Source organism: Lissotriton helveticus, chromosome 12 (assembly GCF_964261635.1).
Source record: "Lissotriton helveticus chromosome 12, aLisHel1.1, whole genome shotgun sequence".
NCBI lineage: Eukaryota > Metazoa > Chordata > Amphibia > Caudata > Salamandridae > Lissotriton > Lissotriton helveticus.
This window is the reverse complement of record NC_136073.1, coordinates 744,244,029-744,316,117: the sequence shown is the minus strand read 5'-3', so window position 1 is coordinate 744,316,117 and position 72,089 is coordinate 744,244,029.

Sequence of the window (72,089 nt, the reverse complement as noted above, 5' to 3'; positions counted from 1 at the left end):
ATTTATATGCAAACTGTTTTAGACCCAGGGCATGGAGTTTCTCAGGCGTGACACCAGATTCCAACTCGTCCTCCAAAGCAGAGATCTCCCCCTCAAGGTCCACCACCTCCCTCCTCCCTGCCCTCTTAGCTTCAACAATCAAGGAAAGGGCCTGTCCACGAATCACAGTTTTAAAGGCTTCCCACAGGGACACAGCCGAAGAGACCGACCCCTCGTTTTCCAGGAAATATGCATCCATGGACTTGAGCAAGAGGGTACGAGTCTCAGGGGAGGAAAGATACCAAGGGTTAATGGGAGCCACTCGGCCCGCCGCCTCTACCCCAACCTCGAAACGAAGCCAGAGCGGCGAGTGATCAGAAATACCCCTCGGCAAATGTAAAATCTCACGAACCGCCGATGATTGGGCTGCGGGCATCAGGAAATAATCCAGCCGAGACAGACTGCCATGAGCACCAGAATGGAAGGTGTATTGGAGCTGAGTAGGATGCAACAGTCGCCAGCAGTCCACAAGGCCAAAGGTATCTAAAAACCCACCCAACCACTGCTGAGCCTGCGGGGTATCTCTAGGGGGATGGCGATCGTGAAGGCCGGAAAGCACCGAATTAAAATCACCGGCCAGAAAGAGAGTGCTATCAGGGAGATCTAACAAAACACGGCCCAAGTCAGTAAAAGTAGAGGCCTGCAAACCCGGGGGAACATAAACATTGAAGAGAGATAGGGTGCGGCCTTCATACCTACCCACCAGGACAGTATATCTCCCACGGTCATCATGAATCACCTCATCGATCGCCAGGGGGAGGGAGGTTCGAACAAGAATACCCACACCCCTAGATCCGGAGGTAAACCCCGAGTGCGCCACAAGGCGGTAGCCCCATCTATTCATTGCATAACAAACATTACCAATCAAATGGGTTTCTTGCATGAAAACAATGTCCGGTGACAAACGTCGTATACATTTTAAGACCACACTGCGCTTAATACGATCTCCCAGGCCATTAACGTTCCAGGAAAGAAATTTCAACCCTCTACCCCCCATCCCAGCCGCCCGAGCCAAGACCCCTCGTCCATGAGCTAGACATCAGAAACAGCAGCAAACACAGGAGCAACTCGCCTTGAAAACAACACACAGAAAAGAAAAAACTTCCCAACCCCCCTCCCCCAAACTGAAGAGAAACACCCCCCACCCTGCACCCCTGCAAAAAGCTAAAGAGCCACCCCAACCTGCAGTGTGCCTGTCGCCCAAGAACCCCTATTCTACACAAAGACCCCAGAGGAGGAAAGGTCTCCGTTCCATCCTCCCCCCGACCTCAGCAAGAACAAAAATAACAAACGAAAGACAGAATGATCACAATGTAGAGGGACGCCGGCCAACACTCCTGAAAATGTATTCAAAATAAGACATAAGAGCCGAACAGTTAGATCTCCACACCACCTTCGGCACCACCAGGGTGAGCGGCGGAGTCCGTCTCAGGAGGACGGTCAGGCAATGAGTCCAGCCAGTCATTAACAGCATCTGGCCGATCAAAGAAAAGGGTACGCTCATTGTATTCGACCCGGAGTCTGGTGGGAAAGAGCATGGCGTAACGTAGGCCCCGATCCCGGAGACGTTTCTTGGCACCACGAAACTCCATACGTTGTCTCTGAACCTGTTGGGAAAAGTCCGGGTAAAAGTTCACCGTAGCATTCTCAAAGGCCACCGGGCCCTTCACCCGCGAGGCCTGCAGGATAGCGTCCCGGTCTCTATAATGAAAAAGCTTCGCTACAATGGGTCTCGGCGGGGCTCCCGGCTTGACTTTGCCCCCTGGAACACGATGTGCGCGTTCCACCGTGAAAAATTTTGTGAGACCAGAAGGGGCCAGATGGTTCAAGATCAGATCCTCAACCAGGAGATCCACCGAGTGGGGTTCAGGGTTTTCCGGTACACCAACCAGGCGAACATTGCAGCGACGTGCCCTATTTTCAAAGTCCTCCAGGCGACGGGTCATGAAGTCGTTCCCCCGACGGAGATTTCCAATCTCTGTTTGGAGCTCCGAGACGTCATTCGTAAGGCTAGAGGATTTAATATCCAGTGATTGTACCCTCTCATTCGTCTTGCCGAGATCAGCACGAATCAGATTCACCTCAATAGCCACGGTGTCAAGTTTGTGGGCCAAGGCCTCGTACTGTAGGCCGATGGATTCCCTCACACCCGAGATGGCGCCCATGATATCCTGTAGGGAGGGCTCCGCCGACTCTTCCAAAACTCGTTCGGACGCTATACTAGAACCAGGCAGGGCAGCTCCGGGGGACCCCTTAGAATGGGTATAACGGTCCATGACATTTGATTGAACTGGAGCTCCGCGCAGAGGTGTTTTCGTCTTGCGCGTCTCTCTGTCCCCTCTGCCCGCCATTTTGAAGATGCGTCACAGGACAAGCCACCAGGTTCGACGGGCCCGACACCCAAAGTACAGGATCAAAAGTACATAAAAAAGGGGGCACAACTCGGGTAGAGGTCGCCAAGCCAGCAAATAGGTCACATGAAAGCCCAACAGCCGATCTGCCTCCAAGTCTCAGTCGCAACACGACATCCACATCCGTGGCCCAAGTCGGAACGGAATCGAAACCGAAACTTAGGAAGGGGGGACCCACAAGGCCAGATCTCCTGCCGTTGTTGTTCAATTGCAGGACGGCTACAGAACCGCACCCCGTCCCGGGCGCACCTCAAGGGCGGAGCCCAAAAGTTCAGAGCACCATATCTCAGGAATACGAGATCCAAATCGATTTCTGAAAAGTGCCAGGGTAATCAGCCAAACGTCCCCTACACGAATTCTTGCAAGAAATCAGGATTCAGCCAGGATAAAATGCCGGGAGCGGCGAGGGTCCGGAGAGCGCTGTGCTCAAGCGGCCATCTCGGATGCCCGCCAAGCTCCTCCCCCCGGAAGACCTATTATTAGTCTACCGCACTGAAAGTGTCCATAAACAAAGGCCGACATGTTTCAGCCCTATGGATTGCCCATATGGGTCAGGGGGGCTTTCTTCAGGACCTAAGAGGTGAGAGGAGGCTGTGTATTGTCACAATCTCAATGAATCCAGGTAGTATTAACCCCTTCGGTGCTCATGACGAGCTCAGCTTGTCACGGCATATACCTCTCAAGTGTTCATGACGAGCTGAGCTCATCATGACCACACCCATTTTTATTACGGCCCAGCACTGCAGGGGAATCGCTCCAGCAGCCATGAGGTTAACCCGATTCGGTAGTGGTCAATTAGTACCTCAAGTCCTAGATAGCGGACATCCTCAGATAGCCGATGAGCTCTTCAACCTGCTGCTGTGAGGTGCAGCACAACTTGTGCTGGCTCTTCCTTCGGCAACCTAGATGTGTAGAAATATGCTGCATTAACCCCAACTGATTCAGAGTCACCACCATCTCTAACACATGGGGTAGGTGATTCACCAAGATCTTAGCGAGCAGTTTAGCCTCCACATTAAGTAAAGAATTTGGCGGATACAAGGTGCAGTCCTTCAAGGGCTTCCCAGGTTGATGGTTCAAAACAACCTGTTATCCACAATAAGGAGCACAAGAAGGAATAATACAGTCAGGTCGCCTTCCACTCACACGTAAACAGACCACTAAAAAATACCTGACTGTTATGGACATTCAACAACTTTACTGGAATCCTGGTGGCGGGATACTCATATCTCAAACCTAACACTGGTTTATAACAAATACCAGTTGCATCCAGTCCTACATGTTCAAATAACATTGTTACTTTTATTTATTGTTTATCAAGCCACCCCAATTGTACCCTTATTTCATAATGTGTACAAAAGAAAAGAAGAAACACGTGAAAGGTCAGAAAGTACCTCACGTAAGCATTTCATCATCAGTGACTTTCTTGACCGTGAAAAAGATAAATCCAGTGTTTAAAATTAGGAAGTGAAGAGAAGAAAAATTGTGACAAGTTGCACAAGAAGAACTAGTGTCAAATTAAGCCCCGTAGTGCAAGAAAGAATATCTACGCTTCTCCAAAGTAAAAATGAGTTAAGACTCACATGCCCATGCTCCAATTTTATTAATTGCTGTGAGCCCACTCAAGTTTAAAAACAATCAGCATGTTTCAGACCACTTTAGGATTGGCCAACATGTTTCATTGCCAACAATACTTTATGGCAAATTCATCAGGGCTCGGGGTCAATCTTCAGCTCACTGGACTTCAGATTAAAGCCAAGGGTGACAGGTGGTTGCCCTCAAAATTCATACCGGCATCCCACCTTCTTGTGGGTGTCCTTCGATCGTAAGTTACACCTCCACTGCAGGCACGGACAGGTGTCGCCATTCACCTGCGTACAGAAAAGAGTCGGGTAACGAAGCAAAACCAGACTCTTGTCTGAACGTGGTTGATGGGCTCCCGACTGCCTCACAAAATGGCGACCGCTGCTTCCTTCCAGCATGGAGTCTCTCTTGCCTCTCCTAGCACTTTAGCTACGGCTGGCCAACAGCTCTCCAAGGGCTTCTTCCAACCTCATGGCCTCTCCACGCCCCCTGGCATTATTAGAGTCCAGCTCTTGCAGCGCTGTACGGAGGCCACGTTGCTGCCCAGCTCCCGGTACCTGTGTTCACCGCATCGGGTCCCGGCCCTAGGCTTGGTCTGCCTCTTGAGGCCCATTGACGCCACCACAGGTTCTGTAGCTCCGTGATAGCTGCCCCTAACATCCCTAAAACTGCTGGGCAGTCAGAGCTCGACTGGGAACCCAAGGAAGCCCTTGTAAATGTTGTCAGACCAGCCCCCATCGGTGCATAGCAAGTGCAGCAAGTAAGTCTAACCATTACAAAGGAGGGTTCTTCACCCAAGAAAATTTGTAAAAAATGGTGCATTCTACAACACAGTTATATATTGAATAAAGCATAGCAAATTATGACCTTACTGTGCTCCAGGATAACGACAATCTTTGTTAGGACTCTTCAACAATTCCCTCACTATCACCCTCCACAGTTCATCTCTTCTCTCCATTACCTCTCTCTCACAGGTATTTCATCTCTTTTATAGCATCTGCCATACCAGTGTAATGAGTTGGAGTACATTACATCACACTCACATACTGAGACAATGAATCATACGTGTGTAAATCAGTGTATAGAGAATGTTACAGAAGGCAAAGGGGAGAATGCAAAGTGTAAGATTCACATGGCATCCATACTGCGGAGCACATTTTAAGAGTGCTTGGTATGGAGAAGTACAAAATCAGGATTCAGAACATAACACAGTGGTTAGGGTTGACTTTAATAATAAGAATGTATTTCTACCCAAACAAACCTTTTTTAGCAACATCACAATAAGGAAAGACTAGGAAAAAAACATAACATTCTATCCTATACTATGCAGCTTGCTTGCAGCTCTTTGATGGCAGCTCATTGATCACTGTGCTAAATTAATATTGTAATTTATAAACTGCACAGTAACAAAAGAACCTGTGTGACAAAATCGTTTAGCTATGCACACAAAATCCTGTTCTTTGATATGCATGGTACACATTCTCTGCAGCAGGCATATTAACCATGCACGCTACCCTATCTCTCCATCAGGTACATTAATCACCAGAGTTTTCTTGACACTTTTATTGTTGCCTGAAAATTGCTGGATACTTTGTAGTGCTTTTAAAACTGCTGTACTGCCCCACTACCAAACCTGGCCTGCAACCCTTCCAGCCTCCCAGGGATATGCTTGATGCCTGGTAAGGGTAGTCTGTCCCTGCCGGCAGTGACGGGGGGGACAGAGTTGTGGGGCATTGCTCAGGATGCAGGCACCAGCGGGCCGACGATGTTGGAGCTCTGGGCTGAGCCCCCATCCCTATGGCTGGGTCTGAATGCTTAGTGAACTAAGGCATGCACTGTAGAGGCCTCTGTTTGACCTCATAGTCACAGGTACAGCAGGTACAGCTCCACTCAGCCTTTCATCTTTCTGAGGTTGATAAAATGAGTACCATTGAATGGGTTTCAATAAACATCTGCTATCCAGCGCCAAGATACCCTTCTGGGTGAACGTGTGCTTTACAAATACATATGTTATGTTATTACCGCTGCGGCAATGCCCCCCATTTTTAGTAACTTTTGATCCGTTTGAGCTAGAAACACTTTTTTTGTAAAATCTGCAAATTATGCAGACAGTGGATTATGGTGCAAATGTGGCGAATCCATACCAGAGCGAAAAACGCAGCAGCTGCAGAATCACATAATTTCAGTGCCTCTGACCCTAGTGCCTACTGATGCGTATTTTGCCCAGTTTGTTCCTTGGCAATGCTAGAGTAGAGTAAATAAAGTTTGTTCCAATAGTCCAGTGTGGAAGGCACATGCAAAGACTGTGGGTGCAAACCGGCAGGAAGGCACTACCTTTGCAGACCGGTGTGTGTCTAGCCTGGTGTGGGCTAGAGTGTGTTGACCCAGCACTCATCGTTTCTGCCAATGAATAACATTCCTTTTTGTCAGCATTCTGTTTTAAATACAAATTAAGCCCTATCCAAACCTGCAAGCAAGCAGGAAATTATGCAGCTTGATTGAAGAGCCCAGTGTTAGTTGATTTATGCGAAAAACTAGCGGAGGCGAAAGCAGTGCAACCTGAGGGCTGAATCGCTATCATAAGAATGTAGAGACATATTTAAAAGCCCCTCTTGTCACAGGAACTCCACTCTCAATAATGTTCTGGTGGCAATAGAAGCCTCGGCTTAATTGCAAGGCGGCGATAAGCCACTTATGGTGGCTTAATACCATCATGTAAATAAGACCCCTTTTCACACAGCACTTAGCGTGAAAGGGGCAGGCAATGGGTGTTGTGGTGGGCATTCCACCTCAACGCCCATTTCTTTTTGAAGCTGCCCCCTATTTATAAGGGTGGGGGAATTATGGTGCAGAGCCAAAAATAAGACCATGGAAAACCTGGTCCTAACCTGGCAAAATGAGGAGGAATTATTGTTTTTTCCTAATTTTTGCTGTTTCTATATGTGCCGCATTCTGCAGCACACATAGAAAGAGCAAATCGCCATTAGTGATTGTTCATGTGCAGGAAGGTGTTGCTTCCTGCACATAAAACATCATTTAAAAATGACAAGTTGCAACGTCTATGTGTGCACAAAGCAGCACACATGAAAGTTACAATTCGCCATTATGAATTGTTTATGTGCAGGAAGGGACACCTTCCTACACATGAAGATTCATTCCCTGCAACATAAACACCCTTTACCCTTTCACTATGGTGCAAGCACTTTGGTGAAAGCAGTGGCGTAGCATGGGGGCGGGCGGCATGCCCCGGACAGCACGAGTCATGGAGGCGGCGGCAAATCTTCGCCTGCACCCCCCACTCTTCAGCGTGGCGTGCGGTGGCAAAAGGCAGGAGGGACCACCACGGGCGGCAGAGTGCTTAGCTAGGCACCTGGGTGCAAGGGTTCCTGCTCTGGAGCTAGGCAGCTAGATTTAGCGCTAGCCCTAGGGGAAATGCAGGGGTGCACCGCGTTCTTGTGAATTCAATACATCCCTGCGTTTTTTAACTGATGGAGCGCATCGTTACCAATTTTGGAGCTACACAGCACCCCGCCAGTTTTTGTAAATATCCCCCATAGATGTTACAAAATGGAGGTGGGATAAGGGGAGCCCTGGTGGGACCACCATGGTGATGTTCACTCAACATGAAGCTGCCCATCTTCGCTCGACTTTCCTGAAGGTGCAGAATCTTTCTGAAACGTCATCCGTAATTAGAAATTTCAGAACAATCCACAATCCATCTCACCCTATTCTGTAAATATTATGAACTACCTCGAAATAGATGGATTGTCCCTCTGTTGGCATCTTGGGGTGTGAGATCCTGTTGTATCGCTCTTTTTGCGTTGCAATATCTAGATTCTGAATACACTGCTAAATCTGTTGCCACTTTTCTTAAAATATGTGTGAAATACCGCTGTAAATATGATTAATTGGCTCGACAGAGCACTTGTATTTTATTATGAATTCCCAGCTGATTTTTTATCTTATATTGTGTTTTTTACCATGAAAATTTTGTGCTAAGATATGTTGACTGTAACGTTTTACTGGTGAAATTGTTTGTACTTTTTATGGTTCCTAAAAAAAGAATGGAAACCGAATAAAAGATTTATGACTGACTGACAGAGTATTTCTTTTAAATGGATGTCAATGCCTTGTGATCTACCATATAGAAGGCAGCCGACAGCCCTGGATATACAGGGCCGGACTGGTAAACAACATGAGCTGGGAAAAAGCTCAAACCGGTTCTGCTTCCTTCTTCTCCTCCCTCTGTCTCTCACTCCATCAACCCTTTCTCTGTCACTCCTTCTTTCCTGTCTCTCCCCTTCCCTGATTGCTTGTTCTCTCACCATCCCCCTCTCCTCTCTCTCCTTTCTCTACAGGCCTTTGTGCCCTCTGCAATTAACCAGGAGAGTTGTGGAAAGTGACAGATGCCATCCCACCTGCCACAGCAAAAAAAGCGCTATGACGCTAGCCTTGTCCTGATACATTTGTTGCCGCACTGACTGGGTGCGAGTGTTTGATTGGTTCAGATGCTCCGTCCATCACCACCCCCTTTTGCACCGCTTTGTTTGCCATAAGTTGGCAGGGTATGCTCAGACGTGAGTCCCTTGCTCACTTTGCCACTGGATTCAAGCAAGCCTGGCTGAAGACGGCTAAAATGCCAGAAACCAGTCCTAGGAAGCTTGTTTCGGTCCAGGGAAGGCATGGCTTGGCAGTTCGGGCTGGACTGTTCCCATGAGGCACAGGGTCAGACTGATTTGCATATGACCATGTCTGAACTGGGGTGGCAGAGTGGGCTAAAGAACGATGATGGATTAAACCCAGATCTTTTGACTGGGTGTGAGTGTTTGATTGGTTCAGATGCTCCGTCCATCACCACCCCCTTTTGTACCGCACTGCTATGCAGCATGGCTAAAACATTGCCAAAGCCAATACCTTGCATGGGTGAGACATACTGGCGTTGCCTACTCTTCGTTGTAATGTAGTTAGCGGACCTGGTCAGGTTGCACTGCCCCATCACAGATCCCTGACTAACTCATCAATCTGAAACCACTTCATGGACCAACCGAGTGATTGTGTGAGTGTGTGCAAACATATGCCAGCATACATGTGTGTGCATAACTCCAATTGTGTTGGAGTGCATATGTGTGATTGTGAGGGAAGCCAGCAAAGTTATGCTGATGTATGTGTGCCTATGTGTGTACATGTGCATATTGCTACAAGTGTGGGTGTCTGTAGGTATGTATGGGTCTGTGTGTGTCTGTGTGCATGCCTGAAAGTGTGTGTGTGAGAGGGAGAGTGGAGTGTGTGTGTTTGTGCGTGTGCTTGTTAGAAAGATGTAACTGCTACTCAGTTATTATGATGGGTGGCGGATTCATACAGGCACGATTGACAATAAGGCATGTGGAAAAATGTTACTTAATATAAACATTAATTTGTGGTAATTTGCCAGTTACAGCTGTCACAGCACATTTCACTTATAGAACTATATTGAGAAATGTCCTAGGTTTTTGCCAGGAAGTAGTACGTAATGTAATTCCGTGCACTAACACCAATACTTTGCAGTGGTGCATTGATCCACACCCAAGAAGCAAACAGTCCATGAGTAAAGAAATTCCATATGTTATATCCCACGTGGAAAACAAATTAAAATAAATCATTTTATATAGCTGTCAAAACGCACATGGAAAACACATGACAACATGTCCCTTTCCATAGCTAATACGTGCCACAAATGTAACCTTGTCTCCATGGGATATTCATGGTATATCTTAACCACAAATTTCATTTGCAGTAATCAGATGAGCATTTATCCTGCTTAACTAAACTTCAGATCCATTGGTGTTCTAAAACTGCCCTACAAACTCCATTTATAATAATCATCTATAATCAACTCACACACCCACCTGTTCAATGACTAAGGGCCAGATGTAGGTAGCCCAATACCGGTCGGTAACGGCCGAAATTACCGAATTTCGGCCGTTACCGACCGGTATTAGGCATCTGAGATGTAGGGGCCATATTTAAGGATTCGGTAATTTACTGAATCGGTAATTTAAGCAATCGGTAAATTACAGAATTCTTAAAATACTGATTCAGTAAATTACCGAATCCTTAATGTAGGGAGCACTCAAGTGAGTGCATTTGTCATTTAAGGATTCGTTATTTACCACCAACTACAAGTTGGCGGTAAATACCGAATACCTTTAAAAAAGCAATTATTTGCTTTTTTTAAAGTGCCATGTGGCAGACATACATGCCCTTAGGGCATGTATGTGTGCCACATGTGCACCCATGTACTATTCAGGGGTGCCACAGGGTGTCAATGTGACACCCTGCCACCCTTGTAAATGGTCCCCCTATTACCGATTCGGTAAATACCGAATCAGTATTTACCGATTCGATATTTACCAAATAGGTAATTCCCATTCATTCCTATGGGCCTCCAGGCCCATAGAAATGAATGGGAATTACCGATTCGGTAAATACCGATTCGGTAAATACCGATTCGGTATTTATCGAATCGGTAATACCGAATATTACCAATTCGGTAAAATGTACCAAATCTTCATCTACATCCCATTTACCAATTCTGAAATAACGAATCGGTAAAATTCGGTATTTTAGAATCGTTAGATGGGAATTACCTACATCTGGCCCTAAGTCTGCAATACTCATCAGACTAGTGGTAACTACCCACAACAAATGTAAACCTCAACTCAGATCACAGACCTTCATCACATCGCCATTTGCACTTTACGCCTCCTTTCAGCCTGTTGGCCTCCTTCACAACCAGCTGCCACACACTGTCAACCATACATCGCTCTTAGTCGCTGTTCTCATCTGATTCCTCGTACAGCTTATGGACCATACTGCACCATACATCTCCCGGCGCACAAACTCCAATTCTCAACATTGGACAATCTCTTGACTTGCTGTTCCACGGTCCACGAAGTTATGATCTCTGTTGGGTTTCTCCCTCTTCTGCTTCCGGGATGACAATGTTCTTCAAACTTCTCTACCCTTGCAATGTCAAACTGTCTTAAAACTGCCTGCTATTGGATTTTTCACTTACTGTTCATCCATTAGATAATTCTATTTTTCTTCTTCTTGTTGTGAAAGCCTTTTCAATTTTCAGGATGATTTGCAAAAGAATAGGTAGTGTGGCCCAATGTTTTGCTCAGATGCCTGTGGTAGGTGCAACCGCAGATCACAGGGTTGAATACGAAGTTTGTGTAGCATTGATTTCTCATGCCTTTTTAACCCACCACCAGACACACCATTCCTCTTCATCACGAGTCTTGCAAGTTCTTTTCCATTTTTACTTTCTCCCTCCGACACGGTTTTTCCAGTCTTTATCATGTTCCTTTGCTTATTTTCTGTATTTTTTCTCTCTTGCTCCGGATCAAAGTCTGTTGAGGATAAAATAAATGCTGGTGCACAAAAATAAGTGTTGGTGGGCCCCACCTGCAACGAAGTATCAAATTAAACACTGCTTTCTGCTTTTTCACTGCTTTGTTAAGAATCTTCCCTCTAACCCATCAGTAAACCTATTTTTCTCATCAGCACTAGGTTGCTGCATGTGGCAGCCAGACTTGTCACCGCTACAAGAGAATTTGATCACCTCTCCTTACTATAGCCTTAGAGCCCGACCTAGCGGACCTAGCGGACTCTACCGGCAATGTGCGTCCCGCTCCAGCGAGGGCCTTTAACAAGAGAGCGGGCCTTTAATGGCTGGTAGAGCCCACAAGGAGGGCTCTAAGGCTATCAGAACATTTTGCCCCAGAGCGTCTAATGTTCTAATTGGTAAAAACAATGGCCTCTCAGAGTCCAAGGGCGTTTAAATTAAGCCTGGGCGGAGTTTGCGGAGCTCCGCTACGCGGAACTCCACGAGGTACAAACAAGCGGCGGAGTTTCTTTAGATAAATGCCATTCACTGTCATTTTCAGTGCACGGTGCTTGTCTGCACTATGCAATCATCGCAAACGGCAAGCTGGCACTGCTTCCTTTCTGCCGCTCGAGTTGATTTTTACTTGAGCGGCAGCTTTCTCAACACAAACGGACGGTTTCTCAACATGAGCGGTCGCGACCACTTGCAATGAGAAATCTGACCGCCTGCGTTGAGAAATCTTGCCGGGAGGTTCATTTTTCACGCTTGCACTCGCCAACTTGATGTTGACGATTACGAACGAGGCAAAAACTCACCGGGAGGCGGGTTTTCCTCACTCGCCAACTTGATGTTAATGAACCCAAGCAAGGGAAAAAACTCCGCTCCGGGAGCGAAGTTCACTGCTCAGACTTAGTTTAAATCCCCCCAGGCCTGGAGAGGCTGTAAATGAAAAACAACATTAGAATGTTGCTCTGTGGGCTTCTACCGGCCCATAGAAGACCGGAATCCTTCATTGTCTGCAATGGAGTGCTCAACATTCTAATGTTCTATTATATGTTTTACTCTTTACCCTAGTCCGTGATCGCCATTGGTGCCTTCATGAGATGAATGCAAATCAAGCTGTGTTGTCAAGCATATAGAGCTCTACTTGGCAACAGCTCACCACACTTGTTGGACTGGCTCTTGGTTAAAGGGGATACTAGAAGTCACTGAATTCACAACACCCTATCTCTTGGACTTCCATCATTTGGACACCATCTGCCTTAGAACAATGTTTCAGTGGAGTACCTACCACAGCCTTGACATCTCAGCCCCTGGAGTTAACGAACAACACAAAATTAACACCTATAGCAAGCACCAGAAAACACGTTTTGTCAATATTTCTAAAATAACTCAACGCTTCCTTTCACTGCTTTGTTTGGTCCTTGTTTTTTTAATTGATCACTTCCTACTTCTGCTCTCTGGATTTTCATTATTCATGAGTGAAGACATGATAACTCATGTAGTTCATTTCCAACAGTTTGTGGCTTTTATTTTTTATTTTTAAAGCTTTGTTTACTTTTTTGAAGGTATAGTTCTTTTCAAAGTAACACAACCACGCCACGTGTAAAGACCACTATTGTAACATGTTTAGGATAGAAATATTTGATAGAATTCAGTCCATTTCGATTATTTTTCAAAGAAGGTTTTTTGTGGGTTCGATCACAAGAAGTTGATTATCTTCTAGTCAAGAGCAGAAGTATACAAAATTGATTACGGATTACCCCACACCAACTATGTAAATAATTTCCATTTTGGCGTATTCTGTTATTTTATAATATACTAGCAGCCCGTCCCAACGTTGTCCGGGGATGAAATAGAATTTATTTTTAAAACTTACTCTGAATCGCCCCATCACCGGGCTCAGGCTCCGCGTTTGTTTTAAAACTTACTCTGAATCGCCCCATCACCGGGCTCAGGCCCGCGTTTTTTTAAAACTTACTCTGAATCGCCCCATCACCCGGCTCAGGCCATGCTTTTTTTTAAAAAACGTACTCTGAATCGCCCCATCACCCGGCTCAGGCCCCGCATTTAAAAAAAAAACATACTCTGAATCGCCCCATTACCCGGCTCAGGCCCCACGACTCTGAATCGCCTCATCACCTGGCTCAGCCCCTCAGAAGAATGCATCCACTGTGAAGCCGTGTCCCCAATGCAATATGGGAACGTTTGTATCCGCTGCAGACGCGAACGTATATGTGCTCTCCACCTGACACTCCGATACCAGCCGACGGCAATTAGACGCCCCACATCGCGTCAACGTGCAACGCCCACAACAATGGTAAATGCAACGCCCACTTGTATTGGGACGACGCCCACTCATATTGGGACGGCTCGGCTCCATCATATTGGGACGGCTCGGCTCCATCCGACGGAAATTACACGCCCCAAATCGCGTCAATGGCCAACGCCCAGAACAATGGTAAATGCAATGCCCCCTCGTAGTCCCAGCAGGCAGCGCCCATCGCTCTATGCACACGCCCAAATGTTAAATGCAACTCCCCCTCATATCGGGACGGCAGTCCCAGCATGCCACGCCCATCGCTCTATGCACACGCCCATACCCACAACGGGACTACTTTTCCCCTAACGTTCTTTCCCCCTTATAATGTATATGGTGGCCAGCTGTATAGACTATGTCCATCTGCTGCAACAGTCCTTTCCAATGCTGTATTGGGTGTTGTGATTGGTGCTGTGGTTCCTGAGATTACCCGCCTCTAAGGTTTGGGCTCTCTCTTTATTATATTAGTATGAATGTATATACTCGGAAAATCGGGTGCTTGAAAGTTGTGAAAAAAGTGCATACGTATGTCTCTCCTTCTTATTTATGTAGGATGGTTACATCTTCGTGTCATGCCTATAGGCAGCTTTAGCTTCCTGTTGCAGAACACCTATTGTATTTAATGGTTTAAAATATATAAACATAACGGACTTTGTGCCAGCCACTTGGTCTGATTAGATGGCTTTCTAGACCTGATTTGAGTTGCTTTCTTTCCTTTTCTCTGCTTCTTACTCTGTGATTTTTCCTTCTTATTATTTGTTTACCCCACCCCTTGAATATTTGTTCTTCACTGCGTTCAAATTAGATGGCTTGTGTTGTTCCACTGCTTGCATATGGGAAACGACTTTTTTCTTTTAGCACGCAAAGTGATTGCATGTGTTTTCTTGCTTTCTCTTCGTGTGCTGCTTCCCACCTCAAATCTCTTTGCTCTTCGTGTTGCTACCCTCCTTTGCCACCACCATTCCATTGCTCGTCCCATTCCTTCTCTTTTCGTTAAAAAACCCCAAAGTTTCCTTGTTCCCTGTTGCTCTCTGTCCCCAACCCCTGCTCCCACCTAAACGTGACTGCTCCCACACTTTTTTTAGGGTCCAGCAGGAATTTGCTACTCTTGGGTTACTCATTTCTTAAGAGGCCCTTTCACCCACACATCATTATTTTTGATTTTATAATGTAATGCTGTTCGCCTCGATCACAAGTTTGGTGGTAAAAACATCCGAGCTTGTACAGAGGGTAAATCTCTAATACTGGTGATGTGGTAACAAATCAGACTTCTAAACCTGTAAACTGAACACCCTCAAATAGTGCCAGCACTCATTTTAAGCACTTTGAAATGGAAGGCGTGTGGAATAAAATGCTATCCAGAAAGACAAGTTAGTCCTAGGATTGTTTTGACATTATTTTATAAAGTTGGCAGAAAACTAAAAAAACAGCAAAATCCTTAATTTTACAATTAGTAACTGTAAAAAAGCTATAACTGGAACCAAAACATCTACATTAGGTCGAATATCCACGTGGAAATCCATGTCCCTTTCTTACTTAGTTGTTAGAGAGGAAGCGCAGCCCTCTTTTGAAATGAAAGCACCAGTAGAGCCTGGTTTTAGACAGTGAACACGATTCAGCAAAATGAGGTCCTACGCCTGACATCTGAATTTCATTTAACACAACAGTGTATTTTCTTTCTTGATATTTCTTTGAGTTGGCTGGTTGACTGAAACCTTGTTTTAAAGCAAAACATCATTTGTGTAGACATCAGAACTTTGGGAACCCTGGCACCGTCAGATGGGCCAGTTTGAAAGTGTTGGGCCCTTTTTTTCATCCCTGTAGCCTGGGACAGGACCAAACACAATAGCCCACACAACTGCCCTTTCAAATGTGTCCATCTGGCTGTGCCTGACTGACCGATTTCCAAAAAAGCCATTGCAACTCTGGTAAATATGCCACATTGCCTGTCTACCAACATCTCTTCTTTAAAACACTCATTAGTTATTGGCTGGTTGTCTGTCTTTGGTTATATATATATTTGCACTGAACATGCCTAGCTATATATGGCCTAGTGCCATTGTTGCTTGTCTTCCCTCTGCATTGCTTGTCTTTTATGATCCAGAGCGCAATAGCTTAACTCAACATAACTTGTCTTTTCTCACTTTAAAGATCATTACTCTTCTTGTTCAGACTCAGTTGCTCTTGCTTACCAGAAAGGATGGACTAGAAATTATTTAGAAGATTTTTTTATCCTTTTTTACAAATGTGCCTAGACCAATGTATGGTACCAACCTGTTGACTATACAGATGCCATCAACATCATCTTTGATGAACATAAATGGTAAGTAGCTGTTATGCATGATGTCTTCCTACCTTTCCACTCTTCGCAACACTCATGTGTCAGTACCATTAGTAGTGTGCCTCCTAACTTCATACGCTAACTCCAACCATGTCCATATAGGGCAACTTGCTAGCAAACCCACTGTCAGCCATACACGCCGTGGGTGCCCAGGTACACAAAGAAAATCAGAGCGCTCTATGACTTCGTAAGGGTTATTAAGCAGGGTATTCATGGGTGTCTGTGGAAATTTTTTCAGTGGGGGGCATAATTAAAAAAAATTTAAAGGTCGCGCTGCCGGTTTTATGCCAGCAGTGAGATCTTGAAATGTTTTTAATGGCCAAGTGAAAAATACAGGGGGCGGGGGACAAGTGCCCCCCCCCCTAGGCCCCTCAGCGGACGCCTATAGATGTTTTCAGTTCAGAGATGGAGGGGCTACTCAGTCAACATTCAGAGAGGAAAGAGCTATATACATGTCAATAAAATACACTAAAATACAGCCTATCCAGTATATCTGCCTTTGCCACAGAACCCCTTCCTGCCCATATGTGTTTTTAACTCCCTCAACATCTTAAAAAGAGTTGTATGTTATTATTTTACACCTTTAGAAGTCTTACATAATATGCTAAAGCTATCCTACAAACTATTTTCAAAGACTATGGGCCTGATTTAGGGCCCGATTCACAGAATGAACTTAAGACTAAATCCTAAACTTACTACTATTTGGTATTCACAGAATGCACTTACTACTTTTGGGATTCACAGTATGAACTTACTACTTTCGGTATTCACAGAATAGATTTAAGACTACTAACTTTACATCCGCACTCGGGCCGGAAATTCCGGCCCGGGGGTGGAGTTTCTGGCCCGGAAGCCGAGCTTCCGACTTGGAGGCGGAGCTTCTGGCCCGGAGGTAGAGCTTGCGGCTTGGAGGCAGAGCTTCCGGGCCGGAGGCGGAGCTTGCGGCTTGGAGGCAGAGCTTCTGGCTCGGAGATGAGGATTTAGCCATGGCTGAAATCTCCACCTCTGGGCCGCAAGCTCCGGCTCCGACCCGGAAGCTCCGCCTCCGGGCCACAAGCTCCGCCCCCAAGCCGGAAGCTCCGCCTCCGGGCCAGAATTTCCCGAGTGCGGACGTAAAGTTAGTAGTCTTAAATCTATTCTGTGAATACCGAAAGTAGTAAGTTCATTCTGTGAATCCCAAAAGTAGTAAGTTCACTCTGTGAATCCCGAAAGTAGTAAGTGCATTCTGTGAATACCAAATAGTAGTAAGTTTAGGATTTAGTCTTAAGTTCATTCTGTGAATCGGGCCCTCCGAGTTTTGGGGGAAGGTTACACCATCACAAACATGATAAATCTCCTGGCTCTCTTATTACAGGTGGATTAGATCCAATGGCACTTGTAATAAGACAGGCGGGCAATCCATCGCATTTGGGACAGACTACCGATGCACTAAACCCTAAATGAGGCACTATTTTAATGTCCAGTAGGACAGCTTGGTGGTTTTCTATTTACTCTCAGAGACTACTCTGCTATGCACATGTCTACTTGAGTCTGCATAATTCCTGTTGGTCTTAAATTTTCATTGCTCGGCTTTTTGTTCTCCAGCAAACCTTACCTTCTGCGCTATTTCTTTTTGCATAAGCTACAATTAACCTGCCCAACAAAAAAAATAAAACCTGCCCAACAATCTGTTTATTCCCCTCATCACCTGTTGTCTACTCCCATAATTAAGAGGCATGATAACTAATAATATGCGAAATTCGTGTAATTTGTGCAATTACACAAAATTCCTCATAAATTCATTGAAACACAAAACCGCAATGTAGGGCTACATTTTAGAGAACATTGGGTTCTTGTGTCCAATTTAGACACAAAGATGCATTTCATGCTAATAAAAAAGAGCGCAAAAAACACAAGCATCTTAAAAAATGACAGTTTGTATTTATCCTAAGGTCCCCGACTAACATTTTGCCATTTTGCATAATGGCTTAACACAGAATGTGTGAGATTACGCATGCCTATGCCAGCATGGGGGAAATGTCACCTCGGCCTAATGATAACCCCTTTATTATTGTTCTACTGCTGTTCTTCACACACATTTGGAGCCCATAAAGGCCTATCTGATACATCTGAATCCACAACTGAGACTAGTCATCAAATCAATACATTTAAATAAAGTGAAGCACATTAGGCCCCACAAGGATGAGAGGAGTGGCTAAGATTTCAAACCATGAAAGTATATCAAAGGGTTTACAAAACCAACTTCATCAAATTAGTATCACTCAATAATCAATACATGCATGCAGCACGTAAATATGAAGTTCAAATCAATCATATCATATCAATGAGAGGACACATTTGTACAAAGTTGTTTGAAATAGGAAAAGACTGAGTTTAAATCCGTTCTCCTATAAATAAAGCGCCTTCCTCTGCTCTAGGCTGCCTCAAAGTGGACAGAAGCATGTCTGCACTATGTCTGAGCTGTATTGTACCTCGCACTAACTTAAATCACACAATTCTACCATTTGCGACACCTATACATGGTCCCCATAAAACGCTCCAATCAGGGTAAAATAGAGATACAGTAGTTAGCTCGTTAGTTTCTCAAGATCATTCACAATGAAGTTTCTTTATGTGACCTTTAAAGTTTCAGTTATCTGCAACTGACAAGATACATTGGACCTGGTTGTACTCTGCAGGTGCACTTTAATAATATATTAAAACATTCAGCAGCTATCACGTGAATAAAAACATCCCATATGAGAAAGAAAACAAAGTAACATTACACTTATGAACTTGAACTGTAGCCTCTCATAGAAATAAAAAGACACATTATCTAGTAAGATGACTTCCAAACTGTATTCATTTAAAAATACAGCCCTACATTAGCTATGGTCAATTTACATATGAATAATTTTTAGCTAATCTAGCCGGGTCTGGTGGCTCAGTAGACTAATGTGTCCGCTGTAGGGGCCTGTGTTCAACCTCATGGTCACAGGTTCAAATTGTGGCAGGTCCACACAGTCTTTCATCCAGGGCCGGATTGGGAACCACAACCGGCCCTGGCAAAGTGCTCGGCCGGCCCCCATCTCCCCACTTGGGGGTGGGGGAGGGGGTTGATCCGAGCTCTTTGCCGGGGCCGGTTTTCGGGCGATTTTGTTACAGGGCCGATTTTGCAGCTATGTATAAAAAACGGCCCCCAGGGGCCCAAAACCGGCCCCCACCCGTGCGGCGCACCGGGGGATTGCCCGGTGCCCGCTATGGCCAGTCCGGCCCTACTTTCATCCATCTAAGGTTAATAATATGAGTACCATTGAGTTAGGTAACATCTGTTACTCAGCACCTTGATACCCCTGGGTGATACATGCGCTTTACAAATATACATGTTATGTTAATACACCTACGTATTTAGCATGAGAAATAACTTTGTTGATATCAAATGTTATTCCTACACAATCTGAAACAGACCCCATGTAGTACAGGGTGCAAAATAAAACACAAATAATTAAATAAATACATGTGATTTAGTGCAAAACTTGCTTCCAGCCAATCACCATTGGTCCACGGATGTGTTTGCCATTACTTCCTGAATGGGCCCCAACTCAAGCAAAATAGGAACATATTCGATGGCTGCTTGCCCATCACACAAAATATCTAGCTCTTTGTAGACTTGCATGAAATAAATCAAAAAGAATACTTATTATATTTCAAGAAGGCATTAGTTATTCATTCTGATATTTTCCACACTTCAGTCCACTATTGAACAAAAATAGTTTTGTACATGAAAGTTGATCAGCCCTGCTTTCTGCAACCATTATTTGTGATTGCAAAGTGCCACTAAGTGATGTGTGAGAGCCCAACCAAAATTCTGGTAAATCTGGGCTTTGGTCTCACTTCGAGGTGCCAATGTCACTTTCCCTTCTTACAATACTGACAAATGTCCTTAGCAGGGATTTTTAAATCATGAAGGCAGACCTGTCAATTCATACTGTGCTACCATGTATCACACTGTGTTGGCACTTTTCACAAGGTCACCTGGTGTAGAGCCAACATCAGGCAGTCAGCACACAGTGTGATGTAAACCCCTACCTGGAGAATTTAACCAGCTTGTGTGTTGGAGACACAGTATAATTCATGTCCATTAGAGGGTTTGCCTATTCCCCATGACCCTGGAGCCTTTGATTTTGTATTTTTTAGAGGTTATTCAAAGATTATTAGGCCATGATCAACTCTAAGCCCAAGCTCCTTTTCATTGCCATGCCATAACTATTCCCCCTCTTACACAGTTTAGGCAGTGATCAGAAAAATGCTCCACTTCTCCTCAAACCCCACACTTCTCACATGCTGGAGAGGTTTTTTAGGTTAGTGCATCTGCTGATGGGGTATTTCACCTTTAGAGTGACTGGAGACCACCAGACAGGGATGAGGGAGTGGCAGAAGGACCCTCTCATCTGTCCTGTGGTCATTACACAGCAGGGTATTTTAGAAAATTCAGGGTCGGTCTGTGATTTATCCTTGGGACCTAGAACCCTGTCATGAGGCCCCCTTTTATAACTCTGACATCCCCCAGCTGATGCCACAGACTCTTCTCTTTTATTAAGGATCATATGTCTGTGCACCACCCAAAATGACCCGGTGTGGGATGACCTTGTTTTGTTTCCTCAAGCTATGACCGAGCCACCGGATTGTTTGCCTGACCCATCATATGCTGAGCTTCACACCGCTCTTTGCTTCCATTGTACTTCATGAAGTATACAGATAGTAATGGATGAAATGTTTAAATTAATCTCAGCCACTGATATTTACTTGAGGCCTCATCCCAATCCATCTTTATTTTGCACACCATGCCACCTCGGTTTGCACTCCGCTTTATGCTTTAATCAGTCTTGACCCTGCTCCAATAGGAACATTGCAGCCTAAACTGTCAAGCCAGGTCCTTCTTGAACCGGAACACAAGCAACCCAAGATCAATTTTTTCCTTGTGATGGCTCATCACCCGGGTAGAGCTTGGTTTCAGTGACATAGTGTGCACAGGTCCCTCGTCTCTGTATACAGGGGCGTAGGAAGTGGTGCGGTGCGTGCGGCCCGCCTAGGGTGTCATCACTGAGAGGGTTGACAAAATGGCAAAATTATGTTTTAAACATATATTTCTGCCATTGTGTCAAGCCGGGGGTGACAAGAAATTTTCCGCACCGGGTACCACCTGACCTTGCTATGCCACTGTGTGTATACCCATCCCATTTAGAAACAGAATCAGTTTCAGCTTCCTTGTGGGTTAATGTGAAAAAACTCACAAATGTGTCAGCATGACATCATGTAAATAGGCAAAACAAACTATTTCAATGAAATGGCCCCGAGAGAGAAATGTTGTCGGACTTTGTGCTGCCAGAGTTTATGAAGTTTCTATTTTTTTAAACCATGACATCTTCTGCAGATCAGTGAAGCTGCCAACACTTAAAACAATGGTGAAAAAATTCAAAAGCTTATTTTGCAACCATAAATTGCTACAGACATTTCAGCTGAAAACTGATCAACTAAGCAATTTCACAATTTTACAGCTCTGCACTGCAGATGCAACTCTAAACATCCCTTTTACTAGCAACAATTTTAAATTAGTCACAAATTCTGTGTATGTGAAGTTGCAAAGTTTTTTTGTGAAAACTTCATGGGGCCCAATTCACAAAGGCAATCTGAGACAAAATTAGAATTTTACCACTTTAGTATTCACAGAGGTCATTTGAGAGTCATATCTTTACGTCCGCAGTTGGGCCATACTATCCGGCACCAGCCATACTCTCCGGCTTGGACCGGATGATGTGTAATCAATGGGCTGGAATAACATTTTTTACAAAAAGGAACATTTGGAATGTGTGATAAATGGTAGAGAAGGTCATGAAAATCAGTTGGGCATGGAAAATGGTGTGGCCGGACACTACATCATATCCCAGAAAAGTTTGCTTCTTTGCATCATGGTACATGCAGTCCATGATTTGAGCTCCCCTCAGTGTTGACTGTAGTGTAACACTACAGTCAACACTGAGGAGAGCGCAAATCATGGGCTTCTCAACAACGGCTTCTCAAGATCGTCCACTCTAAATACGATAAGCCTGATGCCATTACTCTGCCAGCCCCTGCACTGTTGGGCTATCGGAGTAAGTTTTCTGTGCACTGTGCATCAGAAAACTTATGGTCCGTCTGACTCATAATTTAGCAGGCACACCAAGGGTTTGGCGGACTGGTTACTCCAACACACTTGTCACGGAGGACCCTGTCTACTAAATCTTCCAAAGTCTAAATTGGCCCATAGTATGGTAGGTACTCCTTGAATAGATTGAATGTTATATCACATGGTCAAAATATTTTAGCACTAAAATGCCCCAATCTTCACATCCATAGGTAAGAAGAATGAAAATTGATATGGAGCTAAGAACAGCAAATATATTACTACCCTGATTATGTAATTTTAGATGAAGTCGTGAATGCAATATTTTCATAAGTTGATAGTAACAACATTGATATAGTGTTGTTGGACCTGAAATAGTTGGCATGGTTTACCCTGACTATTTTGCCTTCCGATCTTCTGGTTTGCTGACTTCTTTTTTACTGGCTTTAGGACTCTGGGCAATATACAACTGGTAACCAGTACTAAGGTGTACGTTCTTTCTACTTTAAAAATGCTAACATCATCTTGTCCCCCGATCAGCATTAGATTACTTATAAGACACTATTAAAGGACACCACAAGTGCCCAGGGCCTGTAAATTAAATGCTACTAGTGGCCCTGCAGCACTGATTGTGGCACCCACTGCAGTAGCCCTTTAAACATGTCCTAGGCCTGCAATTGCAGAGCATGCATGTGCAGTATCTAACTGCCATATCAACCCTAGAAAGTTAAACCTCTTTCAAAGGCCAAACCTTCCTTTATGATACAAACAAGTCACCCCTAATGTATGCCCTGGACAGCCCAAGGGCAGGGTGTAGTGTATTTAAAACATAGGACATGTACTTATAAGTTTTACATGTCCTGGTAGTGGTAGTTTGTTTTTAACTACTGCAAGGTCTATCTCTCCTATAGGTTAACATTGGGATTCTCTTATTACATATTATAAGTGTAATTTCCAATTGTGAGGGGATGGGACTCCCAAGTCTGGTGTCGTCTCTGGAATCACAATTTAAAATCCTAACTTATGGAGAAGTTAGAAAATGACACTTTTAGAAAGTTGCCATTTTCTTACATTAGACATTTGGTGCCATCTGCCTGTTTCTGAATACACTTCTGGTGTGACCGACGACTGGGCTTTGTGCATTCCCTCCAGACAGCCACACACAAAGGGAGCCTAAGTGTGACTGATGGGCCATCCACAACATGATGGGCAATCCTGGGCAGGATGAGAGGGAGGAGCTGACACACCTGAATGGGCTGTGTCCTGTCCCCAAACAAAGGAATCCTTAAACGCCGGAAGTGATTCTGGAGCCAGGACAGGAAGGGCAGGGACGCTCTGCACTTCAAAGGTATCTCTTTGAAGTCTTGCTTACTTTAAAGGCACACCTGGGTATAAGTACTACGCCTCAGACACCACAACTTCTGGACCTGCGAATATTCTGCCAGGAAGAAGGGCTGCTCTACTGCTGAAAGGACTGTCACTCTGCTGTACTCCTGCTCTGTTGTGCTGACCTGCTTCCCTCCTTGCCTGGTAGTGAGAAGGATTGGACCTGCTTCTTCTAAAAGCCAGAACCAAAGTAACTCCAATGCCTTGCTGGCTTGCCTCATGTTGAAAGTCTCAGGAACAACAAATAACTTACTCTACTCATCAACAGCACCTGGACTCTGCCATCTAAGAGTCTTGCCCTGCCAAGTGGTGCCAATCTAGCCCTGGGCCCTTGGATGCTGGTAGGAAGTACTGCAACTACCCAAAACCCACGTATCGCCATTGTTGCACAGCTCGGAACCGGCGCAATGGCCTTTGACGCCAATGTATCACCGCTGCTGCAGGACCAAAGCCATTGCATTGCCAACTGGGTGGTGCAATGCCTCCAGTTCCTAATCCATCCTCGACCTGCGCAACTCAACGACGCATCACCTACATCTTTGGGTTTGGCGACGATGCATCTCCGACATACGTGGCTAGGAGCCGATGCATCGACTGCATCCGAAGGGATCGACGATGATACATTGCCTTCTCTGCTCCAAGCATCAGGACTTTGTTGATGTCTCAAGGTACTTTTCAGCCGGACAAGGTTGATCCCGGTATCCAACCCTTGCTCCAACTAGGTCTGCCTTTATGGGTGGTGTTTTCACTGTTTTTCTGCTTGAAGTGTTGCACAAATACTTTACGCATTGCCCCTTAAGGTAAGCCTGCCTGCACTGTGCCAAGCGACCAGAGGGCAAGCACAGGTTAATTTATGGTGTTTATCTGACTTACCCTGACTAAGATTGTGGTTCTTGCTTGAACAGGGTGCACATCTCTGCCAGCCAGAGACCCAATTTCTAACAAGTGTCATATATATAGTCATACAACCATTACTGAAGGCTATTTGTTCTTGTCAACCTCATACCACATATGTTACCATTCATAGAACTGAGAGATGATTCTTAGTTTAATTGCCCAATTCCCCCCAAAAAACGGCTGGCCTGAAATTATTTTCTGGCATTCAGAGGAGATGCGATGGGTGACCTGTGTGTAATGACAGCAACTTAACCACTGCCCTATCTCCCTTCTCCAGCTGCCTCTCTTTGCTTCATCCTCTGCCAGTCTGTAATTTTTGGCCAGTTATTGACAACGACCCAAGAGAGACCAACTCCTACCCTTCCCAGCATCTACCCATGGTTTTGAAGTGACACGTGCTTCTAGGAAGTTTCTCAAAGCAGCAACACCTTTGTTTTAATGTATTTAAAACAGTAACAACTTGTTAAAAAAATATGGCGTATTGGAAATTGGCTAAACATTTATTGCTAAGGGTCATTAGTGTTGTAGTCAAAGGCATAAGGCCTGTACAGAACATGATGTCTGAACTGATCAGGTATGTAAATACCAAAAGACCAAAAATAAGTAAATAAATACACATATTTTCAGCCTGGTTTCATCAATTAAAGCATCAGGAAAATGACTTGTGCTTTCCTCGTGCATGAGCTATATGTTGGGTCAACAATTTGGTTCATGTTATTTGTATCAAAAGTAGGAGGCCAAAATAAAGCAAGCCTTGCTCCCCTCACATCTGAAATTTTGGGGGTACATTTACTTACATTTCATGCAACGCAGCAAGGCAATATGCTGCACTGTGTTGTGTGAAAGAAAAACAACAGAAATGTGCCATTTCAACTAAGATACAGCCTTGTGGTGCCTTCTAATGCTGGTACACTGTGTGCTGCCTAGCATCAACACTGACTCCCTTGAACTATGGTGCAAGGGGGCCTGTGTTAGAGGCAGGATTCCTTTTATGCAGGAAGGGACACCTTCCTGAGCAAAAACAATCTGTAAAGGCACTTTCCTCTTTCTATGTGTGTTGCTGAATGGATGGGAGAAGGAAGCCCCAGAAAGTTAAAACCATGGTTTCCTTTTGGCTTGGAAGGCCTTCAGATCTTTAGAGAATTTCAAGAAGCTAGATTCTACCTAAAAGGAAAAAGGTGTGAATTCCATAGGAAAGCACCAACATGCTGCACGCTCCCCAGTTAGATGTAACAAGGAGAAATATCTTTATTTCTCTTTGTCCTTTTCTCTTTCCATCATTAATACTACAGATCCAATGGTGTTCTAAAACAGCCCTACCAACTCCATTTACAATAATCATCTTAAATCAACTCACACACCCATCTATTCAAGTCTGCAGTGCTCATCAGACTAGTGGTAACTACCTTCAACATATGTAAACATCAACCCTGATCACTGACTTTCACTTCATCTCCCTTTGCACTTTACATCTCCTTTTCAGCCTGTTGGCCTCATCCACCACCAGCTGCCACTCACTGTCAATCATCTATTACTTTCAGTCACTGAAATCCCAATTCTGTAAATCAGACACTCTCTTTACTTGGTGTTCCACCATACATGGAGTTATGATCTCTTTTGGCTTCTCCCTTCTCTGCTTCTTGAATAACAAAGTTCTTCAAATTACTCTACTCTTGTAATGTCAGACTGTCTTACACCTAACTTTTTTAGATTTGATTTTCTACTTGCTGTTTGATTATCGATCCTTTAGCAGTGGCAGCTGGCAGGTAATGAGTGGGCGGGGGGAACAAAATATAAAAAATAAAAAAAACATACCTCCTCGTGCCAAAACCGCCGCTGTCTCTCCTCCGTTGTTCCTGAAGAGTCCGGAAAGACACAGGCTATCCTAAGCCAATCACAATGATGCAATGCAGCATTGTGATTGGTCTGAGCGCCGTGGCCTAAGCATGTTCTTCACCAGTCTGTCTAATGCAGTGTGGTGGGGAACATACAAAGGACTCTTGATGGTTTGGCCGCCAAGACGGCCGGCCAAGCAGTCAGGCGCACTTAGAGGCCTATTAGGATGGCCGACGGAAACGTGTCCCATCCGCCATGGTCGCGGCAAAAACAGTCCCGACCGCACCGCGGATAATCCGCAGTAGCGATTAGGATAATTCTGTCAAGAAACACCGACCGCGGCGGACAGATCACATCAAACACCTTCCGCGGCGGACGGATCACACCAAAGACCGCCGTAAACGGACGGTACCAAAGAAACATCCTCCGCCGCGGACGAACATGACCGCGGAAACTGGCCCAACCGCCGCAATACCTGTGGAGGTTCCAGCCGCACGATTAGGATAATGCCGCCATTCCAACGGAACTCACCGCCTCCCTCGACCGCAGCGGAAACAATGCTACGACAAACAGAGCATGAATGCGGAAGGACCAAACGAACAACATCCCTGTCGTCAAACCAATTCCAAAATGGCTGACAGAAGTAAATAGAAAACACACTAAACAGGACGCACACCCACCTGAAACACCCACCCCCAACAACTACACGCCCCAATGACACCCCCTCCCAAACCCCGAAAAATGCACCCAAGTCACCACACCCACAGAACACCTGACTGGCAACAACCATTGGGACACAACCACCACACAGAGTATAAAAAGAATCCCTCCCATTACTACAATCCTTTGCATTACAGCATAGCAGCAAGAAAACGGCAAAATAACACAAACAGTATACACACACAAACACACATACAACCTGCACACAAACACACCCACCACACAAACCCCCACAACACCATTCCTACACACCACACACCTGCACACCCCACCCCACCACACACACACCTTGGTCATCACACACCATGGCACCCAAAAAAAAAACCAAGTTCACAGACAGTGAGTTGAAGGTCATGGTGGATTAAATCATCCGTGTCGAAACACATCTGTTCGGTACCCTAGTCCAGCAGACCACCTTGGCAACCAAAACAAACATGTGGGACAGGATAGTGACCGGAGTTAATGCGTCAGGGACCGTGCCACGTACCAAACTCGAGATCCAGAGGCGGTGGCACGACCTCAAGACAAGGGTGAAAGGCATCAGGGCCAAGAACCACCTGCGTGCACACTACACTGGCGTCGGCACTCCCCCGGAGCCTATACCATTTGCTGAATGGGAGGAGAAGGTGCTGGGCATACTGCACCCTGAGAGCCTGGAAGGAATCAAAGAGGGGCTAGAGGCTGGTAAGTACAAACCAATGACCACTATCACACTGCCATGGTCTGCCTTGCACAACTACCAAGACACATCCCCCATGCACCAATCCATGCATGTGGGCCACATAGTCACCCAAATGTGAAGTCCTGGGCTCAAATGCACCCACCATGACCAAACACAAATGTTGCCTCCTATGTTACCAGCCTTGCATGTTGTCAAAGCAGCCAGCACCACAACTCCCAACAGGCCCACATGTCTACAGGGAGGGTGGTGGTGGGTGGGGTGTGTGAGAGACCAGCACTACACCTCCCAACAGGCCCCCATGTGGACAGGGAGGGTGGTGGTGGGTGTGAGAGAGGTGGGTGGGGGGTGTGAGAGAGGTGGGTGGGGTGTGTGAGAGACGACCACTACAACTCCCAACAGGCCCCCATGTGGACAGGGAGGGTGGTGGTGGATGGGGGTGTGAGAGAGGTGGGTGGGGCGTGTGAGAGACCAGCACTATACCTCCCAACAGGCCCCCATGTCTACAGGGAGGGTGTTGGTGGGTGGGGTGTGTGAGAGACCAGCACTACACCTCCCAACAGGCCCCCATGTCTCATCCCAGAGCAAGATGGAGTACGCCCACCATTTGCTGACCAGTGCATCTCCTCCTTCAAACTTACAGGTACATAGACATCTTCACAGGGGCACCATCCAATAGCAGGACCGGACCACACAAATCCAAGTATTGTCTCCCCACCTCCACGCCACCATATTGCCCTGTACTATCAACCACAACAACATGATGACAACAACAACCATGTCCTGATACCATAGTGATTTGTAATGTGACAGCCAAAGCCTGTCATGTCCACAGCATTGATTCTGAAATTCTTGTCCCTCAGGTGATCGCAACTTGACAGGCGAAAGCAGCAACCGCCAGCAACAGTTGCCCACCTCACAGCCCGGACTCTCTGATGAGGATCCCATTGACACCTCGGGTGCAGAGGACGATGCTGGCCCCAGCACACTCCCAGTGCCATCAGGCTCCCAGGACATCCCGGCCTCCACCACCTTGGCCAGTGTCACAAGACCAACACCTGCCATTGTGAGCTGTGCAGCTACCGCCACCACCACCACCACCACTCCTGCCTGTGCCACCCTGCCTGACCCATCGGCCATCGACATCTCAGGCTAGCAGGGAGAGGACACAGGTGAGGGTACAGCTCACAAACAGGAGTGCAGGTGCTAGGCGAGGTGGGGAACGAGACCCACCCCATCCTGGGACAGAGACCCTGGATGCCATCACCAGAGTCCATGCCTCCTGTGAGCGGTCGCAGGCACAGTCAGATCGGGCCCACCAAAACTCGCTACAGAGATGCCAGCTGTTGCGGTCCATTGACACTCGCATTGGCCAAATTGTTGACCTCATGGGGCAGCAAAATGCTCTTTGGAGGGAGTGGTTATCCCGCGCCACACCACCTCCCCCTCACCCAAGTGCCCAGCGGGACAGGTCACCAACACCACCGCCACCATCACCTGAGGCCACTGACAGGGAGGCTGTCCCTGACCAACCTGCCCCCACAGCTGTCTCCGCTTCAGCTCCAAGACAGAGGGGCCGTCCGAGGCTGGATCCAGCTGAGAGCAGTGGCAATGCACCATCCACCCGCTCGAAGAGGGGGCGCTACTGACTTCACCCTTCCTTGTGCCTGCCATTCACCCTGCAAACTATCTTGTCCCACAATGCCAAGCCTTGGCACACGTCTGTTGGACTAGGTGTACATCACACAATGTGGTGTCCCCACGCAGTTTTCATCTGCCATGACCTTCAACACTCACTTCCCCCCCAACACCTACTTGTAAATATGCACTAACATCAATCCACAACCTGTTAATAAACACCATGTAAACACTCAATGCTGTGTGACCTCCATGTTTTAATCACATGTTTGTCTTATAAGTTGTCATTACCAGGTGCAGGGATCAATGTTCTTGAGAATCATGCCTCTGTGGGAGTGACCTAAGGATAATGAGAGAACAACAAGCACTGGTCAGGAAAGTGATTCACACCCATCACAACACACTGTACTGCAACATCCCACAAACCACACTCATCACCAAATAAGTGCATCACAGGACACACATCAGGGAGCTTTGCATGTACACCATCTCCCACACCCATTTGCGAACAGAACATACCAGAACAGGCAGCATCCACACACCACATCCACACATCACCAGCAAACATACATCACACATTGACCAGCAGCACAAGAGGTAGTTACTCTCATCCATGGAAAGTAGCGATCAATGAGCTGACGCCTCTGGTCCACACCTTCTTCCTCCCCACTATTCTCATCAGTGGACATGGGTGGGATGGGAGGCGGAGCAACCTGTTGGTCTGCAGGGTCCATGATCAGTTCAATATTATTGCGCAAGGCCAGGTTGTGGAGCATACAGCAGGCAATCATGATTTGGCATACTTTGCCTGGTGAGTATGGCAGGGCCCCTCCGGTTTTATCCAGGCAGCGAAACCTAGACTTCAGCAGTCCAAAAGTACGTTCCACCACTCGACGTTTCCTCCCACGCGCCTCGTTATAACCAGGGGTAGTAGGATTCTGTATGGGGCTCAGCAGCCACGGCCGGTTTGGGTACTCAGAGTCACCTAGGTGGGGGGATAACAGACACATACATCATTACCAGGATTGGTGGGAACACCATGGCACACATACAACACAATAGTCATCACAGCACACTCACCTACTAGCCACGCACGTTCTGGACGCAGATTAGCTATCAGTTGGGGGACAATGCTGCTCCGCAGGATGTGGGCGTCATGTGTGGAACCGGGAAATCCGGCACACACATGGGAGATGATGTTGTCAGCCAGGCACACCACTGGCACGTTGATCGAATGGTAGTGCTTCCCATTGCGATATACAGGTTCACGTGCCTGGGGTGGAATTAGACCAATATGTGTGCCATTAATGGAACCCACTACGTGTGGTATCCGGCCCAGGGCATAGAAGTCCCCTTTCACTGCAGCCAGCTCTGCCGCACGTGGGAAATGGATGTAATCATCCTTGTAATGCATCATGGAATTCAGAACATCCCGCAGCACCATGCTGAACATGGATTGTGACTAAGTATGGGCGTAAAATCCGTTCCGCTCGCGGAATTTGCGGATTTTCGGCAAATTCGCAATCCGCGAACTCTCGCGAATTTGCCGAAAATTCGTAAATTCGCACGCAGCGGACTTTTTTTGCTTGGTGATACAATTTTGCGGCGCGCGGCGTTCACTTACCGTCATTCAGCGTTTGCAGAGTTGTTTTTCTCCATATTTTGCGTGTGCTGCGCCATTTTGGATCTTGCTGCGGGATCCCGCGGGAGTTTGGCGACCGCGATTACGTCATCGCGGCTTGCCACCTTGCACAGCACGCATCGCGAGAGTTCGCAATTGCGAACACGTAGATGCGGCGGGCAGCAACAATCTCGCACTCGCGAAATTGAAAAATTTGCAATTCTGCACAAGAAATCCACCAGCAAGCAGCATAAACCTTCTGGAAATGATGATTTTTATCAGAATAACTCCTCAGGTTGACATTTGCCTGCACTTTTTTTTGCAAGGAGTCCATTTGGGGGGGGGGGGGAGGAAGGAAGTGCCCCATAGTCTCCAACTTCCTGTTCCTGTCCTGCAGGCTCCTCCCAGTGCTTTCTTCATGTGCTGGTCACTTTCATTTGGATCTTGACCCGGAAGGATTACTTTTTGTGGATGCTGCTTGATATTTGAATTTGAGGCCTTTTTGACTATCTTTGGATGACTTTTGGATTAGAAATCAACTTTCACAAGTAAGTTTGTTTGGGGCATTACAGTTCCTGCAACTACAATTTTGGAACTTTTTCAGAACATTAAATAAAATATATTGTGGGTAGCCACAGTATCCAGTAGGACCAAGGTTAGTTATGGGTGCATGATACAACTGTTTTGTTGAATTTAAACATCATTGAGGGCATGGATGGCCTGGGATTGTGCTGTGGCCATTTTGAAGACAGGCAGTGTCTGAGGCCTGCACCCATTTTGGCTAGCTTTCATCCATTATGCCCAGGGGTAGTGAGTGGTGCATGAGCCTAGTCTTTCTGTGGGGTGTCTTCTTGAATTTAAACATCATTGAGGGCATGGACGGGCTGGGATTGTGCTGAATTTTGTGGGTTTTTTCGATTTTGGCTGCGGTGGCTGCTCTTGGGGCCTTTTGCCCAGGGGTAGTGAGTGGTGCATGGACTGAGTCTGCCTGTGGGGTCTCTTTAATGTAAACATCCTGGATGGCATTCGATTGTGGTGATTTTTGTGTGTTTTTCGTTTTTTTGGGGTGTACTGTTGATGGGGACTAAGGGGCCATTTTGAAGACAGGCAGTGTCTGAGGCCTGCACCCATTTTGCCTAGCTTTCATGCATTATGCCCAGGGGTAGTGAGTGGTGCATGGGCCTAGTTTTTCTGTGGGGTGTCTTCTTGAATTTAAACATCATTGAGGGCATGGATGGCCTGGGATTGTGCTGAATTTTGTGGGTTTTTTCGATTTTTTTGGGCTGCTGTTGGGGCCTTTTGCCCAGGGGTAGTGAGTGGTGCATGGGCTGAGTCTGTGGGGTCTCTTTAATGTAAACATCCTGGATGGCATTGGATTGTGGTGATTTTTGTGTGTTTTTTGTTTTTTTGGGGTGTTCTGTTGATGGGGACTAAGGGGCCATTTTGAAGACAGGCAGTGTCTGAGGCCTGCACCCATTTTGCCTAGCTTTCATCCATTATGCCCAGGGGTAGTGAGTGGTGCATGGGCCTAGTCTTTCTGTGGGGTGTCTTCTTGAATTTAAACATCATTGAGGGCATGGATGGCCTGGGATTGTGCTGAATTTTGTGTTTTTTCCCCGATTTTTTGGGGCTGCTGTTGGGGCCTTTTGCCCAGGGGTAGTGAGTGGTGCATGGACTGAGTCTGCCTGTGGGGTCTCTTTAATGTAAACATCCTGGATGGCATTGGATTTTGGTGATTTTTGTGTGTTTTGCGTTTTTTGGGGTGTACTGTTGATGTGGACTGGCCATGTGGGTGGTGGTGGCCATCTTGAGTGCTTGTACAGGCAGGCCCTCCACATGTGCTTGGGGTGTAAGGGGCCATTTTGAAGACAGGCAGTGTCTGAGGCCTGCACCCATTTTGCCTAGCTTTCATCCATTATGCCAAGGGGTAGTGAGTGGTGCATGGGCCTAGTCTTTCTGTGGGGTGTCTTCTTGAATTTAAACATCATTGAGGGCATGGATGGCCTGGGATTGTGCTGAACTTTGTGTTTTTTCCCCGATTTTTTTGGGCTGCTGTTGGGCCTTTTGCCCAGGGGTAGTGAGTGGCGCATGGACTGAGTCTGCCTGTGGGGTCTCTTTAATGTAAACATCCTGGATGGCATTGGATTGTGGTGATTTTTGTGTGTTTTTCGTTTTTTTGGGGTGTACTGTTGATGTGGACTGGCCATGTGGGTGGTGGTGGCCATCTTGAGTGCTTGTACAGGCAGGCCCTCCACATGTGCTTGGGGTGCAAGGGGCCATTTTGAAGACAGGCAGAGTCTGAGGCCTGCACCCATTTTGGCTAGCTTTCATCCATTATGCCCAGGGGTAGTGAGTGGTGCATGAGCCTAGTCTTTCTGTGGGGTGTCTTCTTGAATTTAAACATCATTAAGGGCATGGACGGGCTGGGATTGTGCTGAATTTTGTGTTTTTTTTTAATTTTTTTGGGCTGCTGTTGGGCCTTTTGCCCAGGGGTAGTGAGTGGTGCATGGACTGAGTCTGCCTGTGGGGTCTCTTTAATGTAAACATCCTGGATGGCATTGGATTGTGGTGATTTTTGTGTGGTTTTCGTTTTTTGGGGTGTACTGTTGATGTGGACTGGCCATGTGGTTGGTGATGGCCATCTTGAGTGCTTGTACAGGCAGGCCCTCCACATGTGCTTGGGGTGCAAGGGGCCATTTTGAAGACAGGCAGTGTCTGAGGCCTGCACCCATTTTGCCTAGCTTTCATCCATTATGCCCAGGGGTAGTGAGTGGCGGATGGGCCTAGTCTTTCTGCGGGGTGTCTTCTTGAATTTAAACATCATTGAGGGCATGGATGGCCTGGGATTGTGCTGAATTTTGTGGGTTGTTTCGATTTTTTTTGGGCTGCTGTTGGGGCCTTTTGCCCAGGGGTGAGTGGTGCATGGACTGAGTCTGCCTGTGGGGTCTCTTTAATGTAAACATCCTGGATGGCATTGGATTGTGGTGATTTTTGTATGTTTTTCATTTTTTTGGGGTGTACTGTTGATGTGGACTGGCCATGTGGGTGGTGGTGGCCATCTTGAGTGCTTGTACAGGCAGGCCCTCCACATGTGCTTGGGGTGCAAGGGGCCATTTTGAAGACAGGCAGTGTCTGAGGCCTGCACCCATTTTGCCTAGCTTTCATCCATTATGCCCAGGGGTAGTGAGTGGCGGATGGGCCTAGTCTTTCTGTGGGGTGTCTTCTTGAATTTAAACATCATTGAGAGCATGGATGGCCTGGGATTGTGCTGAATTTTGTGTTTTTTTTTATTTTTTTGGGCTGCTGTTGGGGCCTTTTGCCCAGGGGTAGTGGGTGGTGCATGGACTGAGTCTGCCTGTGGGGTCTCTTTAACCACTTTGGTGCTATGGCAATTGCAGCAATTTGCTCTAATTTCCATTGAAATGAATGGGCACTGCATGACGAGCTGACCTTGTCATTAGCATGTAATGTAAACATCCTGGATGGCATTGGATTGTGGTGTTTTTTTGTGTTTTTCGTTTTTTTGGGGTGTACTGTTGATGTGGACTGGCCATGTGGTTGGTGGTGGCCATCTTGAGTGCTTGTACAGGCAGGCCCTCCACATGTGCTTGGGGTGCAAGGGGCCATTTTGAAGACAGGCAGTGTCTGAGGCCTGCACCCATTTTGCCTAGCTTTCATCCATTATGCCCAGGGGTAGTTGTTGGGGTTCAAGGGGGCCTGGTTCCCTCTGTCTAATTCCCCGTTAGCGTTTTTTTCATAAAAGTGCCAAGTGCATATGCGAATTTAATGATGCTCCCTAGGGCTTGCTTTCAAAGGGGGCTGCCAACAGGAAACAGGTGCTTGGTTTCTTTATTGGTCCCTTGCCGTGTGATTCCTGTTCCTGTGGTTCTACCTTGTTTCCCATCCTTCGAGCTCCGTTCCAGCGGTCTTTTCTAGTGCTGGGTTTTGATCCCTTTTTTTTCCCCCTGGTCCCTTGTTTTCCTATTCCCTTGGGCATTTCTGAACCCTTTATTGGGGACCTGTTTTTGATCATCGGTGACGTTCTGGGATTCGCGGCTGCGTTTCCTTTGAGTTCTATCGTCCCGTTATTATCCCTTTTTGTATCCAAACCATCTTGTTATACGCTGTGTTTGGGTGTTTTCACGAAGGAGCTGAATAACGGCCGGTTTTTTGCGCTACCTTCCTGTTCTTTTTTAGATTCCAGTTTTTTTTTGGGTGTCTTTCATATTCCCTTGAGACCGTTTTTCCCCTGTCCCTTTTTTGTCCTAAGAATTGTGATTTCCACCCCCTTTGTCATTCTCGGTGTTTCCCGAGGGGCGTGGTTGGTCTGGGGTTACGCAAGAAACAACCAATACGATTGCAGTGGAAGAATTCCTGTTTTGTATCAAGCCACTCCCGTTTGTTATCTGGGGTAAGCAGGGAGGTCGGTGGTTCGTGTGTGTACTTGGCACTGGTAATAGTAGTAGGGGTGTGTCTAATCTTGTCCCCTTCTTTCATTTTAGCGGTCTCGTCTGTGTCAAGCTGTCTGCTGCCAAGAAGCCAGAGGAGACGAGTTGTGCTCCCCAAGACCTTGGGTTCCCTTGTTTTGTTACCCACCTTCTCCCGGTGTCGTGTTCTCCACCATCCGTTTTGATTTCGGGTGTTGGGGGTCACGGTGAGGGCAGAGGATTGGGATGTTCTTCACTCCTGCGGTGTTGGGCCGGTCGGCATCGGAACAGTAGTGAGTGGCGGATGGTCCTAGTCTTTTTGTGGGGTGTCTTCTTGAATTTAAACATCATTGAGGGCATGGATGGCCTGGGATTGTGCTGAATTTTGTGTTTTTTTCGATTTTTTTGGGCTGCTGTTGGGGCCTTTTGCCCAGGGGTAGTGAGTGGTGCATGGACTGAGTCTGCCTGTGGGGTCTCTTTAATGTAAACATCCTGGATGGCATTGGATTGTGATGATTTTTGTGTGTTTTTCGTTTTTTTGGGGTGTACTGTTGATGTGGACTGGCCATGTGGGTGGTGGTGGCCATCTTGAGTGCTTGTACAGGCAGGCCCTCCACATGTGCTTGGGGTGCAAGGGGCCATTTTGAAGACAGGCAGTGTCTGAGGCCTGCACCCATTTTACCTAGCTTTCATCCATTATGCCCAGGGGTAGTGAGTGGTGCATGGGCCTAGTCTTTCTGTGGGGTGTCTTCTTGAATTTAAACATTATGAAGGGTGGAGAAGTGTGGCTCACTGGTTAGAGGAGGCAGACCTGGAAGCAGAGGTCAGCCCGGGACCAGGGTTCAATTCCCGGCTCGGCGGGGTCTTGAGTCCTAAAATGTCCATGGACTTGACAATTCTCGCTCCGGTGCCTACTTGATTCACGGGTTCACACTCTGCGACTCTGGGCAATAGCTTGCTTAATCTCCACAACGGCCCCTCGCGGCGGGATGCCTGGCTTTCACCTTGTGGATACCCTGCCGGGCTTATCTCACAGGGGAATACCAGGACGGGTTCCCTAAGCAAGCGCTTAGAAACCGCTCGGTGATTTGCGCTATATAAATTCCTGTACACAAGGGCATGGATGGCATGGGATTGTGCTGATTTTTATGTGGTTTTCAAGTTTTTGGGGTGTATAACTGAACTGATGTTCCTCTGTCTTCCATTGCTTTTAGGTGCACAAGACTCAAGAGAATCACCAGTGCTAGAAAGAAGTCCTGCAGCGGTGTGTGTGTGCAGCATAACGTCACGCGACGTCACGTCTGGCCACAGACAACTGTGCAACTCGTGCAACTGCGGCCTGCTGTTCTGACCTCTGAAGAAGATGGCCCCAAAAAAAGTTCCCCGTAGCTCCTCTAGCAAGAAAGTTGCCAGTAAGGAGCAGAAGAAGCAAGTTACCAAGGAGACTGGTGTGCCGCCCGCCACATTTTTTGGGAATAAAAAAAAAAGTACTCCTGCAGCAGCAGCGGGATCTGCTGGGGACCAAGCTGGGAGCAGCACCCCCGCTCCATTGGGCTCAGTGCCACCACCACCACGCCAACTTAAGTCCAAGCCCTTGAGTGCTGCAGAGGCAGCCAGTCTACTTGTTCAATCACCATCGACCAGTGATGTTGGCTCACCGCAAGAAAGTAGCAGCAATGTCCCTCAATCAACACAGGTTGTTGTAACTCATCTGACGAGTGTTGAACAACCACAGCCGCAACAACAACCACATGTGCAAGTACAAGCCCAAGTACATGTGGAAGGAGAGACAGCGCAAGGAGATACGCAAGCAGAGGTGCATGGAGGGGCACAACAAGTGCCCACAATAGTTGTTCCTCCCGAAGTAGGGGCACATCAGGAAATCGACAATCAAGCCGAGGTATCATTTGAGGAAGCCACTCCTCCTGATGATCATTCATTGTCTTCCACATCCCGAGCAAGGAAAAGATCAAGGCTGGTGTCTACATCTTCTTCAAGCCCACCTCCTTCTGATGATATGGATCTTACTTGGGAACCAGCACCACTGCCGTCTGAGAGTGAGGCTGAGGCACACCATGATCTGACAAAGGTAGCTAAGCGTAAAAGGAAGGTCGTCGAAACTCTCAGAGTCATGGAGTGTGATGATGACACTGAACAAGAAGGGGCGTATACTGTTCCTGCTGCTGAAGACTCTCACTACGACGACGCAGTCATCATAGGCTTCACTCCAGCCCCAGCGGCCATGCAGCAAACAGACATTTTGACCCTAGCCCGAAAAGCTGCTGAGTGTGATGATGTTGTCGACGAGGAGGCAATGGGAACACCACAATCATTGGAGTTAACTAGTACACCACCACCTACCGCTTCCATATTTCCTCCTCGCCAGAAGGGACCTCCATCCACCTCGACCTCAATTAGTGGTGGGGAAAGTGCACAATGTAGTAAAGTTCAGCAATACACATCCTCCACTTCATCTGGCATTAGCAGCATGACCACCACCAGTATCGCCTCCTCCGGCCCCCACAGACATTTCAAGTCCGCAGTTTGGGACTTCTTTAGTGTTTGCCCATAAAAGGAAAACATAGCCATTTGTAGCATTTGTAAGCTTGCAGTTAGTCGTGGTAAGCTTGGTACCAACTATGGGACCGGAGGCCAGAGAGGTCATTTTGAGAGACATCACGCTGTCCAATGGTTTGCGCACCTAAAGGAGATCAAGGAAGCCCGAATTGCAAGTCAAGAAAACGTTGATGTTCCATCTGATGATGAGGAGGAGGAAGAAGCGTCACACACTTCACTTACACCCAGTACCCCTGTCAGCACACCCCCTGTGAGCCACACTAAGAGTGTGGGAGAGAGTGAGACACCAATGCGAAAAAGTTCATCAGCGAGCGTAACTGGGTCGAAGAAGTCATCATCATCATCCCGTAAAATGGTCCAGGGCAACATTAGACCCATGTTGTTTTCAGACGCGCCATATGAACCACCAAACGGCGCGTCTGTATAACACTAAGCTGGCTAAAAATGCTAGCGCTGGACCTTCTCCCTTTTTCTTTTGTAGAAGGGGTTGGTTTTCTAGAATTAGTGGCAGCGCTCTGCCCTAAATGGAAGGTTCCTAGCCGGTTCTATTTCGCCAGACTTGCGGTTCCAGCACTACATGAAGATGTGCTGGAGGTGATTGGGGCAGCTTTGCAGAAGAGTGCTGTTCACACTATACATATGACAACAGACATGTGGACCAGTGGCGCAGGCACTGATTACATGTGCATCACTGCACACTGGGTCTCTTTTTCAGGGGTTAAAGCAAAGCTAAACTCAGGTGTTGACCCGGACCAAGTTTTTAAAGCTGCTCGGAAACATGCAACACTAGCCATGTTTGGCTTGGAGCTTCGTCATACAGCAGAAAACATTTTGAATGAGTTTAACACAAAGGTCTTTCACTGGCTGTCCCCCAAAAAACGCGAGATTGGTTATGTTTCCACGGATAATGGCGCCAATGTAGGTAAGGCCATGGATCTGGGTCACTATTTCAGAGTGCCGTGTTTGGCGCACTGTATAAACCTGGTTGTTAAAAAATTCTTGAGTGAAGACAGTCCAGCGTGCGAGTTAGTGGCCACCTGCCGAAAAATGTGCAACCATTTCAGCCATTCTTTTAAGGCCCGGAAGCATCTGAGGAGCCTGCTACTTGAACGTCGAATGCCAGTGAAAGCACTCATCCAGGAGGTGCCAACACGTTGGAACTCAACCTTCTACATGCTTGAGCGTCTGTATGAGCAGTTTACGGTACTCGATCAGTATTTCTTAACACTGGGTACAGCTCAGAAGGACCTGAGGCTAGATGCGGCGTAATGGAAGCTAGTTAAAAGCCTGACAGACATGCTTCGTCCTTTTGAGGTCTTCACGCGTGCAGTCAGCAGGGAGGACTGTAATTTGGGAAAAGCTATCCCATTGTTGCGCATGCTGGAGCACAAACTGAAGGCGGTATCTTCTAAGTTTCAAAAAGATGAAGAAAAGCAAGAAGCTTTTGTTTTGTCGGAGAAATTATTAGAGCGCCTACTTGGCGATGAACGTCTTCAAAAGATCCACTCAGAACAGCATTACATTTGTGCTACTATTCTGGAACCACGCTACAAAAAGGCGCTGGCAGGCAGAGCATTATTTCCTTTTGGTGATGAAGATGTTACAAAGTACAAACGTTGGCTAGCCTTGTCAGCCATGAGGTTTGAAAGAGAACGGCAGAAAATTGAAGGAAAAGGCAGTACATCAGCATCAGCAGGCCATCCCCAGTCAAAAGAATCCACTTCTGCACCTGTGGCTGTGGCAGAAGTGACCTCTCAGCCGTTAAAGACACCGGCAACCGGATCATCTGCACCAGACACAACAGAAACATTGGGTGCAGAAGAGGATTGGCTAACTGAGCTTGGGTTTGGTTCTCAAAAGGTCAGAGCAAAAAGTAAGCAAAGTGAAGGAACCGCGGAGAACCTTCAGTCGATGTTGCAGGACTATCTGAATGACTCAACAGAGGTCTATCTTAATGCTGACCCATTGGCGTATTGGCATGGGAAAAAAGAATTGTGGCCAGAGATCACCAACCTGGCTATAAATTACTTGTCTTGCCCACTCGCAAGCGTGTCTTCTGAACATGTTTTCAGTGCTGCTGGTGGCATTGTAACTTGCAAACGGACCTGCCTCTCGCCCAAAAATGTGGAGAGGTTAACAATGATCAAGATGAATCAGCACCTCATACCACCAGATTACAAAGTACGAGAATACACGCCGGAAGAAGACGAGGAGGACAGCAACTTAGATGAGGGAATTTCTTCTGTGTTGGGTGACACTGACCTACTCCTGCCTGAATTCGCAGAGTATGAGGACGAACTCTTATTCCCTGACACCGAGCCCTGAAAATGAGCCAATGAATCAATAACTTTCTTTTTCGTCCTTATTCACTTTTATTCCTGTGTGTCTGTCTTTCTTTGTTTTGCACAGTTAATATAATTAATAAAACTTTAATCACCTAATCACAAAAACAAGCCCATAAGCAGAACTGTCTTCACTTATTTGCTTATTGATTTGAAGGTGCCGCAGTCTGCATTCCTCAGGTTCACAAGTTCACAAGAACATGCTCCTCTATCCTCCTCCTCCAGACTCCTATTTCCCTCAAAGCAGAGGGCTGGATTACGCCCAATGAAGAAAGACTCTGCACTTGTGGGGGTGTTCCACTTCTTTGCGGGTGAGTTGTTGGGTCTTGGGGCATTGCTGGGAAGGTCTAATACCGGATAAAACTGGTTTGGACCAAATCAGACTTGAAAACATTTTTGACTGTTTGCTCACTATCATGTTTTAAGGGGCCTGTTTGGGGGGCTTCCTGGTGTTTGTGGGTGGGTTTTGGGGTCTGGGAGCACTGCTGGCACAGTCTAGTTTTGATTGCATTTGCTTTTCAGGAAATCCATGATGGAAAACGGGAGTTATGACCTAGCTGCACAGCGCGTTTGGACAGAATGCCGAAAAATATTGTAAGTAATATGAGATTTTCCATTTTGGCTTTTTGGCTTTTTGGGGGTGTTGTGCTTTTTTGCGGGTGGGTTGGCGGGTCTTGGGGCATTGCTGGGATGGTCTAATACCGGATAAAACTGGTTTGGACCAAATCAGACTTGAAAACGTTTTTGACTGTTTGCTCACTATCATGTTTTCACGGGGCCTGTTTGGGGGGCTTCCTGGTGTTTGTGGGTGGGTTTTGGGGTCTGGGAGCACTGCTGGCACAGTCTAGTTTTGATTGCATTTGCTTTTCAGGAAATCCATGGTGGAAAACGGGAGTTATGACCTAGCTGCACAGCGCGTTTGGACAGAATACCGAAAAATATTGTAAGTAATATGAGATTTTCCATTTTGGCTTTTTGGCTTTTTGGGGTGTTGTGCTTTTTTGCGGGTGGGTTGGTGGGTCTTGGGGCATTGCTGGAAAGGTCTAATACCGGATAAAATGGTTTGGACAAATCAGACTTGAAAACGTTTTTGACTTTTTGCTCACTATCATGTTTTCAGGGGCCTGTTTGGGGGGCTTCCTGGTGTTTGTGGGTGGGTTTTGGGGTCTGGGAGCACCCCTGGCACAGTCTAGTTTTGATTGCATTTACTTTTCAGGAAATCCATGGTGGAAAACGGGAGTTATGACCTAGCTGCACTGCGCGTTTGGACAGAAGGCTGAAAAATATTGTAAGTAATATGAGATTTTCCATTTTGGCTTTTTGGCTTTTTGGGGGTGTTGTGCTTTTTTGCGGGTGCGTTGGCGGGTCTTGGGGCATTGCTGGGAAGGTCTAATACCGGATAAAACTGGTTTGGACAAAATCCATGAGAAAAAAGTTTTTGCATTTTCTGACATTTCGCTCAATGTAGCGTTTTCGGGAGCCTGTTTGGGGGGCTTCCTGGTGTTTGTGGGTGGGTTTCGGGGTCTGGGAGCACTGCTGGGTATGGATAGTTTTGATAGCAAGAGGTTTGAAGGAAATCCATGGAGGCAGAGGGGAGTTAGGGCCAGGCTGCAGACCGCGCGCTGAGTGATTTTGGGAATTTCCTCAAAAGTGACTAAGTCCCCATTTTTGTACTTTTGCTTTTTGGCTGTTTGGGGGTCTTCTACTTGTTTTCGCCTGGGTTGACGGCTCTGGGGCCATTGCTGGGAAGGTCTAATACCGGATAAAACTGGTTTGGACAAAATCGGAGGCTAAATATTTTTTTGCGTTTTTGCTGACTTGCTTGTCTTTGAGGTGCTCTTTGGGGGTGTTCCGGGTGTTTGTGGGTGGGTTTTGGGGTCTGGGAGCACTAGTTTTGATTGCATTTGCTTTTCAGGAAATCCATGGTGGAAAACGGGAGTTATGACCTAGCTGCACAGCGCGTTTGGACAGAAGGCCGAATCTATTGTAAGTAATATGAGATTTTCCATTTTGGCTTTTTGGCTGTTTGGGGGTGTTGTGCTTTTTTGCGGGTGGGTTGGCGGGTCTTGGGGCATTGCTGGGAAGGTCTAATACCGGATACAACTGGTTTGGACAAAATCCATGCGGAAAAGCCTTTTGGCACTTTTTGTAATTTAGGGTTCATTAGGGTTAGCCCTAGCAGCAGGATTGCATGTGTTTCGGGGTGTTCTTGATTTTTGCAACTGAGTTCTGGGGTCTTAGAGCACTCGTGGGAATGCGTAATTTTGGTTGCAAGTGATTTGAAGAAAATCCATGGTGGGAAAGGGGGGATTTGGCATAGTTAAAGAAATCGTTTGCCACTATTCTTAACTTAGGGCTCGTTAGGGTTAGCAGTATTGTATTGCATGTGTTTGGGTGGGGGGCTGTTTGTGGGGGGGTTTGCGAGTCTTGGAGCGATGCTGGGTATGGATACTTTTGCTTGCTTGCAAGTGCTTTGAATACAATCCACGGTGGATAAGGGGGGATTTGGGCCTACTTTTACTTTCAAAGTACGTTTTGTCACCAGTTTTCTACTAGGCCTCGTTTTTTGAGATCTGATTGGGGGTCTTCTACATTTTTGCGACTGGGTCTGGGTGGGAGCACTGCTGGGAAGGTCTAATTTTGTTCTAAAACACAGTTTACAGTACACCTAGCTTGAGGGGAAAGATCCGCTAAATTAATTTGTCCATACTTATTTATCCTTCAAAAGGAGACTCAGACAGAGTACGCACTTTCAAAAATATTGTACTGTCTATTAGGAAACTCAAAGTGTGACTTTTTGCACTACACAGCTTACATACCTTATATTTATTTGTCAGTGGTGTTCTAATATCACTTCCTGTTTTTCCATCAATAATTACAGGCCGGGTTTCAGTCTGTGCAATGGGAAAAAAAGGATGAAGTCAGGCTTCACATTAGCGAGCCGCAATTCAGCATCCGCCAGGCAGGCAGTGGACAGGGTGTCTTCTGGTCACCAACATTGATGGACGGAGCGTCAGCTGGAATGGAGAAGTCCCGCTAACAAGAGGAATGGTTTGATGCATGCAACTTACCAAACTCAACAGGACAACTACAACAACATACAGATACGGTATCTAATTATCTTTAAAGTAATGTTATTGCTGTGAACTTCTATGAGTGTGACTCTGCATTTCTTGGATCTCCATTCTCTGCTTCTAAATTCATCCCTAGAGCCATTCTATAGGTTTTACTTCTGCTATTTTTTAAACCTAATTTAATGTAAGAAGTGTTTCTCTGAGTGCAGAGATAGGCAAGTGAAAACGCTGCAGCCCTGTACTGTCGCATTCTGTCATTCACGGTTGTATATAGTACTTCCTTTTCAAGAACCATGCATGCAGTCCTGCATGCACCTCCTTTATGTCACTTAAAAGATTTATGTTTAGCTTTGTACCCAAATATTTCTTTATCTTCAATTATTGTTTGTCCATGCTGTGCTTTTTTTTTCTTCTCTCAACAAAACTTACCCAAAAAAAAAACCCCATTCCCATCCATTTTCCAAACCCTAACCCTCTTCCCCCGGGCTGTGTGGTTTTGATTGATGTGTGACTAAATGACAGCAATAATTCCACACACTTGCTGGGGAGGATAAGGTCATAGCAATAGGCTGGGGAAGGAATCCGAGGATATATATATTCTATTCTTACTCAGCTTGACACTCAGTCACTATTGGCAAATGAAAGCAGATTTTCAAGTGCGCCATCAACTTGATAGGTCATCAAGATGAGAACATCCTCCTCCTAGACGTGGCAAATTATTACGCTGCTGTGTCCTTCACCTTCGGTACTATTTCTTGTAGTAGTAGCCAATGTCAAATAAATTCAACGCAAGTACTAGTTATACTTTCAATACTTTACCATTTGTTAGGCTACATTGTGGCACTGTTCTAGTGTACTGTCACCTGCTATATTCTCTATCGTACCGTTCTAATGCTACGGTAAGGACAAACAAGGTTTCATTTTCTTTTTTTTTCAGATACTGCAACTGCCACTGTGTAACACCACTAGTACCAACGCAATGATGACATTTCATCCTCCCAGGATTGCCAACCTTAATCGCCATTTGCCGTGCAGTCAGCCCTGTGCCTAGCCCTATTTCCAAACACAAATTACAGGTAAGATAAGCGTTTGGGGGGAGGAAGTATAATGGAGTATTAGGAGAGACGAGAGACTGACGCTCGTACTAGTAAAGTCCTAGGACTATTGAATTCACTTACTCTGTGAGAGGCACTTAGTTTTGAAAACATTTGGGCAATTAATTACACAACTTGAATCAAGATGCCACTTCAGTTTCACGAAAACAAAGTTACTGTTAAACCCCCACCCACCAGCCTCAAAAGCAGTAAAAAAAAACACGTATGCTAAGATAAAGTTTAAACTATATTTATATCCCTGACAAAAAGAATCTCCCACAAGACCCAACCCACCCCCACTCCCTAACCCCAACGAATGTCCTTGAAAAGTCCAAAAAAGTGAAAAAACCCAACTCCCAATTCCCACCCCCCAGAAGTCTTTAAAAAAGGGGCAAGGGACAGTCTCTCCTCCTACTGCTGGCTACTGCTGTTGACTTTCCGGGCCAGGTCGGAATGCTCCTTGCGGAGGGTCTCAAGCAGGGTTTTTGTGTTGAGCAGCTCCTGCTCGAGGTAGGAAACCCTCAGGGAAAGGCGGTGCATACGTTTTTTGCAACTGCTGTGGGGGGCAGCTGATTTCTTTGCTGCTCGGCGGTGGCGGGTGGCTGCGGCAGCGGTACCCCGGCTCCGTACCGCTGGAGACCTTCTGCGCTGACTGTGTGACCCAGGGAGCGCGGAGGAGGATGCAGCTGTGCCGGTAGATGTTGTTGTAGACTGCGTGTCCCCCTCCTCCTGGGCTACCAGCCGCTGATATTCAGCGACATTGGCCTCCAGCCTCCGTTGCCTGGCTCGTGAAGCCACGTCCTTCCGGGTTGGTTTGGAAGGAGCATCTATATGAAGAAAGAAAGACATAGTCTGTAACCAATGCTCTTTGAGATTAACACAAAATGATTCAGCAGAAGGTTGTGTTACAGTAGAAGTAGCAACTTGCAAGCGCAGTACATAACTATTGTGTCCAGTATCTATCTAACCTCCCACTTCTTCATCCTTGCTCTAACATTAGTGGGAGTTTAAGGAATCAATTCTACAAGCACTATGGACTCACTCCATTAGAGTCGACTATGACAGTACACCAGGCTTCTTCTTCTTCTTCTCTATTGTTTAGCAAAATTGGTACGTTAACTTCTGCAAGCCGGCATAATGCCAGCGCAGTCAACTTGCACCCAAGAAAAACAGACGCCCGCCATGATGAGTGAGACAGACTTGCGTTACTGTACCAGTCCACTACATGCTGGTGGTGATGCTCTTACTTTTCTATTACGGGTGGCACTGAGAATACTCTGTTACAAGGGATACTGCTTAATTAATTTAACTTTCACCCTACAGTGCCAATGAATAGATACTTGAAAAGGAAAATGAAGAAGATAAATAATCTGATTATCTATCACTGCACATGGTATGTATTTCTTTACATATGGGATGACTTTAGGTGCTTTGCTTTTTATTGAGTGAACAGTGATACATCCACACAAGAATGACCGAGTTCTACTAAACTTATTAACAGAGGTAGTGAGTGGCCATCGTAATAGCCGGATATATGCTGTGCTTGCAATACAAACTACTGCTGCTATTCATGGTAGTATTCGGACAAAATTACAACTTCTTTTCCTTGCCTTTCCTACACTGGGACGGACGTGCGGGTGTGGTGTTACATGCTCTTCAAAGTAACACTTAGTTCATCCAGTGACCGTGTACTCTCTCGAGATACACATATGCTATTTAAGAGTCAGATAGTACCATGTTTCAGGCATCCATCCATTCAAACTATTTGTCAATCATTCTTCTTCATGTCTCTCATCTGGACAAACCTTACGTATTCTCACGGGGAGCACACTATGCAGTCTGAAATCTCAATAAGTAAGGAATATAAGAGCTTACCACTGCCCGCCACTACCGTGGCAACCCGCACAGCAGTTTGGTCCGGCACTTGCACCGCCTCCTCCCCAGAACTTTTCTCCTCCACCTCCGCGCTGGGCCCAGCACCAGATGTTCCACCTACAAAGTACATTTAAGAATGTTAGATGTCATAGACATACACCAATAGGAATGAAGAAATGTGAATACAGAAAACAATCTAATAATTTGTGACTGTCTACTGTAAAGTAAAAATGTCCCTTTTTCCAGGGAAGGGTGTTGTCTTGCTGCACTTTTTGGCACAACTGATGAATGCTTGCTTTTTAACACGCACCATTTGTCTCATAACAGACAGAAGCTTCACTTCTAAGAACAAATCATCATCACTAGGACGGAGGGACCAACGATTCAGCACCAAAAAGAAAATTAAAGTTCAAACCAGGTGAGGGCTCGGCTCGCCCACAATAAATGTATGAAATAAATCACTATAAGCACTTTTCCATTTTTAATCAACCGTTTATGTTTTATGACTAGCTTGATTTTAATAAATATTTTTACTTTTAATAAAGCTTTAAAACTTAAATAGACTCTGTGGTTTTTGGTCATGAGTGAATGAGCAAAAGGTTTTGCAATTTGCAATGCATGAGCCCGTGCCTCTGACAATTCTGGACTCTGACTCGGTACTCTTGTCCTGCGTTGGATAATCATCATTGGGGATCAATCATCGATGAATTTGGGAGCTAAATGACTCTGCCACACTATCTAGTCAGTAAGGAGATTGGGGGTTCTTCAAAGTCTGATATCACTGAGGTATGTGGAAAGTCGACCTGTGCCTATTATAATTGATAAACAATGCACTTTAGTGTCCATAGTTCTGTTTGGACAGATTTGTCCCTGCAACAGTAGTAGTATGGATTGTCCTCCTATCCAAACCAAAAGTAAAGTAGTATCTTATTCTTTCTTGGTGGTCATTCACCTTTTTATTGTTGGTAATTGTCAAAGCATAAACATTTAGAAGACTTGAAAAGACATTATGGACAATCCCAGAGGACTGCACTTAGAGCATAGAGCTATTGCTGACTAGAATGGGAGTGTCGTTTTACACCTTTTGCCAAATGTTCAATCTTAGTTAGCTACACAGACAGACAAATAAGAATAATCTAGTAATACCACAGGGAGTCATAGTCGAGGCAGGATAAGAATTTAGATACAGTCTACAAGAAGATCAAAGACGATTTAGAAAAAATCGAATGAGGAACGCTAGGAAAAAATAGGTACTCTATATTAAAATTAAAACTTACCGGGGCCAGCAAAGGAGCCCTCGCCTGACCGATCCTGGCCTGGTTCAGCAGCAGCAGCCTCCTCCAATGTCCTCTTGCCCCTGGGGGGAGCTGATGTACAACATGAAAGAAAGAAAGACCCAAAAACATGGATGATTGTTGTCAACCAAATCAAACATTTCAAAAGAACAATAACAAAATCTTTTGGCGAAATAGCAAATAGACAACTATTGAACGGGATATATTGACCTATCTCATGTGGTCTACTACGATATTAGTATTGCTTGATTTGCGGACCGTCTACTTGGAAAGTTATGCAACTCACTAAACAAACTACTAAAAAGGTTCGCCTAGGACTGACAGGCAGCAGTCCGCAGCACGCGAAGTGACAGACAAACTCCATCGTGATTAAAATACTCAAACTATCAATCCACCACCATTATTTCTTCTTATTGCCAGGTGTACATAGGAAGGACTGGACTGGAGTCTGTAGGGGCAGATTTACAAGCGCCTTGCGGCTCTTTTGCTCCATTGTTGCGTGACTTTTGTGACGCAGAGGCATAACAAAAGAGGCGGCATGGTGCGGCGTACATTTACAACGTGACGCATATGGGAGATGCATCACGTTGTAAAGCCCTGCATCATCAGGGGGCGTTCCGGCGCAAGGGAGGGCGTTCCTCCGCAGGAACGCATCCTAAAAGTGGCTGAGGGAAATCTACAAGATGTCAATCAGTCACTTTTAGGACAATGATGCGCGACTCAAACCCTGCGCCTGCTTGAAGCAGACGTACGGCTTGATGCAGCATTGGGGAGACAGGGCACCCAAGAGCATTGCTGGAGCTGCGCCATCGTTGTCACGCAACTCCAGCAATGCGCCGCCTTTACGGCACAGATGCGTAAGGCTTCTGTGACGTTTTGGGCCCATGGTGCGCCGCATTGTAAATACGGCGCACCATGGGTGGTGGTCGCGTGGCGCACAATTACTGGCGCATCCCTGCTACTTTGCAGGGATGTGCCGGTAATTGAAAATCTGACCCTTAGTGTCTAGCATTACGCAGTTCTTTACACTACACTCATACATAATTTCTTAGGCCAATGAAATGAACACAAAATAGAAAACAAATAAGCATAGTAGCAAGACTACTGAGAAGGAGAGCAGTGCACCTGAAATGCACAGAAGATTTTGAAATATAATTTACCTACAATGTAATCGGCAGCATTATTGCTCTTGGTAAAAAACAAAAATTTGCAATATAATAACACACAGAGCGGGAGAAAACAGAGTAGTGATGAAATAGCTAGAAATAGCTACTACTACTCACCAAGCCCGGGGATCTCGACGCCGAGCACGTCCAGCAAGTCGCGTTCCCGGTCCATGAGATCCGTCCAGCGGTGGGTGGCCTGGTTGTAGGTGCGCCGGACCCCAGAGTGTTCAAACATGGCCCGGCACACCTTCTCCCACCGCTTCCGGCGCTCCCGGATCCCGTAGCCGGTAGCGATCTTGCCGCCTCCCATGATGGTCTTGGGGAGGCGGCGCTGGACATGAAAGACTAGTGCGGCCACCTCCTCCGCACTAAAAATCTCCAGAGCTATAACTTGCTCCCCCCTCAAACGCCCGCACGGGAGCCGGGTGCGGGACCCTTCCCCTTCGCGGGCTGCTTCCCGGCTCCCTTTGCCATGGTCTGGGCAGAAAGGAACGTAAATAATAAAGAAGAAATAGAATAGGGAAGAAGAAAAGAAAAGAGTTAAAAAAAAGTTGTTTAAAATTAACCCAAAGTAGCAGAAAACACAAAAATATAGAGCTAGAAAAATAGAGGGATAGATAATAAGTAAAATAGAACAAAAAAAACTTCAAACAAGCAAAGGATGGCAGAGCTTGCCAGAGGATACAGAAAGCATGCCCAGAACCATAGCAATGAATGAGAAACAAAATGGCCGCGCCCGTTCACGACCGCGTGGGTAAGTTCGCGCGAGATTTTCCTCGCGATCACACGCGAAATTGTACTAGCGAGCCGCACACTTTGCGAGATTACACATAACGCCCGGAAACGGAAATATGTCACGCAAACAAGATGGCCGCGCCCATGTACGACCGCTAGGGTAACTTCGCAAACGTTGCGCTACAAGCGGCTTGCGAACACGCAAAAAATCACGCGAACAAACACGCCGCACAAAAAACTAATCGTGTATTCGCACGAATTCGCGGCTTCCGAAATCGATCTCGCACGAATTCGCGCCCCGTGAATCGCGCGAAATTGCAGAAAAACGATTTTTGCAAAATTGAAAGCACTCAGCAGGTGCAAAAGTTCAATCTTAACATTAGTAACCATTCACTCTAGTGCTTCCTGAGGGGCCCCTCCAGAGTTCAGTTGCCTATTTGCAACTATTCTATGACCCTGCTCTGACCCTCACAGCAGGCTCATAGAATAGCTACAAGTAGGCCACAAAGGTCCTGTGAAAAAAATTGCACTGCAACAGAAAGCAAATTACAGATAAGGAAGCAGGTGCCAGCCAGACTGAAAGTTTAAATTCAGTGACACATTAATCAACCCCAAATTAATTCATGTCAGTTGAAGCAGGGCAGGTGTGCTTGCTTTTTTTCACCCCCATAATCTACAGTGATAAACCAACCAGAGGATGGCAGTGATGTACCAGAGGGTGGCATGGGTGTACCAGAGGGTGGCAGTGGTGAAACAGAGGGTGCTGTGAACCTGTGATGATGAACCAGATGTAGAAACAACATAGTCGCGGACGTTGCGAGCCGACAAGTAAGTTCGCAATTGTGAACTGGTACACAACCCTCGCGAACTGGCAGAAACCCTTGCGAACACAAAAAAAAACAAAAATCCGCAATTTCGCGGGAGTTCGCGGAATTTGTGGATTGCAAATCCGTAAATACGCAAGTTCGCGGATTGCCAATCCGCAAAATCCGCCCATACTTAATTGTGACATCCCCCCCGGCATGACCAACTGTGTACTGGAAAGTGCCTGTTGCGAAGAAGTGAAGTGCTGCCATCACCTTTGCTGTGGGTGTAATAGCTCCTGGATATGTCCTGCGTGGCTGCGGATGAGGTGCCAATTGTGCTACAAGCTCCTGCAATCTACGACGGTCAAGCCGGAATTTGCGGATCACCTCCTCGTTAACCATGTCCTCCAGCACAGTGTATGGTCGATGCACATTTGGAGCCCTCCTGTGTGGGAGTAGATGGGAGCAGATGTCAATTGACCAACACCGCATAGCTGTGCCACAATATCACATCTTGACCAACACAATACATATAATGCATCTTTCAGACACTGACTCAATGTGTGACGTGACCAATATATAAGGCACTACAGCTAACTACACACACAATGTTCACCCACAAACAACATCCTGTGTGCAAACATGTCCAATTTAACATGCGCACATGTTGAAATAACTGCCAACAACACATGATTGAGGGCCCAAGTGTGGACAAGCGTCCCCACAGACACACATGGACTTGCACACACAACACGAACATGGAACACACCCTCCTTGTCTTCATGCACCCATGACCCCACCTTCAATGCTGTGCATCCTCACATGACATGCATGGGCACACAACAGGCGACACACATACGCATAAACAGAATGCATGTATACCCCCATCATTGCTACTTGCACACACAAACCACACACTCACAACATCATCTGAATGTCAGTACACAGCCTTGATGTACTGTGTTGATGTGTACAAATGGAAACGTGTGTCCGCAAAACCAAGACGTCAACACATCGCCATGCAGATCTTGGGTGCACATCACTGGCCTTTGCTAACCACTGGCAAGGACAATAGTATGACCACACATGCAACAAATGGACATGAATGACACATGTGGACACGGCCCATTTACTTGACATCATGATTCTTGATGCACTCCGGACATGTCCTGACACACATGTACAACTATGAACATTACATGTGTGCGGAGACATGCAGTGAGTGTACACACGCCATCCGGGTACTGAGGTACTGGGTTTTTAAGAACCGGCACAGAACCGGTAACCCAGCGGTGTCAGGGAATCAACACCCAGAGACCTCGGGTTCTTCCATCCTGATGCAGACCTACAGAAACTTAGAGTCTTCTAGGTGAAGTCAAAGATTTGTTTATTGGCTGCAACCAAGGTAACAGGGTCCTAGAAGTACAACACGGGTATATTCTCAGGAGACTGCACACTTTCACGAAGTCAGGCTTCTCTCTTTATACATGATATTCGGCCTTGGGCAAACATTCTTTGAATTCGTAGTATGTCGTTTATAGTTACTGGTTACAAAAGAAAAGCAGAGTCATGATGACATGTACATATTTCACGTCGTGCTGCCCATAACAAATCATCCGGCAAGGCCCAACATTTCATCAGATATCGCTGGACCCCCAATAAAAACGGTCACCTCCCCATCATAAAGTAAGTGAAGCAAAGGAGTGGAGGAAAGATGTGAGCGAGATATGGCAGGTGTGCGCGCTGTAATGGTTTTATGGCCGGTTGAGCCTAGATGCTATCTTGCTCGGCCACTGGGAGGGAACTGACCTAACGAGTTCGGCCTGGGGCAATGGTTCTAACTTGTACTGAGGTCAGGGAGAAGTCGATTAAGGAGTATGTGTCCTTGTGGAATCAAATTCAACTGGATTAAGGCCTATGTAGAGGGCAACATATAAATGTGAGCCAAGGGTTCAGAATGTAAATGACGATTTCGAGGTGAAATCGTCACTCGAGCACATCGAAAATTCAGGTACATGATGTACTCATCATTCTCGGTCTTTTGATACCAAATTCGTCATATTTCGACGAAGTTTTATTTCTCGAGTCCAGAATTATTATATGAATTCAGATTTTCAGAACCTCAAACCCTCCTTTTGCCCTTACATAGGCAATTAATCTATCCTCATGTTAGTCTGAGTCCAGATCGATATTCCTAAAGTCATTGAGATGTTGCTGTAACATCATTCTAGTGCTTAGTTCAACTCTCGACACAGGCTTCCTTACACATGCTGTAACACAGAGGCCACATATTGCAGGAGCACACTGTATGCATAGACAGAACAGGAAACCATCCCAATGACCATCAGAATTTTCCATCCCCAGGCAGATATCAGTTCCCAGAACCATCCCATTAACGACCAATCTCCTTTATCCACATGGATAGATTCAGATATCTTATGTAATTTGGAGATGGCCCTGTACACGGTTGGAGCATTATCTGGGATGAAAATGCAACAACTAGACTGGATCAATTTGCATACTCCACCTCGGTCCGCAAGTATTACATCCAAAGCGACCCGGTTCTGAAGGGTCATAAGTCGATCCGACTGGAGCTCAGCAGTCAGGTTACTAAGGGCACCAGCAGTTTCAGTCACGGTGGATTCAACTACCCTTGTCAATTGCCTTATGTTCCTGCTGTTAGCCATGGCTCCCCAGAACGGCAGAAAACCCATTGCAAAGTCACCAAATTCTTGACCTGCAGTGTCTTCTTTACTCAAAACACCTCTAACTACCCTTGTCCGATGGTAATCCGCCGCTGCTGTGTAGGTGGGAGGTAACAGGAATGAAACAAAACATGAGCCCGAGAAGTCAGGGGGCAACCATGTATAGGCTCTATCATGGCAGATGAAATAAGTACCCTTAGTGGCTAAAAACGCAGGGGAAGTCTGAGATCCAAAAACATATGTTTCTGTACAGATACTCTTCCCTAGCTGAGCTCTGGGATTCTTGCCAATACCTTGCAGACACAAGTGACCTTGATGGGGTACGATCCAGATAGGGGACGATCTTTTGGCTTGCTGCTTCTCACTTAATGTAGTGCCATATCCGGTCACGTTCCAACCTACATACGCTAGTATCTCATCATCCGGGGTATCTTCGTAAGAAGTTACTTCTTTGATCATGTCAACTATACCTTTAACTAGGGCGCTAGTCTTGAGGTTGTCTTTTACAGAACGTAGGGGTTGGATTTCTCGTGCATATATGAACATTGTCCTATATGCCCATACTGAACCATTGTGGCTAAATGGCAGGACCAAATAGGGGATACCTTTATCTGTGGTGTGGGGCATGAGACCACACACCCAACAGTTAGTTGTGTTCATTACAAGTTGGTGTTGGTGTAATAACTGAACGAAGGAGTTATTAATGAACTCTAATCTCCTATTTGATTCGTGGTCAGGCAGAGGGTGGAAAGAATGAGAGGAAACAGTAGGAGGAGGTATGGGTAATGTAGTGGGCGCAAATGTCACATGAAAAGAGAATAAAACATAGCTTATCAAAAAGACCATTATGCTGGATAGCATAAAAATATACACTATTATAAAACTTTTCTTCGTCATCGTTTCAAAAAGTCTCTGCTTAAAGTTCATTTGTTTGGCAGGCCTCTCCACATCAGGAAACTCCATCCTCTGTAAGGTGCTGCCCGCGGTGGTTGGTTGCCTCTGCTAAAGGATGCTTCCGTCAGTCTAGGGCAACTCCCTTGGACCAACCAGAACTACCGACCTAACGTCGTCAGCTGCACCCAAAAGTCTTTAATCAACCGCGACCCTAGCAGCGGAACCCGGATGGCGGTTCGAAAAAACAAAAATAAGCAAGTTACCTTGATGGGAGATCTGCACTTTCAAAAATAGGATTTGGGGAAAAGACACATTTTATTTGTCCATAGGTTTTTCTCTCGGATCATAAAAAGGAATCACTTTTACTTTTAGTCTGTTTTTCTTGGTCGCAAATTGTAGCGTCTTTTCCCGGGTACTGTCTGGTCCAGAAATAGTAGTTCAGGTTCCACAGAGTTCAATTGTTCTGGTGGTGGCACAGTTTCTTGAAAAATGTTCTCACTTTCACAATCAGGGTTAGCTTCTTTTACACGTTCATCAGTTGTGCGCTCTGAGTCAGTGCCTCCTTTCCGGACCCATTGGTCATGTGGCAGAGGGAAGGGTATCTTTTTACAATGGATCCCGTGGACCCAGTTGGCCTTCCCCTCCACCTTAACAGCTGACCTTGTAGACAGAAGGACGAGGTGAGGCCCGGTCCATCTGGGCTGGTCGTTTCTTGTTCTTTGAAAGTTGCGGACGAGCACCCATGAACCGGGGTCAATGGAGTGACCCGGAGTCTCAGAGACCGGAGGCAAGGTGTTGTGGACCTGTTGATATAAAACACGCAATTTAGCCGTCAATTCATACAAGTAATCAAGCAAAATAGGGTGTTGCAGCTCGCTAAACTTCGTGGGCCTAGGCACTCCCCATATGTTGGCTGGCCGACCAAAGATGATTTCATAGGGGCTGAGTTTCACTCGCGAATGCACAGTCATTCTGGTGGATAGGAGTGCTAAGGGTAGAGCGTCAGGCCATTTAAGACCTGTGCTCGCTTGGATTTTGGCCAATTTAAGTTTAAGCGTGCCATTGTAACATTCTACTAATCCAGCTGATTGGGGGTGATTTGCAGCGTGGAACTTCTGTCTAATCCCTAGCCCTTCACACACTCTCTTCATCACACGACCCACAAATTCACTTCCGTTGTCAGACCAGACCATTCTAGGCATTCCGAACCTGGGGAAGAACTCTTTTACAAGGGCTTTTGCTGTGGACAAGGCAGTATTGTCTTTTAGGGGATAGGCTTCTACCCATCTTGAGAAGGCACAAACAACCACGAGCACGTATTTTAAGTTGTTGCACCTCTCCATGTGTATGAAATCTAGCTGCAAAACCTCGAACGGATACGTAGGAGGTGCAAAATGACAAGCTGGAGTTGGGGTTCCCCTACCAGGATTGTGTTTCAGACATACCATGCAATTCTTGACAACGTTCTCTGCACACTTGGGAATCCCTGAATTCTTCCATACTGGGGCCAACAACTCGCAAATCCCTTTCGCGCTGATATGGGCCATTCCATGAGCCATTGTAACCACTGCAGGCACATATGCATCGGGTAACAACCATCTCTGATGCTCTGTCAATTCAATCCAACAACCATTTGCATCCATTCTCCCTGTAGTTTCTCTCCACGTGCTTAACTCTTTCTCCGTGGCCTCAGCTTGAATGGACTTCACACTTTCTATCGTGTCCTCACATATTCCAACCTCACCAGTCCATTTTCCAGGGCTTGCAACATACATTCGGCTCATCACATTCTTTGCAGTTTCCTGAGCAGTTTCATCAGCAAATGCATTTCCACGACCAACATCATCAGTCACCTTCTTGTGAGCACTACATTTCACAATCACTATTTGCAGGGGCAACGTCAGTGATTCAAGAAGCTCATTCACCAACTGACCATGCTGAATCTTAGTTCCATGTGAAGTCAGGAACCCACGTTCTCTCCACAATCGTCCAAAACTGTGAGCAACTCCGAACGCATACTGACTGTCAGTGTAGACAGTCACTCTCATTCCTCTAGACAATACACATGCTTTCGTAAGTGCAACGAGTTCTGCGGCTTGGGCTGAACCATGTGGTATTCGCGCGGTTTCAACAACTGTGTGCAAAGTTGTGACAGCATATGCTGTAGTCACGTTCCCATTTGGGAGCTTAAAGCATGAACCATCTACCCATAATGTGCCCTCACATTCAGCGAGAGGAGTGTCGAATAAATCAACTCTCCCTTTCGTCTCTTCCTCTGTTCTAAGGAAACAATTGTGCTGTTCTGAAGCATCTGATTCTTCTGCAATTGGTAACAACGTGGCTAGATTCAGGGTATTACACCTTTTTATATGCACATGGCTCGCTAGCAGCGTCAGTTCATAGCTGGACAGTCGAGCACTAGTTAAGTGCTGTGTCCTGGTCCTATTTAACAATGTCTCTACTGCATGCGGGACCATCACGATTAGTGTGTTATTCATTACTAGACCAGCAGACTGCTGAATGGAAACAGCTGCTGCTGCTGTGGCCCTTAAACAACTTGGCAATGCTCGTGCTACCGGATCCAAAGTTGGCGAAAAATAGGCGCATGGCCGCTGTCTATCTCCGAGTAACTGAGTCAGCACAGACAATGCACAGCCCTCCTTCTCGTGGACATACAATGTGAAAGGCTTACTGTAGTTGGGGGTACCTAACACAGGGGCCGAACATAATGCTGTGCGTAATTCGAGAAAACTTTTCTGACACTCTTCAGACCAAGGAATGGGATTGGGCGTATTTTTACACGTTAATGCCACCAAGGGTTTGGCCAATAACGAAAAATTTGGAATCCACTGTCTACAGTACGATGTAATGCCCAAGAAAGCACGTACTTCTCTCTGTGTTCTTGGCACATTCAATTTTGCTATTGCCTGAATTCTTTCTGGGGTCAGTTTCCTTCCCTCCTTCGATAAGAGATGACCTAAGTAGGTCACTTCTTGTCGGCAATATTGAAGCTTGGAAAGTGACACCTTGTGATGCAGATCACATAGATGACGCAATAATGACAACGTGGCCTTTTCACAAATTTTCTCAGTATCCGCAGCGATGAGCAAATCGTCCACGTACTGTACAAGAGTGGCACCTTTTGGCAAAACAATTGTGTCAAGCTGGGCTTTCAGAGCTTGACTGTATATTGAGGGGCTTTCACAGTAGCCCTGAGGAGCGCGTTTGAAGCGGAAGCTGCGACCTCCTAAACTGATCTTTTTCAATCAATTCGTAAACGATTGCTAGCAAAGCTTTTTCACCCTCATTAGATATTCTGTATTGGGGAATTCGTGGCATTTTGACATTTGACTTCAATGTTACAACATATGGTGGAATTTCTAAAAGACCTACATCATTCGGACCAGTAGCCCAAAGAATATCTGGGAGAATCTACAATTCTGCTGGAAGTGCATCTCTCGACAAATAAATGGGAGAAACCACTTTCTTACCTAAAGTAAGTTGTACTCCTGAAGGAGAACAGTACAAAGTCGCATGTAATCTTTTTAGCAAATCTAATCCTAGCAAATTTTAACCACAACCTGTTGTCAGAATAAGGGGTGCTTCGAATTCACAAGGACCAACAGAAAGAGATAAAGGGTCAGAAATCGGATTTCTAACTGGGGCGCCAGAAAAACCTACAGAAACGTTCATTTCGCCAGACAAAGGTGCGCCAGGGAGTTTGGGGTGCATAATAGAACTCTTTGTAGCACCAGTATCCAACAGAAAAGGTTCTGACACACCTGATGTATTCACCTCAACGTAAGGTCCACTCTGATCTACTGGAACTGAAACAACTCCCTCTCTTTGTCTATGGCTGTCCTAGCAATCCTCATTCTCCCACTGCTCATTTTCTGTGTAATACTCATCAACGTAGTATTGAGCTGTCCTGTCAGATACGTTATTTTGCTGATCAAACCTGTTCATAGAGTTTCGTGGTGGAAGGGGACGTGTGTCCTGTGGGGCGTTTCCACGTCCTCTACCTCTAGGCGCTTGCTGACTGCCACGACCTCTTACACCAGAAACTCCATTTGTACGTTGTGATAGGGCAGGACAATTATACTTGTAATGACCCTCTTGTTTGCAATATAGACACTGGTTGGGGCCTACACGGGGTTGAGTATAGTCGAATCTTTGCAAGTTTCTCTGATATTGTTGAGGCTGCTGAAAGGTATTCTGGTAGTGATTCTGGCCATTACTATGTTGGTTACCACCACCACGTGGCGGATATGCTTGCTGTAGCAAAACCTTCGTTTTGAGTTCTCTAGTTTTCTTTTCTACTTTATCTTTCTCATCTTTGTCTCTATTCTCGTAGTACTGTGCAGTAGCTAATATCTGGGCTGAAGATGAGACTGCCCATGAACTTTCTGAATCTTTTAATTTTCTACACAATTCTGGAAGCAGATTGTGCACGAATTTATCGACAAACAATCTCTGACCACCTTCTGTGGTCATATCTTGACCGCTGTGGTCAATGAATGTTTCTTCAAATCTGGTGAAGAAATCTGAAACAGTTTCTTCTTTCTTTTGCTTGCATGCAGACAACTTATCCCAATTTACGCGTATTGCAGGCATTATCGTTTTCATGTAATCTACTATTCTACCAGGTAGTTCTGCTATCAAAGGATCGGGTTTGGCACCACCAACTTGGCGGGCATCTGTAGCAGCAATATTAGCCCACGTGTCACCTAATTCCTGGTCATGATCTACATGACGAATTTTACCCCATAAAGGCTGTGGAACAACGTTCCCAAATAGCATATCGATATCGGCTAAATTCATTATACATGACCCAGCAGTTTGTGACAATTCTTTATAGTACCCTGCAGGATTTTTACGTGGATCTGGTAATGTTTGTTTGAGTGCTAAAACTTCAGCTCGCTTCCATGGGACATGTACCCATACTCGTTGGAAATGTGGCAGAATAGGTGGGTTAGCGGCTGTGTCACCCTCTCTCCATTGTGGGGGAACTTCTCTCATAGGGTATTGGCGTGCCTTTTTCCTACTAGATGCACTAGATTCCGATGGTGACCCAGAACTGCTTCCCTTACTTCGATATGATAACAACATTTCAACTGCTTTTTCCACATCGGGACCTACAATCATACCCTCTCCAAACTTAAACCGTACACGACACATCTCTTGTGGGATGCATTCCTGATCATTGTCTTCTAATTCCTCGCAAAGGAAAACACACATCTGTTCGAAAACGTATCTCTGGGTTGCTGCTTCCCATTGATGGAAGACTTCTATAACAGACTGTAAATCATATCTTGCAGTGTCCAAGATCCATTTCCGAGCTAAACTATTCAGTGAGTCTCTCTCTTGATAGTCAGGCAGTTGACTTCGCAACTGTCTTCTTCCTATGTTAGGGGTCGTAGTAGGCGACCCGAAAAGCGGTAAAAGAAAGTTAGTAACAGTGCTGGCCATTTTCTGCCGAATAGAAGGTGAAACTGAAGGAACAATAGGTGGAAGAACGGGGTGTGATAAGGTAGGGGTAGAGATAACAGAAGAGTTATCAGGGGAAATAGAGGGGGCACTAGGCAAAATTGTAGAGGGAGCATTAGGAGACGTAAAAAGTACAGTAGGCAAAAACACAGGTGAAACAGAAGTGGTCGGTGGGCCTGGAGGAGGCTGCACCGAAGAAGTAGGAGCCAGCTGAAGAACAGCTGGTGAGGAACAGGAGGCGTAGTTTGCGCAACTAAAGGTTGCGGCGGTGCTGTGGCATTCTGCGCATAGGGGGGTGGTGAAGTTAATAATTGCGACATTAATGGGTCTTTTTCACGCTCTTTTGCTGCCTCTTGCTGAAGAGACGGCAAAACTGGATAACACTTATCTATTGCCAGTTTACGTTGCCTGTGCAACTGCTCATTTATCTGCTCTTCCTCATTATCTTTAAACTGCACTGCAGCTTGCATTACTGAAAGTCCCCCTTCTCTCTTATTTTTCTTAGCTAATTTAATTTCTTTTTGTTTTGCTTCTTTACGCCATAAGCGAAAAGAGTCAAACATCGCCGGCCGGGCTTTCTTTTTAAAGAGTTTAACTTCAAGGTTGTCTAAGATTTCAGAATCAAAACTACCATATTGGGGCCATTTTAAAACACCATCTTTCCTAGTGTATTTAATCCATACTTCGTTGTAAGTGATGGGGCCTACCCCATGCTTTACATATAGCTCGTAAGTCGGAGTTCCAACTGGAGGAACCGGACATGAGTCCTCCAATCGGGAGTCCCTATTATTACCAAGACAAAATAAATTCCCAAGTCTAAGACTAGGCATCCTCGCTCTCTAGTCTAGTTCCAAAACTTCAAAGGATTATCGATTACGATATTTCTCGTGAATACACGAGTCCTTCGGTTATGGTGCTTGCAAGTACCAATATAAAACCTTTTGTATCCCAAAGATACCACAAAGTAAGTCCAACTAAGGACTGGGAGACGCTCCACTTATACTTAACTGAAAAATATCGATGGCGTCACCAGAAGACTCGTCTCAGTGTTTCGCTCTACCAAAAACTTCAAGGGTCCAACATCAGGGCGACAGCCAGGGCAGCAGTCCTTGTAGCCGTCGGGAAGCGGGGAACCTCGCAGCAAAGACCTTCGGACCACGTCGACATGCAGGGGTCGATGAGGTGGTGGGCCCTCCTCCGGAATTTCCACACGAAGCTCCTCACGATCTTCAGGCTGACTGGTACCAGTGGAATCGCCCCAAACGCTGGGCGCCAACTGAGGTACTGGGTTTTTAAGAACCGGCACAGAACCGGTAACCCAGCGGTGTCAGGGAATCAACACCCAGAGACCTCGGGTTCTTCCTGATGCAGACCTACAGAAACTCAGAGTCTTCTAGGTGAAGTCAAAGATTTGTTTATTGGCTGCAACCAAGGTAACAGGGTCCTAGAAGTACAACACGGGTATATTCTCAGGAGACTGCACACTTTCACGAAGTCAGGCTTCTCTCTTTATACATGATATTCGGCCTTGGGCAAACATTCTTTGAATTCGTAGTATGTCGTTTATAGTTACTGGTTACAAAAGAAAAGCAGAGTCATGATGACATGTACATATTTCACGTCGTGCTGCCCATAACAAATCATCCGGCAAGGCCCAACATTTCATCAGATATCGCTGGACCCCCAATAAAAACGGTCACCTCCCCATCATAAAGTAAGTGAAGCAAAGGAGTGGAGGAAAGATGTGAGCGAGATATGGCAGGTGTGCGCGCTGTAATGGTTTTATGGCCGGTTGAGCCTAGATGCTATCTTGCTCGGCCAATGGGAGGGAACTGACCTAACGAGTTCGGCCTGGGGCAATGGTTCTAACTTGTACTGAGGTCAGGGAGAAGTCGATTAAGGAGTATGTGTCCTTGTGGAATCAAATTCAACTGGATTAAGGCCTATGTAGAGGGCAACATATAAATGGGAGCCAAGGGTTCAGAATGTAAATGACGATTTCGAGGTGAAATCGTCACTCGAGCACACCGAAAATTCAGGTACATGATGTACTCATCATTCTCGGTCTTTTGATACCAAATTCGTCATATTTCGACAAAGTTTTATTTCTCGAGTCCAGAATTATTATATGAATTCAGATTTTCAGAACCTCAGTACGCCTTCCCCCAACATAGAAGATGATCCTTGATACTGCAATTGTGCATGACATATGCTGCATGGTCAAGGACCATCACGGTCACACCCCGCAAAACGCATGTGTGCACTACCGCGACGGTGCATCTTTTGAAAAACATCACTCACTGGCATCGCAATGGTGGAGCACGCATTCCGCCTGGGCGGTGCAGGCTAACACATACATTTGAATATGCAAGTGGAAATGGCAGTTAGTACCCCCCTTACAGTCACATTGCAGCACCTACCGCAGACCGCCGGGTGCTTCCCGGTCATCCACCGCCGGGTGCTGAATGGTCGCCCACCGCCGGCCCAGGCCGGTCACCCACCACCGTGTGCTGGGCGGGCACCCACCACCGGGTGCTGGCGGTGAGTGAGCGCCCTGTGCATTGAGGTCACCCTGGCATGGATGGCCCAAGCTGGTCACCCACCGCTGGGTGCTGCCCGGTCACCCACCGCCGGCTGCTGGCGGTGAGTGAGCTCCCTGTGCATTGAGGTCACCCTGGCATGGATGGCCCAGGCCAGTCACCCACCGCCGGGTGCTGCCCGGTCATCCACCGCCAGGTGCTGCCCGGTCACCCACCACCGGCCCAGGCCGGTCACCCACCGCCGGGTGCTGGGCAGTCACCCACCACCGGGTGCTGATGGTGAGTGAGCGCCCTGTGCATTAAGGTCACCCTTGCATGGATGGCCCAGGCCGGTCACCCACCGCCGGGTGCTGCCCAGTCACCCACCGCCGGCTGCTGGCGGTGAGTGAGCGCCCTGTGCATTGAGGTCACCCTGACATGGATGGCCCAGGCCGGTCACACACACTCTGGGTGCTGCCCAGTCACCCACCGCTGGCCCAGGCCGGTCACCCACCACCGGGTGCTGGGCGGTCACCCACCGCCGGTGCTGGCGGTGAGTGAGCGCCCTGTGCATTGAGGTCACCCTTGCATGGATGGCCCAGTCCGGTCACCCACCGCCGGGTGCTACCCGGTCACCCACCGCCGGGTGCTACCCGGACAACCACCGCCGGGTGCTGGCGGTGGGTGACTGGGCAGCACCCGGCGGTCTGCGGTGGGTGCTGCAATGTGACTGTAAGGGGGGGTACCAAATGCCATTTACAATTGCATATTCAAATGTATGGGTTAGCCTGCCCTGCCCCCGTGGAATGCGTGCTCCGCCATAGCGACGCCAGTGAGTGAATAATTTCAAATGATGCACCATCGCGGTAGCGCGCACATGCGGTTGCCGGTGTGTGACCGTGACGGTCCGTGCACATGTAGCCAATGGTGACAGGTAACACGGGCCGCGTAAGCTCATTCAAAAATAGCGGAAGCCGTGCACCGCCACACCAGGTCCAGTCATTGGTTCATTTTGAATGAGGCATCCCGGGAAAACCAATTGCTGCAGACGTGTGCCACTAATGTGAGCTCAGGGCGCTATAAATGTGTGAATTTCAGCACCACACATTCACTGCTTCCAGCCACTGCTGCCTGCACCCATCACCTCGACCTGCTGCTGCTGAGCTATCCAACAACTGCTGCCTGCACCCATCACCTCGACCTGCTGCTGTTGAGCCATCCAACAACTGCTGCCTGCACCCATCACCTCCACCTGCTGCTGCTGAGCTATCCAACACCTGCTGCCTGCACCCATCACCTCGACCAGCTGCTGCTGAGCTATCCAACAACTGCTGCCTGCACCCATCACCTCGACCTGCTGCTGCTGAGCTATCCAACAACTACTGCTGTAGTGCCACAGTCCCGGACCTTGCCATGTCGAGATTGCGAGAGATCCGGTCTCGTCCCTTCACCGCAGCGGAGCTGGAGATCCTTGTGGACGGTGTGCTCCGCCACTATGAACGGCTCTACGGTGCCCCCGGACAGGTGGTAAGTGCAGAGGGGGACATGTTGGTGTGCATGAGGTGGTCACTGACTCCTGGCTTCTGCTAGCTTGGCGGTGTGCTGTGGGACCTTCACATGTGTTGTACTGACCCCCCAGGATATAGCGGCATGGATTCGCAAATTTAGCGGCACAAATATGGAAATTTAGCGGCACAAATATGGAAATTTAGCGGCATTTTAGCGGCACCTTATTTTACTCATAAGCATTCATTTTCAGCCTTAAATCAATGGAAACTGTTTAACAGAGTATTCCACTTTGATTAGGCAATCTGGAATATGGAATAGAGGAAGCAGCCCACAGGTGAAGGCTGTTATCCCTTGGAATTGCAATTCTTCATCTGCCAGTTGGGCTAAACAGAAGTGTGAGGTCTAAAATTTTGTTTCACATTTTGTGATGTCAATTCCTGTGAGGTCCTGGGTCTTGATGCCACTTCCTGTGATGTGACGTGCCATGTCGCGTTCAATGATGTCACTCGATGTGATGTCACGCGCTATGCTGCCTAACTTGGTTAGACCCCCCCACTTCGGTTTTTTAGGACCTGTGCCCTCCTAAGAAGTGAAATAAAGACAAAACAAGACAACAGGCCTCCTCCATCCGTGTACCCAGAATCGGGGAGAACATTCCTTTCTCCATCAGGGCCGCCCCAGTGCGGATGCAATGCAGGGATTGAGTGACAGGCACTCACCCACACCTGACCCCCCCTGCATGTCTGGTTTCTGCCCCCAAAGCTCTCCTGCCTCTGAAGTCATGGCTCCTGCCTAGGATCCGAAGGGCAGGCGCAGAGTACAAATGATGCGAAAATGAGTCCTGTTCCTAGGGAGGGCCGTGGGCTAAAGAACATGATGGATTCAACCAAGATCTGTGGCTGGGAGTGAGTGTCTGAAAAATCTACGAGTTGTGGAAATTCCTTTGGAGCTGACATAATAGACTTTGTAGTTACCTTTGCATCAGAGATGCCATGCTTCTGGGTTGTGATTGCGGCATCAGTGCCATGCAACTCTTACTAAATCAGATGCTGGGCATTTTTTTTGCTATAGGTGAAAGTTAGTAAATCTGGGCCTTAGGGTCTCTTGGTGACCTGCAACAAGGGGCATATGGGAAAGAAAGGAGGGTTCCACTTGTAGTCTTGCGGAGAGAAAGGAAGAACAATTTCTCGCTTTATGTAACGCCCTTTTTTCTGCTAGATCAGTTTAATTACTCTGGAGTGCATGTATGAAGCATGTTCCATAAGATAGGGTAAATAGCAACTTTACACTTTATTGACTACATTTGAGGCGATAATTCCTGCGTTTCCTTCCTGCGGTGGCGAGAGCGCATTAAGAAATTAAATACCGCCACCATTCAATTAATATTGCATTTGTTTAAGGGAGGGCCGTGCCAGGGCTTAGAAGCCCCGCTGCGAGTCTAGACTGCGGACGGGGCCGCCCCCCGTGCAACTCATGACACCCACAACGAGGTGCTTCACAGGTCGTAACCAGGGGGCCCGGCCTGGAAAGGATAAAAAGAATGTGGCCCCCCTTCCAGCCATAAAAGAAAAATATGCCCCTAATGGGAGGACCCAGGGGGTTGGCTTCTCGTGCAATGACACACACCAACCCCAAAACCACCGCAAGCCCCTGACACCTGCCAGAGCCGAGGATAACAGGCGGGGGCGTGAAAAACAAAGCCTCATTAACAAGTGAAAGGTCTTTTAATGACCTGTGAAGTACTCGGGTGCGGCTGGCAGCTCAAAAACTGACTGTCTGTGTGTGTCCCGGGAAGCTGTTAACACACACGAGTGGGGGGGGGGGCGGCGCAGGGCCAATAAAAGGCATTGTTTGTTTTGCTGTCTCCCGGTAGAGACACTTTTTTGTAAATATCGCGGCCAATATGGTTATTATGGCGGCCATCGCGGTAATCTGCCGATTTCGCGATTTTTTCGTGAATCGCGATAAACTGGAGGGTCTGACTAAGATGCTGTCCCCTGAGTTTCGCCCTGCGTGCACCCAGCTGCATCCTCAACAAAGTATGAGTGTCAGTCAGTCAGAATATTTTTATTCGACTTTTTTCAAGTCATACAAATAAACGAACACACAAAAACATCACATAAAATACATGTTCCATGATGATCTTAAAAGCAGCAGGCATGCTATACAATTAGAAAAACTATGTGCATAATTAAAATATAAATACGTTTCATGTCAAAAAGGAACATTATAGAACCATTACTTTTAAGGCGAAATATGGCCGGCAGCTTTCGCCCTTGCTGCGGCCACCAAAAAATTAGCAGTGCAGAAGGAGATGCGAGGGTTTGACAGAAGTTGTAAATAGAGCAGCGCCGGGCGCACCTGTGTGAAGACGGCTTCTTTCAGGATTGGCAACAAATATTTTTTCCTCTGCTCATGATACAAACTGCAAAACATTACGAAATGCATTGTGTCCTGCACTGAGAAATGGTCGCAGCTACAAGGGGAGGCTAAATCTGGTTTCTGCCAGCTCTTAAAAGAACCTAGACAAAGGTGTAACAGGTTAAATCTAAACTTTGTTAATAAAAACCTGTGGTAAGGGAAAGTAACGAAGCTAAGGTAAGATGCGAGCGAAGATGTACTAACCAGGAGGCTATGAGCCCTAACTGTTGGTTTCATCAATACATGAGCCTCACGGCGCTCTTCCTTCCTGTCCATAAAGGACTTTTTTATGTAGTCTATATCCTGGGCCCTAATTTTCTCAGGGAATGAAAAAAGTTCAGGGCGACCCAGGTCTAAGAACGATTTGGCCAAATACGAAAGCCAAGGAATGCTGCTGTGTTTATCGAGCGCTAGGACATCATGTAAAATTCTATGATTTAAGGGGAGGTCTTCGTTCAACCACATTTTCAACCACAGGGTCAGAGGGGCTAGGCTCAGTGTGTCTGACAGATAGGGTAAGCCCACCTCTTTGTGGATAGAGTACGTTGGAGTTGACTGCGGTACAGAGAGCAAGGATCTAATAAATCTATTTTCTGCTCTCTGGATAGGGTCAAGATTTGCATACCCCCAAAGTATGAGTGGAAGCCTTAGTAGAGCCCCGTTCTCCAAGAAATTTTAGCAGTGCATCACAGGTGGAAACGGTCACTGGATGTCAGTCAGCATTCAACACCGCTGTACATATGGCAATAATGAAAAAATTACTAGGAAATCTCAAGAACCACTGAAGGAACAGTCCAGAAAGGATGGAACATCATCGTCACACGGCGATCCATCAAAAGACAATTTGTCTAGCACACGGTCTCAAATGTACTATCTGGGCTCCCAGGTGTCTTGAATGTCCGCAATGAGATCCTGATTGTACGGTCTAGGACCTACCTGGAGTGTCTGACTGAGTCAGAGGTGCTGGACAACGCAATAAATATCCTTGTGAACTTGTCCAGGGAACAGCTCCAACAATCTAAAGGCAGTTGAATATAGCATTGGGGAGGCAACATCAGTCTTTTAGGGGATGGGTGTGGTGATGTCACCCTCTTTAAGAAGTATGTTGTCTTGGTTACACATATATTCTATGACTATGTTACCAAGGTTTAAATAATTACACCAGTGTTGGATATATGCCGACAGCCCGTGAGGCATGCAGTATGCGTTCCTGTGGCCCCATCTCTGTCTCAGGAACCTTATCTTGCCGTCATCATATTGTAATTTTAAATAGCGGTCAACAAGACCGTATGAAATATAAAAAAACATCCCTACATTGTACGTATCATGTTACTGTTGTCAGGCGTCTGTTCTTGTTTTGCTATGTACAGTGAAAAGTCTAAAGCACACAAATGCACTAGTGTTGATATATTTAAAAAGCAGCGCGAAAAACCCTCCTCGGTTATATTAAAAGTTCAGCTGCAGACTAGAGCTGAAAAGTCCGCTGAGCCCTGTTTACAGAACCCTCGGCCCGAGCGCACAGCCCATTTCCTGAGAAGTCTGCTGCAAGAATGCCCCGTGAGCCCGGGTAATCCAATGGAGGCCAAGTGAAAGGTCTTTTAATGACCTGTGAAGTACTCAGGTGCGGCTGGCAGCTCAAAAACTGACTGTCTGTGTGTGTCCCGGAAAGCTGCTGACACACACGAGTGGGGGTGGGGGCGTCACGCAGCCAATAAAAGGCATTGTTTGTTTTGCTGTCTCCCGGTAGAGACACTTTTTTGTAAATATCGCGGCCATCGCGGTAATCTGCAGATTTCGTGATTTTTTTCGTGAATCGCGAAATCGCGATAAACTGGAGGGTCTGACTGTGCATGGCTGCTGAAAGATACGTGTTGCTATTATGTTTGTGAATGTCCAACTGTCCACTGACCTTCCCCTCTTGTCTCCCATCATGGTAGGTCAAGCTGCACCTTCGCAAGGCCGTGTGGAGGACCATAGCACGTGATGTACGGGCAGTGGGGGTGTGCAATAGACGACACACACACTGCCACAAGCGCTGGGACGACATCTCCAGGCTCAGCAAGAATGTGGCGGAGATGACACTGGGCTTTATTCCAAGATCAACCCAGCTTGCACGACGTACCATGACCCCTCTAATGCACCGTATCATAGCTGTGACGCATCCTGACCTGTCCGCACGGCTGAGAGGGGATCAACAGCAAGCTAGCGGTAAGCACACTGAATGGGTTTGTGACTTGTGAGTGCATGGATTTATTGCTGCTCAGGTCACAGTAGTGACATCTGTGGTTTATATGTTGTGCTGCAATTGCATGTTGGTGCCATTAGCGGAGTGAGCGTTGGCATCCATGTCCGCCAGGTAGACATACCAGTTGCATTGTAGTGCAGGGTCCCAGGACATGCCGTTGAGGTCTGTGGTCCCATGGCATCACATGTGAGGTGGTATGCATGCACTTGCCCTGTTTGTTTGATGTACATGTTTCACAGGCACCCACGGTTCTTCGACATGAGGATGTCTGTTAGGGGTGGTTCGTGTGCAGGATGGGTGTTACATGTTAGTCGACTGTGAGGAAAGTTGTGATTTTGTAACCTTCAGTACGTGAGTGTGGCACTTAGGTAAACCTCTTTTCTCTCACTTTCAGATTTGGCAAAGGGCACTGAACAACAGACGACTGAGATGAGTGGTGCCAATGCTTCCGGAGCCGAGATCATACACACGCAGACTGAGACTGAAGAGAGCAGCCCCGGAGAGGGGGACAGAACTGTCCCTGAGGAGTCACATGTGGATACACCATCGTCCTCATCTTCAGACAGTGTTGGTGAGTCTGCACTGTTGGTAGACACAGGGAGTGGGCAATCAACACCTTCAGTCGGTACACAGCACGCAGGGCCCACGCTGCCACCAACTACAACAAGTACTGCTCGTGCTCGCCAGAGTAGGGGGAGCAGAGCTGCCTTCGGTGCAGGCACCGCTGCCCCTGCCCCTGTGACACAAAGTGCACTTTGTGCTGAGGCTGTTGATCTGCTGCGACAGCTGTGTGTAGGGCAGACCAACATGATCAATGCATTCCAAGACCACGATAGGAAGTTGGGGCAGGTGGTAGCATTCATGGAGGGGATGCATGGCGATGTTGCTGGTCTCCACAGAACAGTTCAGTCATTAGCAAACACAGTGTCTGCAGCCATTGTACAGTCGCATGGACAAGGTTCTACTTCAGTTCCCCCATCCACACCACTTGATGTCTCAGGGGAGAGTGACATTTCAGAGCAGGCCTCATTTTTGGGTTATTGCACTAGAAGCAGCCACAGGGAGAAAGGCAGGGCACGGAGGGCACAGACACCATCCCCTAGGACAAGGAAATGTATGACCAAACACAACATCAGCTACCCTAGAGTTGACACACAGGATCTTCAAGGGGTGTTGGGGGACAGGGATTCACATGTAACACAAGCATCCCCCTCCAAAGGTACTCCCAAAGCCAGGGACACTCCCAAGGACAAGGACACTACAAAGGAAAGGGCAGCTCCCAAGGGCAGGGACACTCCCAAGGACAAGGACACTACAAAGGAAAGGGCAACCCCCAAGGCCAGGGACACTCCCAAGGACAAGAACACTACAAAGGAAAAGGCACCTCCCAAGGCCAGGGACACTCCCAAGGACACTATAAAGGAAAGGGCACCTCCCAAGGCCAGGGACACTCACAAGGACAAGGACACTACAAAGGAAAGGGCACCTTCCAAGGCCAGGGACACTACCAAGGACACTACAAAGGAAAGGGCACCTCCCAAGGCCAGGGACACTCACAAGGACAAGGACACTACAAAGGAAAGGGCACCTCCCAAGGCCAGGGACACTCACAAGGACAAGGGCACTACAAAGGAAAGGGCAGCTTCCAAGGCCAGGGACACTCCCAAGGACAAGGTCGCTTCAAAGGACAGGTACACTACAATGGACAGGGACACTACAAAGGACAAGCCTACTCCCAGGGACAGGGCACCGCCCAGGGATCAGGGACATACCAGAGACAGGACACCTCCTACGGCCAAGGCACATCCCAGGCCCAAGGGTTCTCCCATGGACACAAGCTCCATCAAGGACAGACATACATCACCCCTGGCTGCCCTGAGGCTAATGTTGTTGAAGGAACATAAAACACATGTGTCAGCGGTGGAGTCCCCCCATACCTCTACTCCCATCCACACCCCGCCGAGGCAGAGGAAGGAGTACACTGTTGTTGCATCCCCCATTACACATGATGCAGAGGGCAGAAGGCAGTGCCACAGCAAACGTCAAGCAGGGTCCAGCACGTCCCCAGAGAGCAGACCCCCACCAGCACATGAATAACCTTTGATGGGTGATGTTTCTGATGCGGCCAATCCACTTACCAGTCCAGTCATGTCCTGTGTGCCCCTACATATCCCAAAGAAACGGAGACACACACCAGTGACACCTGACCACCCCAATGTCGCTCCAGTACAGCTGTCCTCAGCTCCCAGAGCCACCCTGCCCCCTGGCCCATAGTTTCATCATTTCAGTGGTCCTAGTGGGTCAGCTGCAGTTCACTCTCATGTGTCAGATAGTGGCACTGTGTCTGTTGTTCGCTGTCATGCCTCATGTAGTAGCACTGTGTCAGTTGTGCCCTCTCCTGTTTCAGGTACTGGCACTGTGTGTGTCCGCCACACTCATGTCTCAGATGCTGGAATGGTATTTGTTGGTCACTGTACAGGGACATGTCCTGGCAGTGTGTCTGGGTCTATGGCTCATGTGTCAGTCACTAAAGGTGTGGCTGTGTCTCACACTCCTGTTCTGGTGCTGGCAGTGTGTCTGGGTCTATGGCTCATGTGTCAGTCACTAGAGGTGTGACTGTGTCTCACACTCCTGTTTCTGGTGCTGGCAGTGTGTCTGGGTCTATGGCTCATGTGTCAGTCACTAGAGGTGTGGCTGTGTCTCACACTCCTGTTTCTGGTGCTGGCAGTGTGTCTGGGTCTATGGCTCATGTGCCAGTCACTAGAGCTGTGGCTGTGTCTCACACTCCTGTTTCTGGGGCTGGCAGTGTGTCTGGGTCTATGGCTCATGTGTCAGTCACTACATCTGTGGCTGTGTCTCATACTCCTGTTTCTGATGCTGGCAGTGTGTCTGGGTCTATGGCTCATGTGTCAGTCACTAGAGCTGTGGCTGTGTCTCACACTCCTGTTTCTGGGGCTGGCAGTGTGTCTGGGTCTGTAGCTCATGTATCAGTCACTAGAGCTGTGTCTCTGTCTCACACTCCTGTTTCTGGTGCTGGCAGTGTGTCCGAGGCGACTAGGTCAAGCAGTCCACCAGATTCTGTGCTGTGAGGTGTAGCTCCCATCACTCACATGTCATTTGACTTGGTGTCTAGATTGTCCATTGTAACCAGCCTTGCATTATTATTGTCCTTGGTACGGTGCACTTGACCCACGTACTTGTGTTGCCTCTGATGTACGTGCTCTGTGCCATGGACTGTTGATGCACTCAGCCCCTCTCATGTGCTGCCTCAGATGTACCTGCTCTGTTATGAACGCTGCCCTGTTGCTGTTCTGATACTGCATGGTGCCCTCTCAAGTGCTGCCTCAGATGTACCTGCTCTGTGCCTTGCCATGGACTGTTGATGCTCGTTCCCCCTCTCATGTGCTGCCTCAGATGTACCTGCTCTGTTATGAACGCTGCCCTGTTGCTGTTCTGAAACTGCATTGTGCCCTCTCATGTGCTGCCTCATATGTACCTGCTATGTGCCTTGCCATGGACTGTTGATGCACTTAGCCCCTCTCATGTGCTGCCTCAGATGTACCTGTGCCTTGCCATGGACTGTTGATGCACTCAGCCCCTCTCATGTGCTGCCTCAGCCTTGCCATGGACTGTTGATGCACTTAGCCCCTCTCATGTGCTGCCTCAGATGTACCTGTGCATTGCCATGGACTGTTGATGCACTTAGCCCCTCTCATGTGCTGCCTCAGATGTACCTGCTCTGTTATGAACGCTGCCCTGTTGCTGTTCTGATACTGCATTGTGCCCTCTCATGTGCTGCCTCTGATGTACCTGCTCTGTGCCTTGCCATGGACTGTTGATGTACTCAGCCCCTCTCATGTGCTGCCTCAGATGTATCTGCTCTGTGCCTTGCCATGGACTGTTGATGCTCGTTCCCCCTCTCATGTGCTGCCTCA